General features: G+C 32.5%; 2 protein-coding genes, 1 long non-coding RNA gene and 2 pseudogenes across 6 annotated transcripts; 4 read left to right on the top strand and 1 right to left on the bottom strand.

The window, feature by feature from the left end:
- The first annotated feature begins 1,349 nt into the window (after nucleotides 1–1,349).
- LOC18008391 (uncharacterized ATP-dependent helicase C29A10.10c) lies at nucleotides 1,350–5,366 on the top strand. 2 transcript variants are annotated; one of them, XM_024153846.1, is made up of 9 exons: nucleotides 1,350–1,478; nucleotides 1,574–2,149; nucleotides 2,228–3,659; nucleotides 3,737–3,992; nucleotides 4,091–4,307; nucleotides 4,606–4,779; nucleotides 4,870–4,943; nucleotides 5,027–5,152; nucleotides 5,249–5,366. In XM_024153846.1, the coding sequence occupies exons 1-9, from the start codon at nucleotides 1,350–1,352 to the stop codon at nucleotides 5,310–5,312; spliced, it is 3,048 nt and encodes a 1,015-aa protein (XP_024009614.1). In that variant the 3' UTR covers nucleotides 5,313–5,366. The 2 variants fall into 2 exon arrangements, with proteins under 2 accessions (XP_024009614.1, XP_024009613.1); XM_024153845.1 differs by having other exon boundaries at nucleotides 4,606–4,943.
- Nucleotides 5,367–30,394: 25,028 nt separating this feature from the next.
- Nucleotides 30,395–31,720, top strand: LOC112084140. Its single transcript, XR_002898123.1, has 2 exons — nucleotides 30,395–30,725; nucleotides 31,516–31,720. It is a non-coding gene; the product is annotated as an uncharacterized LOC112084140 (long non-coding RNA).
- An 8,480-nt stretch (nucleotides 31,721–40,200) lies between these two features.
- LOC18007893 (probable cyclic nucleotide-gated ion channel 12) lies at nucleotides 40,201–43,060 on the top strand. 3 transcript variants are annotated; one of them, XM_024156839.1, is made up of 8 exons: nucleotides 40,201–40,332; nucleotides 40,429–40,838; nucleotides 41,033–41,158; nucleotides 41,235–41,539; nucleotides 41,622–41,733; nucleotides 41,807–42,043; nucleotides 42,112–42,506; nucleotides 42,595–43,060. In XM_024156839.1, exons 2-8 carry the CDS (start codon nucleotides 40,434–40,436, stop codon nucleotides 42,872–42,874), a joined length of 1,860 nt encoding a protein of 619 aa, XP_024012607.1. In that variant the 5' UTR covers nucleotides 40,201–40,332; nucleotides 40,429–40,433; the 3' UTR covers nucleotides 42,875–43,060. The 3 variants fall into 3 exon arrangements, with proteins under 3 accessions (XP_024012607.1, XP_006391308.2, XP_024012608.1); XM_006391246.2 differs by having other exon boundaries at nucleotides 40,955–41,158; XM_024156840.1 differs by having other exon boundaries at nucleotides 40,944–41,158; nucleotides 42,595–43,058.
- Nucleotides 43,061–52,901: 9,841 nt separating this feature from the next.
- Nucleotides 52,902–54,567, top strand: LOC18007895 (annotated as a pseudogene).
- Nucleotides 54,568–67,885: 13,318 nt separating this feature from the next.
- LOC18008696 lies at nucleotides 67,886–71,580 on the bottom strand (annotated as a pseudogene).
- Nucleotides 71,581–72,089: the final 509 nt, after the last annotated feature.

Genomic DNA, 72,089 nt, shown 5'->3' with positions numbered 1-72,089 from the left:
CTCGACAGAACTCAAGATCGAAAAAGGTTTTTATTGCTGTGAAATTGCTTAGGTCTTATTGCTCTCGAGTTGTGAAAAGTTACATAATAAATCCAATACAATGACTATGTATACTAATTCTTTAAATCGCCTAGCCGAAAGTCTCGAGAAAATTTTTGGAATGTTTCCTTCTCGTCTCATGCGGCCGCCGTAACGCTTCTGCCTAAATTTTTTACGGGTTTTACATCTTCGCAGCTAGGCCCACTTGCTGTTTGAATTTGCTCACTGAAACGTCACGCCGCGGCCCAATTCGTTAAGATCCGGCTCAGCTCATTCGATTGTCCTTTGCTGTGGCTCGATTTTTCCAAACATTTAACCATTTTTGAGATGGTTAAAATGTTTCGGATGAAACCAACTCCAACATGTAGAACCAAAACTCCTAAAAAGATCCCGACACAAAAAGGAAAAATCCCAACCGAAAACTCAACTTTTTAAAACCCAAAAACTCTAAATAGAAAAGAGAATTCTAAACAAAAAGGAGAGTCAAAATTCTATTTTTTAGTGTTGAGTTTAATTATTTTTAAAAGGAAAATTAACAAAAAAAAAGGAAATATACGTCCTAAAAGAAAGAAAAAAATTGAAAATTTTGGAAGGAACAAAAAGTATATCGATGTATTGAATGAGTATATATTTACATGTCATTCTAATCAATCCCGTCAATGTAAATAGAAATTTTCCTCTAGTCATATTTCTAAAGGTCTTAGTGATATAATAAAGATGACATTAGATGTAGACGTCAAATATATTTAATAATTTAAGAAGCGGTTTGAAGAAAACACGGAGCATAGTTATTTAGGAGGACGAGACAAAGCTGAATTAAGTTGTAACTATTGTGCGTACTCTGTTTTTAAATATTTCTAATATAAAGTTGATCTCGTAACTACATATTATTCTCAAGATTCACATCTCAAGCTTAAAATAAAAATTTCGTACGTATTGTTTGATTAACTTTGATTTACTAGCACATTTTAAGGCTAGTAGATATGAATTGGAAAAGTTGTTATGTGAATTTAGAAAGATAAATCTTAAATACGATATTTAAATGAATCTAGCTAGTTAGGGAATAATAAAAGGTTAATTTTTGTTTTTTGAAATTTTAAAAGTAAAAGCATTGGTTTTTCTTTTCCTTTCCGAGGAGGAAAATAAAAAGAACAAATCTTTTGGACTTCCAACACTCAATCTTTCGCCTTCCTCTATACAATATTTTTTCATCTTCTTTCGTATCAAAATATCTTCTCTCTCTCAAACTATCAAAGAAATGTTTGCATACAATTGAGACGTCTTGAGATTGCAGTGAAAGAGTTTGAAAGATGCAGAAATTGTGGGAAGTAAAGGAAAACAAGAAGAAGGAGAGAATCGTCAAAGGAAAAGATCTAGTTGATGTTGTCTTCTCATGGTCTCTTCTTGATGTGCTAAACTCAAATCTCTACAAAGGAAAGGTTCTGTTTTCTTCTAAGTCTTTATATTTCCCTAGAAACCTAAGGACATATACTTACTTGCTTTGGTTGCTTTGTGGTGTTTTTGTTAATACTAGGTCGATAAGATCCCTAACACATTCCCATCAAGCACAGAGTATTTTAAGTCATTTGTTAATCCGCTTGTTGAAGAGACACATGCTGCTTTGCTGTCAAGTATGGAGACTCTGAGACGAGCTCCAGCTTTCAAATTTTGGGAAATCAAGCCAGCCAAAGATTTTAAGCCTCCTAAGAGTCTTTATTATGAGGTTACTTTGCAGACAATGTCTGATAATATAACCAATGGAGAACGAAAACTGTTAGAGTTTAATGATCTCATTGCAGTGACTGATAAGAAGCCTACTCGAATTGATGACTTGAGATGTTCCAGTGAGCCTTACTTGCTAGCTCTTGTTTGTGGAGTGAACGAGGATAATCCACATTTGATAACTATTTTGGCTTCAAAACCCATCGTTTTTGAGGACGATAACATGGAAACGACAAAGAAAGGAAAGGGTGTGAAGAAAAGCCTCACCCTCTTTGGTGTTTATTTGATCAACATGATGACCAATATTCGTATTTGGACTGCGTTGCATCCAGGTCCAGAAGGAGGAAACTTAAAGCTTATATCTAGAGTACTTCAAAGCAACAATGAGGTAGTGAAGATACATTCACCTGAGGAACTCTTGGAACATATTCAAAAATCATATCTTAAAACTCTGTTTCTTGTGTAGGTTGGTGGTGGAAGTTGTGTGCCCTGCCAAGAAAACGGTGAGAATGTAGTGCCACATCACTTAGAGAGAACGATACGGTCATTCAAACTGAATTCATCTCAGGAGGATGCCATTTTGCGTTGTCTAGAAGCTAAAGATTGCTACCATTGCAATACTATCAAACTCATATGGGGACCACCGGGAACGGGGAAGACGAAGACAACAAGTGTTCTGCTTTTGAACCTTTTGAAAATGAAATGTAGGACCTTGACTTGTGCTCCAACTAACATAGCGGTTTTGGAAGTTTGCTCCAGGCTTGTGAAATTGGTCTCTGAGTCATTAAGGTTTGGTGGGTATGGTCTTGGAGATATTGTGTTGTTTGGTAATAAAGAAAGGATGAAGATTGAAGAGCGGGAGGATCTTTTTGACGTTTTTCTTGATTACCGTGTTGAGGAGCTCTATACTTGCTTTCAGGCTGTGACCGGATGGAGAGCAAATGTAAACCATATGATCAGTTTGCTCAGTGATCCAAAAAAAGTTTATCACCAGTCCATCGAGAAGGAATATCACGGAAAGCGTTTCTCGTTTAGGCAATTTGTAGAGGAGAGGTTTAGAAAACTCAGGATTGACCTGCATTTTCAGTTCTCAACATTGTTCCTGCATTTGCCAACTGCTTTGCTTTCCTTTCAAGTGGCGGAAAAGATGAACCGGACTAATGATCTCCTTAGAGTTATGACAATTTCAGATGTGGTGGCAAATCGTCGGTCTTGTCATGGAAGATTGAAACATGTCGTTAAAGATTTTAGGAAAGATGGCAGATTGGAGAATGATTCAAGAAAGCAAGATTGTCTAGAGATGTTAGTATCGATCTGCAATAGTATCAAACTTCCGGATTTTATAGGAATGTTTGATCTTAAAAAACTCTGCTTAGCAAACGCATATCTGTTGTTCTGCACAGCATCAAGCTCTGCCAAGCTACACATGAGTAGTCCAATACAGCTCCTTGTGATCGATGAAGCTGCTCAGTTAAAGGAATGTGAATCAGCGATTCCTTTGCAGCTTCCAGGAATTCAACATGCTGTTTTGATCGGTGATGAGAAGCAATTGCCTGCAATGATCCAAAGCAAGATTGCTTTAGAGGCTGATCTTGGAAGGAGTTTGTTTGAAAGATTGGTGCTCTTGGGCCATAAGGAGCAGTTGTTGAACATGCAATACCGGATGCATCCTTCGATTAGTATTTTCCCAAACAGAGAGTTTTACGGTATGAAGATTTTGGATGCTCATTCTGTAAGAGTGAGAAGTTATGAGAGAAAATTTCTTCCTGAGAAAATGTATGGACCTTACTCTTTCATTAACATACCCTATGGAAGAGAACAGTTTGGACAAGGATACAGTTTGAAAAACGTTGTGGAGGTCTCTGTCGTGGCTGAGATAGTCTCGAAGCTTTACTCAGGTAAACAAAACTTAAATCAGATCAGTCTTCGAAATTAGAGTTTGTTGTTGATTCTTGGTTTGTAATGTAATATGCAGTATCAAGAAAGGCACGGAAACCAATCAGCGTCGGTGTGATTTCTCCTTACAAGGCTCAAGTGTTTGCAATACAAGAAAAGATTGGCGAAAAGTATAATACAAGTGAGCAATTCACCGTGAGTGTTAGGTCTGTAGATGGGTTTCAAGGCGGTGAAGAAGATATTATAATAATCTCAACTGTTAGGTCTAATGGTAAAGGAGCAATTGGTTTTCTATCTAACCAGCAAAGAACCAATGTAGCACTCACACGTGCGAGGTATTGATCTAACACTTTTGTCACTTTCCTTAATTTAGCTACTATTGTGAATCTGTTAGTTTTGTTCTTAGTTTTTCTACTATTGTGAACCAATGTAGATATTGCTTATGGATTCTTGGGAACGAAGCGACTTTAACGAACAATAAATCAGTGTGGAGGCAGTTAGTAGATGATGCGAAAGCACGAGACTGTTTCCATGATGTAGACGATGATGAATCATTAGCTCAGTGTATTGAAAGATCAACAACAGCACTTGATGATCTTAGTAAGCTTGAGAACAAAAAGCTTATCTCCTTTGAAAATTCGATATGGAAGGTATTATACTCCATTCGTTCCCTTTTGTAATATATTTTAGAGGTATTTTGTTTCATCTCATGTTTTTCAAAATTGATGCAATTTTTTTATTATTTATTTACTCTCTTGCGACCATTTGCTTGTGTATTCCGCTATGTCTTATAATATTGTTTAAACTGTTTCTAGTGAAGTTATGGTGTTCTTTACGTAGAAATAGAACGTAGTATAATTTTTAATCTTTTAATCTTCGTGATTTAGCCAAAACATCTTTTTTTTCTAACGATCATTAGTCTGCTTCTCTGATCTTTTTCTCCCACAGGTTTGGCTTAGCAATGAGTTCTTGAAATCTCTGGAGACGATCGTAGACTCTGAAATCAACAAAAGAGTTATGAGCTATTTGGAGAAGTTATCAAATGGGGAGCTTAACCAAGAGTCGGAGACTGAGAATTTGTTTAGACAACACGAGATCGATGATGGTCTAAGTCTCATTTGGGCAATAGACATTATCAAGAGAGAGAATCACTATGTCCAAGTTTTGAAGATCTGGCACGTTTTGCCATCTTCTGATGTTTCTCGTGCCGAGAAATGTCTAGAGCAACATTTTAAAAGATATACGAAAGTCAAGATTGAACGGTGCAGATACATTTGCTCTCAAGGGTAAGTATAGTTGAATTTTGTGGCTATGATTAGGCAGAACTATGAGTAATATATATGTTTTTGTTGTTTTTGTATTGTTGCAGAAATTTAGCTGTACCGATGAGATGGCCGGTTAAGTCTTGCTCGCAGAATGATGTTATAAGCGACATTTCAAGGTCGTTTGCGTGTTTGAGTGTTTTGGAGGAAACTGAGACTCCCAAACCAATCAAGTAAAGTTTCTTTGTTGAATCTTTGAAATTTAAGAGTTTTATAGAAAAGCACTTACAATCATATTCTATGTTTATTTATCTCTATTTTGTTCGCAGGAAACAATCGACGGTGAAGAAGGTGTGGAAGATTAGAAGAAAGGTTCAAGTCCAAAGATCTTGACTGTTTCTTTCGTAAAAGTATTGACTGAGTTTCAAGCACACTCTTTGTTTCCTCTCTTACTTTTTAAACAACGTTAGTCTGCTTCTTTTGGGACTTGTTGATTTAAGAAAATTTAGACTTTTTGTCCTATTATCTTTACCAATTGTATAGAGAAAAAATGGGTCATATAGACTAATGGTATTTCGTCGTCCTAGTCAGATAACGTGAAGTTAAGTATCGTACATGGTTCGTCTTAGCTAAATAATCCAAAGAAATGAAAGAACGCATTTCAAGTGACACAAATGGGATTCTTAAAGTCTCTCAAAATATGTAACAGATTCTAGGCCTCGTTCTTCTACTCTCTTTAGAATCAATAGGGTTTGTAAAGACTTGAAAAACCTAAATAATGAGACCACACTAGTCACACCCAACCTGAAGGTCCATATCAGATTACCTATTTATAAGAGTGATACTATTTAACTATATTATTTCTATCCTAAGAGCGGGATGTTACACAGTCCTCTCAAAGAAAATGTTGTATAATTATGGGAGGCGGATGCGATTGGGCGAAATATGTTTGGATGATAGATGTTTTGCATAGGGATGAAAATGTAAATAGGAACTTCTTTAATATGAAAGGAAATCTATGAAATAAAAGACATTTAATGGATTTGGGACGAGAATTTCTGAATGGTGAAAGATATTGGAATTTTCTCTAAATCCTTCATTGTCTATTCGTCTCAATAAAGATCTTGGAAGATATTTTATACAGAATACATGAGTTGGATTTGGGGACCAAGTTTTTCTATTAGTTGAATCGTGTGTGTTCGTGGTATAGTTATAGGCAATTAGTTGCCATGCGTTGTGGATATGACATGCACATGAGGTAGATAACCCTGGCGTGATTATACACCTCTCATGAGGTGTGTCACATATGTTGAGGAGGCATTCTTAGAAGACTGAAACTACGCATCTCTCTCTGTACGAGTATCTTTACTGTTTGGTCGGCTTCATGTTGTGGATTAAAAGATCTGTAAGCTAAGACTCCCAAGATTCATACAGCTTGACGAAATGTGTTCATGAATGTTTCCTAGGGAGGAAAGCTGGTATTGCAACCTATGGGATCACTTGTTGCATGTTAAGTCGTCCTGGCCAATCATGTTCCAAGGTCCAAAATTGAGCTTGGACCGTTTATCATTCTACCTGTGTATGATTTTGCTTGGGGAAGATGGCGGCATGTCATGTATTTTGGAAAGCACGTAACTCCCAATATTTGTTTTACACTCCACATCTCTGCTAGAAGAGGCAGGGTGAAACAGTATCCCAACGTTTCTAAGGCTTTAGTTGTAACATTTTTGGCCAGGCAACATCCTGGCCGAGCCTTTCTTCTTTTAACCATTTTCAATTCAACTAGATTTTTGACCCATGAAATGTATAATTAGATATATTCATTTCTCATAGGTAATATGTAAGTTTGTAATCTCATAAATAAATTGTTTATTTCTCACCATCTTTACTTGTTTTCATTTCCTTAAGTGTAATTTCAAAATTTTTATTTTGATTTAACTATGCAATTTTATAATATTTTATTTTTATTTTAAATTCTTTAAAGTTCTATCAATGAAGTTTAACACTTTCAAAATCCATAAAATTTCTCTGAAAATTCACAAATTCTAGCTTTTTTCCTGCAATAATTTATTTTTAAAATCAACAAAATCAAATCTTACATTTTTTTAGTTGCTATCTATTATTTTAAAATCAAATTATCTCCAATATTGTTTGAAGTATGTTAACAAAATTGTACTTTTATTAAAATTTAAATAGATATAGAGTATGTTTGAAAGATTATTGACTGATTATGACTACTTTTTTGCTATCTTTATTGTTGTTCCGTGTGAGACTTTGTAGTTGTTATTTATTTTAAAAATTTTCAAGTTCTAATTTTTTCAATCAAGATTTAACATTTAAAAAACCCCTAAAATTATATTAAAGTTCCAAAAACTTTAATTTACTTAGTGTTTTGGTTCCTACTATGAGTTATTTTTAAAAAGTTAATAAAATAAAACTTTAATATTGTCTTTTAAATTGCTATTGATCCATTATTTTAAAGGAAATGTCCACAATATTTTATTGAAGTACATTAATCTAAAGCTAAAGTCTCTAACAATCACTTCTCTCTATAAGATCGAAGAACTTCCAGGTGAGAATAATTATGGGAATACCATATCAACAAAATTTTATAAATCAAGCTCAAACTAATCTGATAAATTTTTATCTAATATTGTTATTTAGAACCATTCAAAATCTCAACTCAACTATCGTCATCTGTCTCCTTCTTATATTCGGGTAAAAACTTAATCTTTACGGTTTTTCATTTGTAATCTCATATCTAAATCGTTCTTGCTATTTTTACTATTTTCTGTCTCTTTTAGTCTAACTTTGAAGACTTATGATTAAGTATGTGACTTTATAAATTTTATTTTATTTTGAAATTTTAAAGTTCTAATTTATCCAATCAAGATTTAACATTTGAAAAAACCCATACAATTCTTTTAAAAAGTCACAAATTCTAACTTAGCCTTTTTGTTCCTAGGATCGTTTAGTTTTCAAAACCAACAAATAAACCTCATATTTTCTTTTGAATTGCTATCAATTATTTGAAAGTTAAATTCTCTACAACTTTTTCTCAGTTGTGGTGCTTCAATATTTTCTTAACCTACACTAATAACCTAAAGTAAGTCCCTAACAATCAACTCTATCTATTAGATAAAAACAATTAATTACCAGCTGGTTATAATTGTGGGAATGACATATCAACTTAAATTTTCAAACTAACTCAAACTATTTTCATAAACTTTTATACGTATTATGATTATACATTAAAACCGTTCAACTCATGCTCGGATTTGAACATAATCTTTTCATATGAAATCTCATTTGTAAATCATCTGATTTTTGCTATCTTTACTATTTTTTTTGTCTCATTCAGTAAGACTTTGTTTTATTTTAACTATTCGAATTTATAAACTCTTACTCTATTTCAAAATATATAAAGTTCTAATTTATCTAATCAATGTGTAATATTTTTAAAATACGTAAAATTCTTCTAAAATTTTACAATGTCTAACTTAGTCTTCCTGTTTATGCGATGGTTTTGTTTTAGTAAATCAACAAAATAAAATCTTACTTTTTCGTTTGAACCCATTATTTTAAAGCCAAATTCTCTATAAGATTTTCTTAATTATAAACTGTGGTGCTACAATATGTTTTTGAAGTACATTAATAACCTAAATTAAAGTCTCTAAAAATCAGATCCCTCTATAAGATCAAAGAACTTCCAACTGAGAATAATTTTGGAAATGACACATCAACAATATTTTTTAAATCAAGATCAAACTAATTGCATAGATTTTATTTGTAATGTTATTATCCATTAGAATCGTTCAAAATCTTATCTCAACTATCTCCATTCATCTCCCTCTTATAGGTTCAAACTTAATTTTATTGGTTTTTTTATTTGTAATCTCATATCTAAGATGTTATTTCTCGTTATCTTACTATTTTTTTATTTCATTCAGACTAAATTTGAGATTCTTATTTTATTTTCACTATGGGACTTTATAAACTTTTATTTTAATTTTTGTTGAGCTTCTCATTTATCCAATCAAAGTTTAACAGTTTTAAAATCATAAAATTCTTCTACAAATTCACAAAGTCTAACTTAGTGTTTTTGTTCATTAGATATCATGAAATGTACAACTAAATTTTTATTTCTCCTATGCTTTCTATTTTACTCAAGGGACCAAACTTACCAGTTGTTGTCTTGGACAAAGTATTAGAAGGCTTTTGAATAAGTTCTCATCTAAACTTATGGTAATCGATTGTTTCATTACCATCTACATCAGTCTGAAATATACATAAAAGCTTCTCTTAATTTTAAGTTTTTTTTTTCTTTTTACAGCGGGGCTATGAGATGGCAATACTTACGGCTTCTATTTTAGATATTGTTTTAGTTGATTGTGATGCATTTGTTGGTGTATATTTGTAACCATACGTTTAAGACCTTCAATTCAAGTGTTTCTTCCTAGAGGCTCTCTGCATTAACATAAAAAAACAAACTAAAATTATAAAAACAAAATGATTAGGCAAAAGACAGAAGTTTACGGTTACCATTGCTTACTTGTTAAAGAGAAGTTTAAGGTTACTTTAAGCTAGTTCAGAATTGCTTAATCCGAAAATACTCAATGGTTTCAAGAAAGAATGATCATACCAAACTCCACAGCCTACTATCAACAATAGGAAGTTCTGCTTGAAGCTTTAAAACTTCATGTGCCATATAAACCATATTAATTTTCTTTAGTTTGTCCTTATTCCATAAGCTTCAAACCTTTTTCTTTTATAGTCAATTACACCTTTATTCCAAAGTAAATGCCAATAACATAACCATATTACAATAGTATCCAAGACCTAAAATAAGAAAAACAAAGTTGAAAAGAAATTTCAAAATAAAATTATAAATAAAATAAAAATACCACGTTAACCAAAAAAAAATAATAGAAACCGTTAGAAGCCGATAGATAACTCCATAGATGTTTGCTCTGATACTTTGATGGAATCTTTCTGCCAATGTACCCGGCATATAAAATAAAAACAAAACAAAACCTATTGAGATCAGAGATCTTCATAAATCATAAATTAAAATCAATATGATAAAAATGATATAAATTATAATAACATTATGTAAATTGAGAGCTAGCAAAATTTCAAGGACATTATGAATGAATTGAAAGCTTGATTTATATGAGTTGCAAAATAATTAGGTTAAACCACAGAAATTTAAATAAATCGTACATAAGCTTGTTTCACTGACTATTTCTTGTTTTAAATAAAGTCCTCAAGCATTATCATAATTATTGTTGTAAGAATCAGTTAGTTACGTTTTTGTTGTAAAGGTTCCTCATTAACAGGAATTTGAATTAGGACATAAGTCTTGAAAAAAAACATGTCCTTGCAATGAGACCATATGATTAAAACATGTGTAGATAAACAAATTTGAGTTTCTAATGAGAATGTGTCAGCCTAATGTTTTTTCTCAACATTTTTAATTTATATTCATGCATATCCTCTTTATTATTGGAAAACTGTTATAACAATATTTTTCTTAATTTATTGATGAAAATAATTCAGTACATGTCATCTGCGAAATTAATGGAGATTTGGTTGAAGTATCTTGCTGTTTTCAGCATATTTCATCTTTCTGTTTATAAAAAAAAGTCCATTAAAATTTTAAAGCATCTTAACAATCATTCAACTAAAACGAAATCTAAATTCAATTAAATTGGCGGTATTGAAATATAATCAACATCCGGAGTCCTGAGTAATATTTTAGGATAGTATTTATTATTTTGTATTAATTGAATTGTTAAATAATGGATCTCAGTTAAGTTAGGAATATATTTAATTTGTGAACAAGAATAAGAGTTAAATATAAAATAAATGATTCCAAGTATTACAATTTTGCAAATTAAATGAGTCAATCTTCAATTTAATTAATTATTTTTTTGGTAAAAATCTTACCATAACTTCTCTAAACAATGAGTAAAATCTAAAATTTCACATTCTAACTACTTTCTGTACTCTGAGATTCTTCCTTTTAGATTTTCATTAGTTCTTGTCACATGACTTACATCAAATTGTAATTAAAATCTGTTTCGAAAAAGACTTGTTTACAAAGATAACAAAAATTGGATTATAGCTTATCTAATATTTTATTTATTTAGAACAGAAAGGTAAAACTCTTTCTTCATCTTGTATCTGTAACCGAAAAAGCCATTCACATAGTTTCTATATTAAAGACTTAAACTTGCAACATGTATAATATAATAAAGAGACCTCCACATTATTAACTTCTCTATGATGAAGTACGCAACTTCTAACCTCTGGTCAGACTCGGATTAGCAAAGGAAAAAGAAAAAAGAATATGCATGGAACAAAAAAAAATTTGTTCTCTTTCTAAATTAAAAACTCTTGACAAAAGATTTAGTGAAAAAAACAAATCTGAAATACAGAAGAAACGTATCTCTATTTACCCAACCATTTATATATTGAAGAAGCCTCAGAAGTTGAAAGTAAAACTGCACAACTAATCTTCAAAATTGTTAGAAAAAACAGATCAAGGAAAATCAAAAAGCTTGAAAAAAGAATTCTAAATAAAAATCGATTGGAAAAGGTCTGTGTATTTCTAGGGGTGGTGCGTTTAGTATTTCGATGGTTATATCCATCTTTTAACACAATCTTATTTTAACTTGAAGAGTAATCTAAGCACATAATATTTAAATAAAATATTTTTATTTGATATAATAATTTAATAAGTTTGTTCAACCTTACAGTAGAGCTTGAACAATCCTATGTACGAAAAAAGTATGTCATCAGAAATGTCCAGATCTTCTTCCCCAAGAGCAAGCAAGCCTTAAGAATCAAGTTTTAGGCCGTGACTTATATATGCGCCAAAAATATATATAATTACTGCATACTTAAAATCGAAAAAATAGATTAAAGACAGAAAAAAATATAAACAAAATTAGTTAATGTAAAAGAGGATTTCTAATTACAAATTTTACGCACTGTGACATCGTTGATGGAATGAAAAGAGACTTGAGCTTAGCCGGAGGCCGGAGCAATCTAAACAAAACAAACATAAACATTTTGTTAATACATTTTTAACTATATAAAAACGAATAACATTTTAACAAATCAAGATCAACAGAAACATTAACATTGAAAAAAAAAAGCTAACACTGAATAAAACTGGATATTTCGTACAATGGAATGATATGGTCTTATATAATGAGGAACAATGTTGTTTAGCTTGCTGTGAAATCTTCTATAAATTTGTTCCATAATTTTTAGAATTAAATAGTGTTTTTTTGTTTTTCGAAGTTTGCTAAGATATTATAAGATACTCAAATCTTAGAGATATCTATGAGATATTTTTTATCGTATATTTATTGTTAAGATTTATTTTAGGAAATCTTTATTAATGACAAAATGAAAATATTAAATTCATTTTAACCAAATATCGATAAATGTATAAATATTGCAAATTCGTATTGTTTCATTATTTTAGGAAATTTGTAACGGTTTTAATGTTTTTTTTTGAAATTCGTAAATACTGCAACAGCTTTAGGAAAAATAGGATTTTGTTAGATTCAATATTTCCAATTTATTAAATTATAAAAAATAAACGCTATGGGCTATGCTTTGTCTAAGTGCAAACCAAAAGACAGAGGTAGCTTTTGCAACAGATTGTTCTGAATTGGTGAAGATGGTGTCGACACCTGAAGAATGGCCAGCTTTTGAATTACATTTGGAAGAGATTGCGAAGAGTAAGGAAACTTTTACGTTCTTCTCAATATCACACATCCCACGTGCGAAGAATATGAAGGCAGACAATTTAGCACAAAGTACCCGGGTCTACCCTCATGATGTTATGTATGTGAATTCGGTACCTCCGGATTGGATATCCGAACCGTTATAGGTATCTAGGCTGTCGACAAAAAAAAAAAAAAAAAAAACGATCCCTTATAGCAAACAAATGGATTTGATTAAAAATATTCAGATTTTAATTTATTAATTCTCTTGTTAATAAATCAAAATTTTTATTTCCATTTTTAATTATTATTTAGTAATTCTCATTTTTGTAATTTTCATATTGTAAATCTTAATTATTTGTTTTAGGAATTTATTTTTATTTTGCAACAAAGTTGAAAATTCAATTTATCTATATGACAATGTATAATAAATTTATCTCTTTTATTATTTTATTTAGCTAATTAAACTTGGTAATAAGTATAATAGAATTAAAATATATGAAAATAAAAATAATCAAAACATTTATGGAAATATAGTGTTTGGGAATAGAGATAGTAGGAGAATAAAAAGAATTAATAATTTCAGCAAATAGCAATTTTAATATATTGGAGATATTAGATTTTAATTATTGTTATGTTGTTATTGTAGTTCCTATTTTTATTAAGATATATTTCGTATTTTATTTTTTTCAAAAAACAGTTAATGATGCATTTAATTGTATTTAATTGTATCATTTTCAAAGAAGAATTTAGTTTCCCGAAATTTTCTGATTCTGTATCACAATTCCGAAAATTAAGAAAATTTCAAACTAAAAAAATTGTTAAAATTGTACTCCATCATTTCGTTAATACTTTTTTTTTAGGATAGTTCAAATTTTAAATTTTGATTTTTTATCAAATCTATGATTATATAATATATATGACATATTTGTTTTTTTGATATTGGCAGATACAGGAATATAATTAACCTCTAATTATAAGTTGACATATATAAAAAATTTAGTATAAAATTTTATTTCGTATATGAGAATAAAAGTTGAAAATTAAAAAATAATATCTTTTATAATAACTGGAAATTTAATTTAATATATAAAATATTTATTTTCTAATGGACTGGATAAAAAAAAATCAGAATATTTTTTAATGAATATAATGAATTTAAATAAATGAAAAATAAAAATAATGAAAATGAATTATGGAAACAACGGTGTTTGATAATAGAGATGGTAGAAGAACTCAAGTTAAAAAAAAATATATATATAGCTAAATACCAATTTTAATCTTAGAGCTGCCAAGTGTCCAATTCTGCTTCCACTTTAATATATTGGAGATATTTCTTATTCATATTTCAATTTTTAGAATAAACTTACAAATTTACTTAGTCATTTCCATGTTTTAGAATAATTGAAACCTTAACAAGTGGAAACCTTTCACATAAATATTTCCATTATCTATATGTTAATACCGAATCCTTTTTGTTGGTTTGACTTCGCAAGTTAACATCCTCATTTATACTCATCTATCCTTTCTTTTTCCAATTCTTACTATAGTTTACCATGATTTGATCCATTTCGTGCTTAATTTTTCATCCTTTATCTTTTTCCTTTTTTTTAAAGAAAATGTAAAATTTATTCAGCAAAAAAAAATCGTTTTTACAATGAATGCAGAAGGAGTTTGAGCTACTTTCGAACATTGTACAATCTTTAAAAAATTAATAACTGCTGCGAGAGGCAAACAAATACTCCATTCCGCTGGAGAAGTGTAGATCACCGCTCCTCTAAATAGTGCTAAGTCTGTTCCTCATCCTCATCGTCTTGTCTAGAATCCTGACGAGCCGTTACGTAGTGGACGGTTGTTCACCATGCTTTCTCTGGTTCCTCTCTTGCTAGATCATATGGATAGTTTCCTGGAAGAGATACCGAGTAATGAATAACTGAATGTGATTCTGATTTGGGGTTGAAACAATATGAAGAAGAGAATTCCAATCTGCAGTGAACTGATTTTGGAGAATCCCTTGAGCGATATTTGACCACACTTCGGCAGAGTATTGACAGCTGAAAAATAGAAGATTCCGGTTTTCCATGGAGTTATTGCAGAGCACACAGGTAGTAGAGACACTTGGCTGCCGTTGTCGACAACTATCTCCGGTAGATAAAGCCATGTCACAAAAGAAAACCTTGGTATAGCTTTTAGGAACCATACACCGCAGCTCTATTGTGTTTTGGCCTGAGGGGATGTAATTTGGTTCCAGGTGGCTTTTGTCGAGAACTTCCCTTTAAACCCTTCACCTTTGCAGCGCCACTGGTATGTATCTGCAGTCATTGAGTTACTTTTTTGTCCCAGTAGCCTCGATGAGGTCCTCATCCTGGTTGAGTGAAGTGTGATGTCAACATCTGCGTCTACGGTGATTCTCCATGACCTAAACAACGGTAGCATGCATTGTAATCCCAAGATCGATGTATCCTCTCGGTACAATGTTATCAGTAAGGCGCCTGAAAGATCTCCAAACGTCAGACCAAAAGGATGTTGTGATACCATATCCAATCGCAAATCTGTGAGACGCCTTCGCTTGTTCTTAGTATTTGAGGATTTTCTTTCAAATCCAAGAGCCAGTGGTGGTGTTGTCTTGAACAGCCCAAAAAGAACCCTTCCTGATTAGATGTCGATGAATCCAAGAAACCCATAAGGAAGCTACCCGATAGAATTCTCCAAATGAGCTTCATGATGCAAACTGTGTTTGCTTCTTTCAGCGGCTTGAGTCCCAATCCTCCTTCTTCTTTAGGTCGACATGCATCCGTCCATGCAATTTTAGCTTTCCAACCTGAAAGAACTGGTCCAGACCACAAAAATCCGAGCACAAACTGTTAATTTCATCGACACAGCTTTTTGGCAAGCAGAACGCAGAAAGCCAAAAGTTTGTAGTACTCATCAACACAGAGCTGATTAGCTGTAGTCGGCCTGCAAAGAAGAGAGAACGAGCAGTCCATGATCGAATCCTGATCATGATGCGCTCCACCAATGGACCGTAGTATGTTTCTGTTTTTGTTTGGTCATTAAAGGCAAACTCAGGTATCTCACCGGCAGTTGATCGATGCCAAATAGGAAATTAGCTTCCACTTCTCCTCTGGTCGCCTTTGTAACACCCGCCAAATAAGCTGTGGATTTCTCCAAACTAATAGATAATCACGACATCTTCCAAAACTCACTAAAGACTGAAATGATTCCTTCCATGGATCGAATCTTCCTGTCTGTGAATACCACTAAGTCATCCGCGAAACATAAATGAGTGAGGAGTATGCTCTTACATCGAGGGTGATACCCAAATTTCCTTTCGACTGCTGCCTTGTCTAACATTCTTGACAGGACATTCATACAGACTACGAATAGGTATGGCGAGAGAGCGCATCCTTGCCGTAATCCTTTTTACTCCTGAAAAAACCAGCTAATTCACCATTGATCTGAACCGAGAAAGAAGCTGTCCAGACGCAGAGTTGAATCCAGTGAACAAAAACTGTAGGAAAATTTAAAGCCAGCAGCGTGTTTAACAAGAACGACCATTGAATGGAATCAAAAGCTTTTGCTATATCAATCTTCAGAGCACTTAGAGGAGTTACCAAGACCTTATGGTAGTCCTCGACTAACTCAGATGCCAACAGCAGATTCTCTATTAGTAGCCTGTTCTTAACAAAAGCAGACCGGTTTGGTGCCACAAATTTTAGGAGGATTTCTTTTAATCGGTTGGAGAGTAGTTTCAAAATCCCCTTATAGAAGATATTGCATCATGAAATGGGACGGTAGTCTTTCATCTGCTTTGCGTCGTCTTTTTTAGGAATGAGAGCCACAATGGTAGTGTTGACGCCTTTGGGGAGATAACCAAATCGAAAAAAAGACTGAACCGCCACAATAAGATCCTTGCCAATTACTTCCCAAGCTCCTTTGAAAAACTCTTTAGTGTACCCATCAGGGCCAGGGGATTTGTCCCTGGGCATAGCGAAGACGACTTTCCTTATCTCTTCTTCAGTAATTTCTCGAGTTAGCCATTGCTGATCTGTTTCAGAGCAGCTAAAGTCGAGAAGTTCATGTAGATTCTCAACTGAGCTTCCCAGAAAATCGTTTTGTTTTCGAGTTAGAAACTCTCGAAAGTAGGACTCAGCTTCAGTCTTAATATCTTCCACGGTTGTTGCTACTGTTCCATTGGAGCATAGAATTTTTCGTATGTTGTTTTTTACCTCTCTCGTCTTCACTGCCTTATAGAAAACCTTATTGTTTTTATCTCTAATATCCATCCAGTGGAGCTTTAACTTCTGTTTGAGGAATTTTTCTTCTACTACTGCCAACCGAGTCCAGTGTTCCTGAGCTTCAGCCTCAGCCTGTATTGCCAGAGATGTTGGATTTGTAAGGGTAGACTGTTGCTTCTCGCATAGTGTCTCAAAAGCCTCCTTTGTGCGTCGAGTTATATCACCTATTTGAGCTCTCTGCAGGTTGTGAAGCAAAGGTTTAAGGGCTTTAAGCTCTTTGGAGAATTGGTATATGGCTGAGGTAGAAGAAAACAGAGTTTCAGTTCCAGCTCAGAACTCCTCCACAAGCGGCTTGAACTGTGGACTGTCAACTAGAGCATTCACAAATTTGAAAAACTTCACCCCTTTGGCACTGCAGAATCCAAATGAGTGTGACACCTTAAGTGGTCGGAACACCCACCAGCTTCGAAAATACTATATAATCTCGGGAAACTCTGCAACCATTCATCATTGACTAAAACCCTGTCCAATTTTTTCCAAATCAAGCCATCATCTCTTCTATTGCACCATGTCAAATATGGTCCATTAAATCCCAGATCCGTGAGAGAACAGAGATTTAAAACATCTTGAAAATCCCTAGTTCCCTGAGAAAAGAATGGGTGAGCATCAAACCCAGAGTGATCAGCTCCCGTCAATATCTCGTTGAAATCTCCATAAATGATCCACACATTGCTCCTAAATATTGGTGAGATAAAATGAGACTTTAGATCCTCCCAAAGTACTTGGCTCTCATCAGAAAAATTTGAAGCATAAACAAACAAACAAAATAATTCCTCCGCTCTATCCTCCAACCGCACCGAACAGGTTATTAGTTGACCGCTTTTAAATAATGGCTTGAGCTGAACTCCATCCTTCCAGATCACCCATATACGCCCTAGATCACTGAATTCATAGTTTGTTAAAACAGAACAATCCCCAAAGACCGAGTTAATTATCTTCATAGATTTATTCTCCTGAACACGTGTTTCTATAATGTAACCAAGCTGTAAAGAAAATTTATTTAATTAACTCCTGGCCACCGACTGTTTTGATGATTTATTGAGGCCTCAGATATTCCAGAAAAAAATGGACATTAAGGATTTCTCTTATTGGCTTTCCTCCCTCTGACACTAGGTATATCCCTAGCTTGCTGAGTTTGTTGAGTCGAAAGAAACTTATGATCATTTTTAGAGCTTCAAGGCAGAGATACTCTGACACTCGATTCCTATACTTTTTTTCTGAGAAGGTGCCACTGTTTTTACAGATGTCACCGGAACCTGTGCCTCAACTGACTTTTTTGGGACTTCCTTTTCTTTCTCCACTGAGCTTGTTTCCTGCACATTTTCCTCCAATAGTTCACCTTCCTCACCTGCAGCCACTAAAGCTGCAAACTCATTTGAATGGGCTAGAATTTTCACCTGCCCAATTTCCAAATTCTGCTTTTTCTTGCCCAAGGATCTCACTACAAGAAATGTGGGTATTAATAGCATCGGAAGATAGCGTTATTGACAAATATGCTATTGTATACGGAGACGGGATTTTTTCATAGCGTTTATGATTATGAAACGCTATAATTACTATCGCGGGAAAATGGAAACTTTTAGCCGCCTAAATTTGGTGAGCGCGTGCACTTTACCATTGCAGATTAAAAAAAATAAACGCTATCTTATTTGTAAAATATTTCCAAAAGTAAATAAGTTTATTTTTTTCTTCATTTCTCAAGTGACAATCTCATTGTTTCTCGTAAATGTTAAGCGGGATATAAAATTTCAAGTGCCGGCTCTTGCTAAAAAATGTCAAGCGGGAGTACAATAGAAAGATAAAAAAATTTATGATTGACAAAAATATTAAAAATATTTGTTGAAGCAAAATCTGAAATAACAAAAAAAAAGGTTCTTTCTTCCTCTTCGTCACCTCTTCTCACCCTCGATCTATCTTGTTCTTCTATCAATCTCAATCTCTCTCAGTGTCGATCAGTCTCTCTGATCCCATATATTGATTTCTTCTAGAAAATTGTTGTTTCCCCCAAAATTCATGACGATAATCGGAAGAGGAAGACGGTGGTTTGGTTTCAACGCGAGGACTGTGGAGCGAGTCTAAAGAAGCCAGTGCGTTACCGAAGCTGTAAGTACTTAAACCATTTCTATCAATTTTGTGTGGCACAAATTGGCTTAGATTTGAGGGTTTCAGCTATTGTCTTGGCATAAGAGATTGAAGGTGTTTTATGGCTTCGAATTCCATTGAAAGTCAGTAAATTGTGAAGAATCTGAGCTTGAGCTGTGCTCCAGTTATGGCGGATTCAATAGCTTCCTCTGATTCATTGTTCCAGTAATGAAAATGGTCTTGTCTCTTGATCAGGGAGTTGATATGTTTGGAAAAAAGAATTGGCTTTCATTGTTTCATGTTTGTTGTTAGATTCGTGTTTGTTGTTAGATTCATGTTTGTTGTTATTAAAGACTTTAACCTTATCGAGAATTGAGATTACTTTTTGATTCACTCTCTTTTTCCGTGTTTGTTTCCCACGAGTTGGTGATTAAGCCCGAACTGAAAGAAAAAGCGCTGCGAATCAGATCTTATCGGGTTAGTTTCCTTTCGATTCTTAACCGACTCGGTGTCTCAAGAATTCGTTAACGTGGTTAGTTCCTTACGGGTATCAGTTTTCTTTTGATATATTCTTTGTTTTCAAAAGCTGGTGTTGTGACTGGTCATTATGATGAAGCAGTCTAGTAAAAATGACGACTCTGATTCTTGTAGTTGTCTTGTGTATTTGGTTTGATTGGTGTTTATGAGATTGATATTGAAAACAGGACGGGAAAATTAAATCTGAAACTGTAACTGTACAAGGACCTCGTGTTCCTGTGTTTTGTCTCAATCTCAGATAGAAAAGCTAATCTAATCAGGTTTCAGTTTCTGAATATTCTTTCGATCTCAGATACGAACAAAAGTAGCTTCAAGCAAGATCATGATTTGTTAAACCCTCTTTTTTCACAAATTCGATTGTGATTTTAGGATTGTTATATGTAATCTGATTCACAGGATGATTTTATGCAGAGTAAAGGAAAGCTGAGGAGAGAGATGGAATGTTCTCGTTGAAGAAGAAGAATTGAATTGAAATTTGAAAGTGGTATTGCAATTCAAAGCTAGGACATCATTGGATGAAGTTGAGCTTGTACTGTATAGTTTGATGGCCATTAAATCGCCAATCACCAGATCAGCAAAGTTCCTTAAGGATTTGGCTTCAAATGTATCATTGAAAATCCGAATAAGTAGTAGATCAGTGATTTAGTGTCTTAATAATTCAATAAAACAAAGCTATGTTATCAATAATAATTATTACGAATTCAATAGTAATTGTTCTTTTTTGTCTTATCAATCTCTAAATTTGTTACTGCTGTCCAAAACTAATTAAGAAAAAAAATTATCAATGCATAACTAAGAATTATAATTTACAAAATAAAAAGAAAAAAGTCATAATCTTTAATTAGAGTATAGATGATATGATTTGGGGTTTAGGGTATAAAAATATATGATTTAGGGTCTAGAGATTTGATATGATTTTGTATATATATAAATAAATAAAAAACATTTTAACAAATTATTGATTTAATTTGTTACAAAACACAGATATAAGAAGTAAAAATTTGTGAATATTTGAACTAGAGTTTAAGACATAGGGTTTAGGGTTTAGGGTACAAAAGTATCTAGTTTGAAATATACAATTTTAGTTATCAACAATAGACATATAATAAACATTTTTTCATTTATGGATATAGTTTTCAAAAAGTTTAGGTAATCATTTTAAAAAAATTCTAAACTCTAAATCCCAAACACAAACCCTAAACCTTAAACTTATTACCCTATAGGATAAAGGGTTTGAATATCAAATTTTAATGTTTCTAACAAGATAATTATAATACACTTTTATGGATTAATAAGTTTTTGATTTAAGGTATATAATTATTTGTTCCTAAATCTTAAACTCTAAATCCAAAATTTTTAACTCTAATCCCTAAACCCTAAACTTCTAACCCTAAACTTTTAACTTCTAATACTTAATCATAAACATTGAATTTGTATAACTTATTAAAAATCAACCTCTAATATACCATAAAAACACCAACACTTACAAAAATTTAAAGTATAATCATTTTATAAATTCTAAACTCTAAAATATAAATAGAAAAGATCTGATTGGCTAATCTAAAGTGGTGAGGATCAACCCCTTTTTGATATCCACCGTTGATTAAGGTTAATCGAATGGACAAGAAACTTTTTTTTTTCTCTATCTCTTCTTCTTTTCCCGTGAGCTGTCTTTGTCTCTAACCTAGTTTTCCATCTTTTCCATCAGAGTAGCGGCGGAGGAGGATTCGTGTTCGACAAGCTCTTCTTCATACCTATCGAATCCAAGCCGAACAGATCGGAGAACGCTCGCAGAATTTTCGTTGTCTTCGTCGTCTTCTTCACCGGAGATGTTGATGACATTCTTCTGGTTATTCTGATAAGTTCCTTGGCTGCTTTGATAACGCGAAGATTATCCTCCATGAACCGGATCTCAAGGTGAGATTATTCAGTTACATAGTTTTTTTAAAGTCTGGTTTTAATGTAATACAGAGAAATCAATTGTCTCTTCTTCTCCATCTTTTTCGTTTTCCTCCTCGTCAGTTCTCAGATTTCCGCGAGAAATCACCAGTGTTTCTTCGGTTTTATTCTCCAATATTGATTTTTTTGAAAACATTAGTGGAGACTCCTTTAAATTTAAGTGAGCAAACATCTTTGATATCGAGAATTTCTAAAGTTTGAAGCTTGAACTGTTATGTTTGCGTCACTTTGACAGAATCATTTGGATGTTAACAGATTAATTCAGCTTAGTTTATGTTAATATATAAGGAGATGCCTTTCTCCACTCTATATCTTCAATCAGTTATCTAGTTTGTTCCAAGTAATCATCAAATTGATCGACTAATGATGTGGTTTTGTGCATACTTCAAATAGGTACTTGACATGGACAGGAATGACTACTACGGTGGAGAGTCAACATCGCTTAATCTCAATCAGGTCAGTTTCTCCCTGATGTTTCTATTAAGATTTATTTTCTTTTTTTGTGTGTGGTAATTTTTATCATTAGCTTGCGTTATTGATGTTGCTTTTTGTTTTACAGCTGTGGAACAAGTTTAGGGGAGAAGAAAAGGCTCCTGCTCATTTAGGCTATAGCAGAGACTACAATGTTGACATGATGCCTAAGGTATGATATTAGTTCAGTCTCCAGCTAATGCTCTCTTTTCTAGCTTAATTTTACAAATACGAGTTAGTAATACTGTTATCTCTCGATGTGGTGGACCAGTTTATGATGGCAAATGCAAAGCTTTTTTACTTTACAGGGAAAGAGGTTGGATTTTTGTCACAAACAGCTCGACAAAGTCAAGGAAACAATATGGCAAAAAAGTTTGAATTTCTTGGCCTGAATGTGTAAACGAGGTTTCTCACGCTCCTTTCGTCGAAGATCATGGAACCAGCAAGACAAAAATTTCATAATTCACAAGCTTAGATGCAGAAATTGTATCAAATTATCTTTTAATTATGTATTTTTATTCTGTAATATGATATTTTGTATCTTGGTTTCATATAATATAATAAATTATGGAAATTTTTTTATAATACCAATTTAATTATATTTATAAATAATTAATAAAACAATTATTTAAATATATTTTTGGATCATTATAAAATAATTTAATAATACAAAAATATATGCTATTGTTGTAAAACAATTGGTATAGATACAACCAAATCATAATAATTATTACACGCTATTATAAATAATAATAATAGCAGCGCAATAAACGATATTGTCGTTTAATTAACTATAGCATCCGTCAAGTCCGCTATCTAAAGTGTCTGACCTACGATGACGGGCGCTGTCAAAGCGTTTAAGGAAACGCTATGTTATGTGATAGATAGCGTTGAACGGCCGCTATTAATACCCACTTGTAGTGTCTACTAGCTTTTTCTGGTGAGACCTCTGTCCAGATACCATCTTCCAGAAGCGTGATATCCTTAGGAGACTTCACACCCTCGTTTTCTGATGCTCCAAACTGATTCTGATTGGAGACTGTTACTAAATCTGTCGAACGTTCAACTGTAGGGAACCTGCAACTTTGGTATTCTCATTTTGATCCATCTCAATAACCTGCACTACCTCTTGTTTGATATTTTTTCCATTTGCCGGAGATCCTGAGTTCACCAAACAGACCGTGTTTAGGTGGCCCCATTTCCCACATTTAGCATAATTCGGAGGTAACCAGGGATAGAAAAATTCCACATCTGATTCTCCTCCTTACTTGAACTGATAGTTGATGATGCAAGGGAGCTCTTTTGTGAGATCAGCCTCTACAAAGATCTTGGCAACTTCAAGATTAGAACTTGCTGCTGTTTCCAGATGAAGCCACACCGGAATCCCGACTGCACTAGTAATGAAACTGAGTCCTTGCCAAGAAAACATACTCGGCGGAACATTTTTAAGATAAACCCACAATGGTACTGATTTCACCTCTGGCTCTGAATCCTCTGTGATCGGAGACCACTTGGAAACTACCATCGGGATTTTCAGCTATGTTCCATATACCCCTATGTAGAACCTTGGATCGAAGGATTGGATTTTGGATTTTGATTTGAATGTTGATTCATTAATGATGTTAACGTCAATCCTCTGGTTATTGTTTCCTTGAGACCATATTTTATTGACGACCATGTGGATTTTAGCTACATGAGGAGCCATTGCCAAAAATCGCCCTACGATGAAATCGTCCCATAAAGGAGCTGCCTCAGAAAATTCCTGTGGAACCTCAATGGATTTCTGACCATTTTTTATCGAAATTTGAACCTCATACTTTGACATAGAATTCTTATTATGAACAACGTAAGCCCACAAAAGAGTAGGTTGAGAGTTTGTTGTTGCCGTGACACAAGGAGAACCACTCTCCGATCCTTGCAACGTCACACTCCCTTGTTGGAGAGTAAACAGCGGCAATGGCGGCGGCGTGAGAGCTATGAAACCTTGAAAAACCTAGATCTCACAAAAAATCGCCCCATAGCGCTTAAATGCACTATTTTATCGTGACTCGTTATAAAAAATATGATCAAGAGTTTGCCATTCCAGATTTCTTTTTTACTGCACATCACATTTTCCTCCAATTCTTTGATTGTATCCTTTAGCTCTACAACCACCGATTTCACATCTTTAACCTCCTCATACACAGAATCTTCCACTCACTTGAACAAATGACCCTAGTTTGACAACAAAACAACACAATAACACAACAACACAACAACTGTCGTTATCTATTCTATGTCGATAAAGCTTGGGCAAGTTGACCCACATTTTCAACTTCATACCAAATTAAGACATACCTTTCGTTTTGTTGTGCAGCGGATGAAAGGTCGTCCTGAATTTTCTTGAGTTTTAGATGTGTATTTTGTCACCTCCGATCCACACATACATTTCGACGGAAACCCACGGTCGACACAAACAATACATTGCTCAGAACTGGTACTCATTGAGATAGGAGAAGGAAAATTCAGAGAAGAAATCGATGTGTGTGTGTGGGGATTTAGAGCTTGAGAATGTTTGAAAATTAATTTGGGGATTTAGGGTTAGAAACAGAAATTGGGGATTTTTGGTCGATTTTGGGGTTAAAGAAGAAGAAGGTTGTTTTTTGGGTTTAAAGAAGGAGAAGAAAAACGACGCTGTATCAATTAAGCGTGGTTTTAACGGTTGTCAAACTCTGTTTAATCAATCCATTTAAGGATTTAACGACATGTCTGTTTTGGCCAAGTCAACATAAGTTCAGGTTTTAATTTTTCAGTCAACACAATATGATGATTTAAATAGCCTTCGTCATAGTTCATGTTTTTTTTGGCCAGGTTTTGAAAGTTCATGCTTTTTTTGACAATTTTCCCAATAAAAAACCAAACATAAATATAACAACAATCTTAGACATTCAACCAATAAAAAAAGATCTAATAACCATAATAAATATATTATTCTATTTACTAAAATATTGTAATTACAGATGTTTTCTTTTCTGTAATTCTTTTTACCTCTCCTTCGCCAGAGTTCTCTCTTCATTTTCTCGCAAGTGTTTGTCATTCTAATCGGTTATTCTACATCTTTCCGTTCTTCTTCTTTAACGTATTTCATTTATGTTTCTTCTTCTACTTAATTGTCTTTGACTTTGACTTATTCTTTATCATCTTTTTCTTTTCGAATAATTGTTCTTCTCCATTCTCTTTCGGTTTGTCATTGTCTTTCTCTTTCGATTATTCTATTTCATCGTTTTCGTCTTCTCTGACTTAATATTTTTTCAGTTTTCTTCATCTTCTACATTTTCATCTCTATCTTCTTCTTTTTCTTCCTTCTTTATATTCTTATTTTTCTTCTTCATGTTATTTTTCTTAATTTCTTAATCATGCTGGACTTCTTGTTTTTTATAATCTTTGTCTTCTTCGATTTCTTCTTCTTCTTTTCTTTTGTTTTTTATCCGTCTTGTTTTTATTCTTCTTTCTTCTTATAATTCATCACATTTTTCTTCTTTGTTTTCTTTAATTTCTTGTTCTAAGTTTCTCTTAGCTTCCTTTCCCATCTTCACCTTCTCATAATTTGTCATCTTCAACTTCTATTTTTCTTCCTTATCTTGAACATATATGTCTTCGTATTTTTCGAGTTTTTCTTAATCAGCTCTCTCTTCTTCTCCTCCTCTTTTTTTTCTCTCATCTTCCTCGTTTCCTTCTTCATCTTCATCCTCTACAACTTTGACTTCTACTTCTTTATCGTCTTTTTCTTCTCCAACACCTGCTTTTTCTTTTACTTTTTTTCTTCGTTTTATTTATGTTGAGTTTTCTTTAATCTATCATTCTTACTTATCTCGTCTTTGTCTTCTTCCTCTTCTGCTTTGTCTTCATTTTCGTCAGCTTAGTCTTCCTCGTTTCCTTCTTCATCTTCATCCTCTGCGACTTTGACTTCTACTTCTTTATCGTCTTTGTCTTCTCCAACACCTGGTTCTTCTTTTAGTTTTGTTTTTACTTTTTCTTATTTCTTTTGAGTTTTCTTTAATCTATCATTCTTACTTATTTTGTCTTTGTCTTCTTCCTCTTCTGCTTCCTCTTCTGATCTTCCTCATTGTATTTTTCTTCTTCTTTTTTCTTATTTTCTTTGACTTATTTTTCACAATATTCATGATCACAACTTCTTCTTTTTTTCAATTTCTTACTCCCCCTCTTCTTCCTCTTATTCTTCTACTACTTTGTTTTCTCATTTTTTCTTTTTCTCTAACCTCTCAAGCGTCTGAGTCTTTTTCTTCTTCTTCTTCAACTTCCCATCTTTTTATCCTCATGCGTCTTCATTAGTATGGGTTATGCACCTTTTTATTTTTATTTTCGAAATTAATTGATATGACTTTGTCTTTGTCTTTTTGACTTCTTTGTCGTCTATTCGTATTTTTTCTGCTTCTTCTTCTTTTATATCCTTCGACTTCTTCTGTAGTTTTTTTTTCTCTTATTTTGAATAGGATGTACAATTGATAGTTGTATTTATTTGTACAGAATCAATTTCTTGAAAGATAGTATAATAATTCTTGTGCAATAAAAAAAATAACGTAAGATTTGTGGACTAACATGTTTTTTTCATCGTTGTTTGCTCTGATTATGCTACTTCTAATGAGGTTTTGTAAGACTTTTTTTCATTCAATCAAAATCCAATTCAGATGAAACACTTTTACAATACACAATTTTTCAAAAACGATATCTCATTGCTCTCATTGGCAATTTGACCATAATGTCTGTTTCACATGTATAATAATAATAAAATGATCAAAAGTTGCAACAAATCTGTAGAAGTTCAAGAACAAATTTTCCGTCATGCTTATTTTCTATTTTGTTCTCTTAGTTTACTTTCAACCATCTTGGCCATCTTTTCATTCTCCTTCTTCATATCATTCCCACATTTTTTTGACATCAAAACAGCTTCATCATTTCAAGTATTATTTTCTTGTAGCTTACGTTCATGAAACCACTTATATATTTAAATTATCTAAATTTTAAAAACAATTACAGTTAATATATATATATATAAACCCCTTATATATATAAACAATTACAGTTAATAAAATGGTATTTACATGTGTTACCTCCGATAAAAAATATTGTACAAAAAAAAATTTAAAATATATTTCTTCCTTAATTTTTCTTTCTTCTTCAATATCTGTGATTTCTTCCTGCTTGTTTTCATCGTCTTCATTTCTTCCGACTTCTTTTCACTATCTCCAATTTCTTCATTTTCTTTCTTATCTTTCTTTATCATATTTTTCGTCTCGATATACTATTATTCAGATTTTTTTTCGTCTTTTAATTTTCTGCTTTGTCTAATTTAACTAATTTCTTTTTGCTGTTATCATGTATTATATTAAATTGATGAGAGTGTTGTATTTTTTAAACAAAAAAAAAACCATTAAGACCGTCTTAGATTGATCGGTTGAGTTGACTTTAAAAGCTATATTTTTAGTAAGATTAGTGAAAATGAATAAAAAAGCTATGACTTTTTAGGAAAAAGATTAATTAAACTGGTTTCAATTAATCGATTTAAGAAGGATCTAATTTTTTGATCCAAAATCTCAAGCTTTGTATATATATATCAAGACTAATACAATATATAAAAAAAACATAAAGTAAAGCTCTAAAGATAGAGTTTTTTTTCTTTCTTTTGTATGTTTTTCTTAATACATATGAAAGGGGGAGAGTCGATCAAGTAGTGTCCCTGTTCTTGTTATGCTCATCAGATACAATTCCTCAAGTATATATTTTTTAACTTTCAAACATCTGATAAGCAAATATCAAAACATAAATGTATTTCAGAGTCCTCGGTTAAAGGAATAATATCAACAGAAGGACACAAAAAGGATTATAGAGTACTAATGTTTTGTAAATGCTAAGAACCAGAGAGATTCATTAGTCAGTCACATTGTTGTCGCTTCTAAGTTTGACAAATTTTAAATCACGGTCGGTGTTTACTTACACACACGCACATAATAGGTGTCACATAAAGCACCAGATACAAAATACAAAAAGACCAATTTTAGCTCATGATTTTAAAGTTAATGTGAGCTCCAATCTAAATCAAAGAATGCTACTACTTTAACACTGTTTACATATACACATTTCCCGCTTTGTATATTTGAACTGGTAAACCGTAGTTATGGAACACCCTAATCCTACCGTCCCAAGTTTCTGTCACGATCACAAGCCCCCACAGGTGCAGCGTACAAGGGTTAACGTTCTCGCACACGTTCCTCAAAAGCCTCAGCTTAGACCTGATGCTGGCTTTAGCTGAAATCGCTGCTGCACCTGCACCTGTTACTAGGCCAAGCTTCTCTTCTGGCCACGTTGTTGCTCCTTTCATTGGAGAGAGATAGTCCATCCGCAACAGGAAATGAACAACTTTTTTCGCAGATCAGCAATGAAACTGTCCCCCTCTTTCCCCTTGCCTAGTCAAGGTATGGCAACAAACATAAGACCTGATCGTTTTTGGTTTCTGAGAAGAAACAGCCTTCTTATTTGGTTGAGAATAGTCCCATACATGAATCACTAAGCCCTCTAATTCTGACACAATGTGTTTCCAACAAAGCAGAAGTTGGTCTCAGTGTTGTCCTAAGGCTGTAAGCTGCAAAACATCCACCAAGAAAATAAGAAAAAAGATTATATCAAAACAAACCCATAGAAGAATTCACCTCAGCACTGAAATTCCAATGTTTTTAGAACTTCATACAAAACCGAAGCAATTATGCGTGCAAACCTTCAAACGTGATATACAAGAACTTGTACCTTGATAAACTAAAAAAAACAAGAAAGACAAATGATCTAATATCTCAAGAGTAAGATCCACCAATAAAGAAACAAACAAAGTTCTTTTATCAAACGCAGTTTTGTCTAATAATACATGGCTTATATCTGCTTGTGTCATAAAGAGGACCCGAGCCTAAATTTGATAAAGAAACAAAAAAAGTTCCCTTTCAATTAAACTGAGGACTCTGAATCTTTAAGGCAGATATCAAGTGACATCAAATCAACTGTACACCAATCCTCCTCATGTATTCTGTTAGGATCTAGAACATAAGTAAATGTAACAATGGAAGAAATTAACGGCAGAACCATGTATTAAAAAAAAAGAGGAGGGAGGCGCACGTTATACAAAGGTTGTTATGAAATGTCTCAAGAATCTAGTAAACAAAAAACAGAGACAGTAGAATAGAATACACAAAGATTGTGCCATTAAACGTAGAGTGATGGGAATTCTGAATACTGGAGAATTCTTCGCGAAACAAATGATTATAATCCATCCAACCCACAAATTGTGTGCGCCTCTCAAGGTGTAAACCTTGACATTTCAAAATTATAATAAACTTTTAGAAAAACATCAAACTATACATGTAAGTGAATAATAACAACATACAAATGCAAGTAATCATGAAGAAAAGAAAGTCGTGGAACCAACTTACTTTTAAGGAACAATAACGTTGTAACAAAAAAAAAAAGAAATATGGACTTACGCTTACCCTTCAGGTTCACGATCAGGTTGAGACAGGTGGAAGCTCAAAACGGGAACATCTGAATTAAAGAGAGAGAAAATTCAGACAAATTACTTGAAGCTTTGTAATATAAACGATGCATCATTTACTCCAAAATATTTACGAACACGAATATATAAAAAGATGTTTAGGAACAATAAAAAAGAGGAACACGATACGAGCATATATATAGAGTAGGATAAATATCTTAGGATTTACAGTTTTTATGTTGGTGACTCATTAAAACCGCTGGTCCATTAACAAATTCAATGACCCATAATCGATGAAAAAAACCATGTCACACATATTGACACGTAAGATTAATGATCTCCTTATCTGAATTAATTAAAACGATATATATATATATAGATTTTAATAATGACACATAAGCGAATCATTCTGGAGACGACACATAAGATTTTTGACTTCGCAAATAATAGTATAGATAAACTCGTATATATATATATATATACTTATCTTGTATATATATCTAGTATATATATATTTAAAAATTCCTATGGTTTTAAGAGAGTATTTACCTAATGTTGGACCATTTAAAAAAAAATATTACGGTAGTGTTTTTAGGACTGTACACTTTAAAATGGAAATTGTAAAGCTGAATTAAACCGACAATAAAAAGTTCTTAATTACAAACCGAATATAATAGAACTGGAATTGAGTCTAATCAGACTAAATTAAATTGCATACAATTAAAATATGAGAAAATGAATGAAATAACCCAAAAAACTAAATTTTCTAAACAATAGCCTCTTCATTTGGAAGAGACCAAATTAGCATTCATTAATTGACTTTATCTATTAACATCTCTAATCATTATCTTTAATCAGAAACGAGAAACTTCTATCATCATCTCCGAACAGAAACGATTTGGACCATATTCTCCTTCTTCTACGTATTTTTTGTTTCGCTTCTGGATTTTGAGAAATATATTCTCGATTGCTCTTCTTCAAACTCTTCTCCCTCTCTCTCTGAATCTCTTTCCTCTCCGTTGTTGTGCTGGATTAAGCTTGCAAAGGAAACCCCTCGGAGAGTACACCAACACCATCCTCCAGAATTTCCCCACAAATGTCTTCTTAGGCTGCTTCTCTCATCAAATTCGCGAATCCGAGGAGGTCGTTACCATAGAGTACTACTAATTATAAGCCCTTCACGGTTCGTTCTCTATTGACTCTTACTTCTCTCATCAAATTCTGAGTTTCCGATCTTATTTCAATGTTTATGGAAATCAAAAATTCTGGTTATCTTCAACTCAAATTGGTCTTGCGGATTATTTCTAGAATTGTGGTATCACAGATCCTCCTTGGACATTGAGACGATCCTCCAAAGACATGCCGCTGCTTTTGGGGATGACATTGTACACTGGCTTTTTTTAGGAATCGCTTTCTGAATAAAGTAGGAAACGTTCTAACATATTTAGGAAGATCTTCCTAAAACTTTTCTTATCTGATATATCTATTAAGAACGTCATTTGTTGGGTTTGAAAATTGAGTTAGGGTTCTAGTGTTGGGATTACTAGAAGAAACGTCTTTTAACTAGAATTATGTTTTCTAGTTAGTGCTGCTCATATATAGGAAGTTGCATCTTGCAGTACTGGAGCTTCTTCCCAAACTTTGGTGGTGTGGAGAATTACATCTATTACCTCTCTGAATGCTTGTTAAAGCTCGGACACAAAGTCAGTTTGAGAATTAAATCTAGTACCTCTTCTTTCGTTTTTTTTTTGTCTTTTGTGTTTGTGTGTGTGTGTGGTATTTAGCTTTGGTGAAATCAAATTCTCAAAGCCTTTCTATGCATGTTTGTGATTAAATACAAGTTTATATGCGTGTTTTGTAATTAAATACAAGTTTCAGTTTTATTATCAAGTAATATACCATAACTTGATTGGATCTTATTAATACACTACCTTGATTCATAAACCTATTTATGGGGTTTTGTAATGGCGCAGGCTGCAAAAGAGTTTGAGTCTGAGCTGAAGATGAGCCCTGAAGATTCTGTTGGTGACTCATCTCCAGTAGCAATGAGTAACAAAAAGAGGAAGATAATGAAGTTTCATCGAGTTCAAAGAAAAATATATGAATGAAAATAAAATTCACCTTTTCTGTATCTACAACAATTTGTGCAATGGGTTTAGATCAAATATCCTTATTGAAGGCATCAGAGTAATATTCCTATGAAAGTTGGCTCCATGGTGTTTGAATTTAATTTATAAAGCCCACACCTTGCAAAAAGTTCAATTTTTACATAAGTTGAACCTAAGATCAAAATATAAAAACTTTCATGACTCTCTAAGATCTTGTTATGGCTATTACAATTCCAATCTGAATCATGAGATTAATCTTCTACAGGTTTTATTCACTAGGTAGTTTCTGTCTCTTTATCCTCTCTAGTGCACCCAGATTCTTGCTTGTACCGTTCTCACCGCCTTCCTCAGCTTCTTTATCGTCTTCCTCTCTGTTTCAGGCCAGTCTTCCAAGCACATCAGCATGTACTTCTTTCTGAGCAATCTCTATTTTGTCTTCTCCGCCAGACTCATCATCTTCTGGCAAACCTGCTTTATTCAGCTCATTGTTCGCCTCTTTCATGTTTACCATCTTGTCTTTTTCATCATGTTCTCTTGTAAAATGAAATGAGTCTAAAAAACAAAATTTCAAATACAGTTCCAACTGTCAAAATTACAATAAATGCAGAAACACCTTACTGTTTTAGGAAGCTTTAGGTAGATTTTGGATTTTGTTTTTCAAAAAACCATTTTCTTAACCATTCAAGTTTTTGAATAAACAGATTTCCTAAATTTTAGGAAAATTAGTTTTTCAAATTTTTTACATTTTCTAAATAGAAACCAAAAACTACTATTTAGGAGTTCCTTCAAAAAAAAGTTACCGTACATTGTGTTTTCTTTTAATTTTTATAAATACAGTACTGTTTTTTTTCAATTATTTTTTATTTTATTTTTTTTTTCAAATCGAAAATCTTATTTCTACAATAATGTGAAGTAATGAAATAAATATATCTGCATTTTCGTTTCATAATTTTTAATTTTAGATCTATAGTGGTTTTTTATTTTTTGTGAGTTATGGTGTTTTTTTTTTAAAAAAAAAATCTTATTTCTAAATTTATATTTTTATTATTACTTCTAAAATTTTGTGATTTATTATTTTTTTATAAAAAATACGATTTTGAAAAAAAAAAAATTTATTTTTAGTAATCGTAAACACATGAAAAATGAAAAAGCATAATAACACTTTTTAAAAAATAATTATTGTTAACAAAACCAATTATATAACAAAACCCAAAAGCCAGAAACCAAAAACGAAAAACCATGCAAACATTCATGGCCTTAGTAACGTCTAAAAAAACAATCTTAAAATATAAGAAGTCTTTCCAAATTTTAAGGAATACATTCCTAAATGTATAAGAACCCTTACTAAAACTTTAAGATGTTTATCTTTAAGGGTTTATGAATGTTTTATAAGAGTCAATGAAAATCTCTGGAAATTTTTTCTAATGTTTTGAAAACCTTCTTAAACATTTATTTGGCTTCCTAAAATACGATTGAGGTGGGTTTTCCTAAATCTGAAAAAATCTTTCTTAAGAATTCAACATGGCTTCCTAAATTCTTATTTTGATGTTTCAAATGCTCCATTTTCTTTGTAACAGATGCAATGACAGTTTTCTATTTCATAACATCAGTTCCATAAACATTTAGGAAGGTATTAATATAAACGTGAGAAGGCTTCCTAAATTGTTACGAATAATTGAACTAGTGTATTGTTTGTTGGTGCAACTCAAAATAACAAAAATTTCATCCAATCTATACCTAATTAAATAAGAACCACGATGAAAACAAACTTAACAGTGTTTAGAATAACTGAATAAAATTTTAGGAAAGATTTCCTAAAACATAAGAAAAGGTTCCTAAACCTTGTGGATAGCTTCCTAAAATTGTAATAAGTGTATTCGTAAGGGATATCTTTGCATTTAATCTATGTTGTGTCATTCTCGGCCACATCCGGTGCTTGAGATATATTTTAGCGATTCAGAAACACCTTCTTAAACTAGTACAAATCTTTTTGAAAATTAAGATGGTGTTCTTGTATTGAAAATTTAGTAAGGTTTCTTAATGTTTTAGGAAGGTCTTCATGAACTCGTCTTAACTAAAAGAAGAATCACGTTTACTGTTAAGTGAGACACTCAAATCCACTACTAACTCATGGAGAGACTGTATGCCCACAGTGAATAAGTTAATTCATATGAACCAAAACCCGAAAAAACTTTTGAAAAAAATTATATAAACCTGTGAGAAAAACGTTTTGCTGAGTATGTGGTGACAACCAGCTTCTTGTCTCCTTGGTAACCCTTGTACAGAAAATCTACAATTGAAGGAAGAAAAGCAATAATCAGACCATTAAACTAAAGACTAATAAAAAATAATTTATCAAAGGAAAACTTGAATAAGTAGTAAAAATTAAACATGAAACAAATATAAATATATAGAAACAGCATTGAAAGTCCTTTCCCTATGCAACAAAAATTATAAATGAGCCAGCTTTTATCTTCAAACTAAATACACGTTCATTACTGGTTCAAAATCAAAGAAGTATGAGATATCTTAAACTAGGATTCAAAAATCAAAGAAGTATGAGATAGGTAACTCCTGAAGGCCATCACAAGAGGCAACAGTTTCACAAAAGAATTAAACACATGGAACAGAGTACTGAATCCTAGATAATTCACATGAAAATTCAATCAAACTCAAATGATTCAAGATGAGGTAAGCGATCACAGAAAATGTTTAGCTAAAAAATATTCATACCTCAGAAACGTAGAAGTGGAAGTGTAGATCCTAAAACCAAAACTACTTCACAAACGTCAAAAAATTTCATCTCCAGATCATAGTATTTCTTTTCATTAAAATTCTCAAATGGAAAATAAGAATATCACAATTCTAAAGCAGATTCAGAGACCCAACATTTCAAATCCGAAAATCAGACAAAGAAAGGATCAAATTTGAGTAGAAACCCAAAAATTCAGGATTATCATACAAGTAATTGCTAATTATTCGAAAGACTAAAAGAAAATAGTGTCAAAACCGGTTGGCGAGGAGGTGGTCGTAGAGCATCATATAAGGGTTAGGACGCTGAGATTGTTGGAGACGACGCGGTGAAAATCCTCGACTCAGGGAGGTAAGGAAGAGTAACTAGTGGGAGAATCATCCGCGAATCGGATGATAAATCGAGTTTATCGAAAGTTTTGTCAATTGCTGTCAAATTGACGAATATATAGTGGATAAGGAGCTAAGCTCGCTCGATCACTGAATTTGATTGTAGAACACAGGTGGCGACGTAGGGGTAAGCGGCGAAAACTCCACCTGCTCCGTCGTAGATCCTTCCACATAGAAAAATTGAGGAGGGAGGTGGTGTCGACTGTCGACAATGAGGGATTCAGAAATCATAGTCGTCGTTAAAACTAGAGGTTTAATGAGTGCTAGATTGGTCAGCCTGAGAAATAGGGGTTTTTCTAAGAACATTTAGTTTTTTTGGGAAATTAAGTGGAAGAGTATGTGTCCAAATTGGCACTATTATTTTATTATATTTAATAGATGCGAAATTATTCAGCACTCTACTCTTTCATTTTAGCAATGTTACTCGATATAATCTACTAGCACTCTAAACTTTTTTATATCTAACAACATTTTACTTTTTTCACAAAAATTTTCTTTCTCACGGAGAAAAGTTTATTCTACATAAGAGACCACATTCTCTTCCTTTAAATTTGAAATTCAAAATCTTATTTTTTTTCCAGCTCTTCCTCCCTTTTCTCTTTCAAGCTCTTCCTCCGAAGCTCGCTAGACGAGAATAATCCACCGCACCACCTACATTCCTCGACCCCAAAGTTGTAGTTCTTCCACCACTGCTGAGTGACCGGTATAATTTTCAATCTCAGCTGTCATTTCGTTTGCTCAGCTCAATTTTCTCGTTTGTTCTCGTTTTTCCATAAATGACATCTCTGTAATTCTAGATCTAGCATTACAATATACTTAATACTAATATCTAGGACTGTGTTTCATCAACTCGTATAATCACATGTTTCTAATGTTAGATCTAGTTTTAGAGATTGGTTAATAGTTTATTTGATTACAAAAATGGAGTGAACAATCCAGATCTACGCTTTTTAGATCTTACTTTCGGTAATACATCATAGATAGTAGTCGACTACTCGTTGCAGAACGCCTATTCTAATAGCCTACAGAACTATTCTATATGAATTGTTCACCCCATTTTTCAAATTGGGTAGTTATCTACTTTATTAATATATACAGAATGGCAAACAATGTATTTCTCCAACTTCGGATGTATTGATCGATGTTTTTGTAAGAGTAGAGAGAGAACCTGTAGACTTTAACTGCTAGACCATATATTCCTTGAATGCGGTTGGAAACACCAGTTGAAGTGCTGTGAGCATTGCTACCTGTTCACTCATTACCAAATTGCGAGGAATGTTCTCGTGCCTTAGGTATCTACCATAGTAAACTACTTATGTATAGATGACTATGTTATGTACTCTCGTTATGAATATTTTCTTGTAGTCAACTACTATTTAATTATGAACATCTTGCGTTGCATTTGTAGCGTACTATTTTATCTGTGTATTAATTGTTATACACTTTTTAATTGTAGTTGAAATTTTTGTATCTAACTACTTAGTATTACTTGCTATTAAGATGCCTAGCGTTATGTTCTCGGATTTTAAATATAAAAAAATTGACAACAAAATAAAAAAGTCAGAAATACCCCTATTATGATGTTCATAGTAGCCTTGCGAAGAAACATTAACATAACAAATCCGAATTCAGAGTCTGTTAAAGATCAGGTTTGTAGTTGTATAAATATAGTCACACATTTTATAGTCGCATTTTTTGTATTCATCTAGTGTAACTGTTCAGGCAACCGAGGATATTGCAAACCTCTCAGATCTGAATTCCAAGTCTGCTAAGTTCAAGTTCGTATTCATCTATTAATAGTCATATATTTTATAATAGCTTTTTTATTCCTCTAGTGACATTGTTCAGGCAACTAAGAATATGTTAGATTTTTCAGATCCAAATTCTGAATTCGCTAAAGTTTCAGGTTCATATACATCTAATAGTACCCATCTAATAGTATTCATCTATTTTATGATGGTTTTTTATTAGTTTCGTGATTTTGTTCAGGCAACCGAGGATATGTCAGACCTCCTTGATTCGAATTTCAAATCTGCTAACGACCAAGTTTGTATTTATCTATTTGTAGCTGTCTATTTTGTAAATGATTATTTTAATTTATATAATGTTACTGCTTAGACCACCGACGATAATGCAGGTGCAAACATTCAGACCCAAATTCCGAGTTAGATAAAGGACAGGTTTGTATCCATCTATTAATAGTTGTCTATGTAATTCATATATGTAATCGCCTATGTCTTCTATTTATTTTGACTGTTAAGGTTACTGATGATAATGATGGCCGAACCGATCCAAATACCGAAGAAGCTCGGGAACAAGTACGTAATCGATTTTTAATATTCGTCTATTTATGTATAAATTGTAGACACTACTATCATTCCAAAGTTGACACTGCTATCATTCCAATTTTTTTTTTATTATTTTTATTATCCCAAAAATAGACATTGTTATTGTTCCAAAGTTGATGGTAGCATTTCAAACTTTACGAAAAGAATATGTCGTTTTCGTGTCAGAGATAAAGCAGTGTTGGGGATAAAGGAGGAAGGGGTTTATGGTATTTTCCCCACCCAAAAAGCAATTGACTATTGCTATTTTGTTAATTGACCGGTTTTGGAAGCTATTTCTCCAATTGTCAGATAAAAATCTATTATTCTTGCAAATCACCCTAGTTTTTCAGGGTTATTTTTGAGAATTGCCCTTAAAATATTCAAAAAAGTATTTTCTGGAATAGTTAATTAAATATACATAGATATTTAATGGGAGGATAACTATAATAGCCTTCAAAAATCATGAAATTATTTAAACAGCTTTCAAAAATTTTAGTTATTAGAATAACCTATGGTACCTATTCTACCCTTTTGACCTTTGTTAAGAAAAAACGTAATTACAAAACTGCCATTACTATTTATAATCCACGTCAACAAAAGTTTGATTTATTTACGAAAAAACCAACGCGCTCAAATATACAAGTTTACCAATATTTCACGGTAGACTTATAATTTTTTGGTAGACTTATATTTGAAACCGTAGATTTGTTTTGGGTCAGTAGATTTATTTGAAAACGGTAGATTTGTTTTGAAGTCGGTAGATTTGTTTTGAAGTCGGTAGACTTATTTTGATAGATTTATTCTTACGTTAGATAGGATGTTAGTGGTCAGTAGACTTATTAAATTTCCAGTAGACTTGTTTATAATGAGGGTACATTTGATACGATCTGGTAGACATTTTTCGGTAAGGTTGACTTTGGTTGACTTTTTGGTAGACAGTATATTGGATTAGTAGATTTATCCTATTTGACGGTAGGTTTATTTTCGTCCGAGGCAGACTTTTGTGTAATGATAATAGACTTATCGTTGGATGGTTTGAGTCTCAATAACGGTAGATTTATTTTTAATGACAGTAGATTAATAATGCTATGGTAGATTTAATAATGTGTTGGTAGATTTATCTTCGTATTGGTAGATTTTTTGTTGAAATGGTAGATTTGTTAGTAGACACGGTAGACTTAATTAATGATAAAATATGGTTCCTAAATTTTTAGGTGTAGTAGACTTATTTGAAGAGACAGTAGATTTATTAACAATAGGCAGATTTGTACAAAACTTGGTAGATTTATTAATAATGATGGTAGATTTATAAAACAATTTGAAAAACACAAAATTGGTAGACTTATCGTAAATTGGTAGATTTAATTATAAATAGGTAGATATATCTGATATTGGTAGATTTATCTGAAATTGATAGATCTTTTGTTTATTAATGATGGTAGATTTGTTGAAACTATGAAATGTCAAATGACAATTTTGCCCTTAAAAAAACTTTATATTTGCAAAAAAAACAGGCATCCATCGTGAAGATGGTCATCACAGGACTAAATATGACAAAAATTATTGTTTGGTGGTAGATTTATTGTAATGATGGTAGATTTAGTTTGATATATGCATTTTTTGAAGTACTAAAATGTCAATAACAAATGAAAAATTGTATTATTACTTTAATCTACATTGAACCATTTAGAATATTTGGTTATTTGCTAGACAATGCTTGATTGTGTTAGAAATGGCAAATGGTTTTTTTTTTATTTGTGCTTGTTTGTTTTCTTTTTTGGTATATAAAATGAATATTGTATTTTAATTTGTTTTATATTATTGGGTTATATCATATGTTTTGAGTTTATATCTCATTTATTTTGATTATACATACTAACCAATTATTAAATTATTATTTAAAGAAATTTACTACCATTTCGAATAAATCTATCAAATCCTAAATTAAATTTACCATTAAATAAACAAATCTACCACTATTCAAGCAAACAAATCCACAAATATTTTTTTTTTATAAACAAATCCTCATTTCCGTGCCAGTAACTCGACTCCCCTTCCATCATATTGTTTATCTTTTGATCCACCATTCGTCGTCAATCACCTATTAGAGAAGAAGATAAATACACAAAATTCAAAATAAATCTATCATCATTTAAAAAATAAATCTACCATTATATTAAAAATAAATCTATCATTATATCAAAAATAAATCTACTGTATATTAAACTTATACAAAAATAAATCTTCCATCATTTGACAACAAATCTACCACCACTAGGAAAATAAATCTACCATTAACGAAAATCTACGAATAAGTCTACCATCATTGGCGAAATTTCATCGAACAGTTGGTGGGCATATCTCTTGAATCATCACTTTAGACGGTGGTCGCCCTAAAAAATTCGGCGATGGTGCTTAAAGTTTTCTCGGCGGTTAAAAGAAGACGAAAAGACAAAAAAAAAGACAAAATAAGAAAACAAAAAAATAAAGAAGAAAACGAAACGGAGAAGATGAAGATGAAGAGATAAAGGAGATTGGAGATACTTTACCTACTTCTAGCCGGAATTTATGACCTTAAGATTGGAACAGTTATACAATCTCACCGGAAAAGAAGACGGTTTCGAAATCGGAACCACAATCGCGGCAGAGATTTGAGAGGTTTTTTAAAAGAGACACAATTAGGGTTTTGTAACCCTTTTGTTTATGTATTTCTAATTTTGTTTATTTCTTTTTTAATTTTTTTTGTTTTTTATATCGATATATGTAAAAAAGAAAAATCATAAAATTTTAATATAATGGCATTTTTGTTATAAAAACGAAAACATGGATTTTAATGTCTAACCAATTTATTAAGGTTAGTTTAATTTTTCAAATTTGAGGCAGAGTTATTCTAGTAAAGAGGCAACTTTTGAAGGTTGTTCTAGTAATTATCTCATATTTAATCCTTAAACGAAATAAAAAATCAAACCAAATAAAAGATTTGATAATATTTAATAATTTTTTTTAGATTTATAGTAAAAAAATCAACAAGCCATAATCCCAATCATCTCGAATGACTCAAATTTGGTTCTCACCGTTCATTGACTTTCTGGTTTTTGGGACAGACGTTAAAACATTTTGCAACCTTTTGCTTTGACAAATCCTCAAGAAGAAGCTGAGGAATGGTTTTGACTTTTGAAAGATCATCGATTCTCCCACAATTTGTGTCTGCGAGGTTTGTTTACTTCTAAAAGTCAACTATTTTTTTTGGTGTCTAATCAACGAATCTATGAGGAGTTGTTGTTCTTGAAGCTATATTTTATTGATGCAGGTTTGATGAATAGATTAGTTAAAATGGAAATTTCAAGGGTGTTAAGAGAACTCTTAAAGAAAGTTTGTGCGAAGATGAATACACTTGAATACTGGAGGAAGGCAGTCCTCTTAGTTTGTGTGGCTGCTTTGGGGATTGACCCTTTATTTCTCTTTGTCCCTGTGATTGATTCTCCTAGATTCTGCTTCACTTTCGACAAGAAGCTTGGAGTAGTAGTTTCTGTCCTCCGTACCTTCATTGATACGCTATATGTGATTCACATCATTTTTCATTTCATCACCGAGCTTATTACTCCTCGTTCTCAAGTATCTTTAAGAGGCGAGCTGATCATACATTCTAAGGCTATCAAGAAAAGACACTTCCTGTTTCACTTCGTTGTTGACATTCTTTCTGTTCTCCCCATTCCTCAGGTGTGTTCACTTCTTTTGTCGATCGTTACATAGAACAATTCAAAAATTAGATATACCGAGTTTACATGGATGGTGCATTCTTTTTATTCTGACATCTAGCATTAGAGACCTTGTAGGTTGTGGTTCTTACTCTCATGCAACGGTCTGACTCACTGGTGTCAAAAGAAATACTGAAATGGATTATACTTTCTCAGTATATACCAAGAATCATTCGCATCTATCCAATTTTCAAAGAAGTGACAAGGGCCTCCGGTACAGTAGCAGAAACAAAGTGGATTGGAGCTGCTTTCAACCTTTTCCTCTACATGCTCCACAGTTATGTAAGTCTTTGCTCAGTTTTTTTTTTCTTTTGCTATAATAGCAACAAGAAATGTTTCCAACTTTGATGATGGCTAGGTGTTTGGGGCATTCTGGTACTTGAGTGCGATAGAAAAGAAAAACAAATGTTGGCGCGAAGCGTGTGCTAAGATATCCGGATGCAACATAACGAATCAGTATTGTGGTCGAGGTGGCGGAGAAGGAAACGGTCGTTATCTGAAAACGTCATGCCCGTTAATTGATCCTGATCAAATCACAAGCTCCACAGTCTTCAACTTTGGTATGTACATTGATGCATTGAAGTCAGGGATCGTAGAGGTAAAGCCAAGGGACTTTCCGAGGAAGTTCTTCTACTGCTTTTGGTGGGGTCTCAGACATATTAGGTTTGTAACATTTTAGCTCTTTGTTGTGAGATTTGACCGCAAGAGAAGATCAATAGCTTAACTCGCTCTTTACTGATTCCAGTGCTTTAGGCCAAAATCTGAAGACAAGCAACTCTGTAGGGGATATCATTTTCGCTATCATCATATGCGTCTCTGGTTTACTCTTGTTTGCTGTGCTCATTGGAAATGTTCAGGTTATAATGCTAATACGTATTTTGATCTCCTAAAGCTGATTCTTAAAAGGTTTTTTTTTTTGTGTAATCACAGAAGTACTTGCAATCAACTACGATTAGATTAGATGAAATGGAGGAGAAAAAGAGAGACACAGAAAAATGGATGTCGACACGGATGCTACCAGAGTATCTCAAGGAACGCATTAGGAGATACGAGAATTACAAATGGCGAGAAACTAGAAGCATCGAAGAAGAAGCTTTTCTCCGCAACCTTCCACAAGATCTAAGACTCGAGACCAAACGCCATCTCTACCTTACTCTGTTAAACAATGTAAGCTCCCGTTAGCTATACAGTTCACCTAGATATAGATGTTAACTTATAGATTTTTGACTTGTCAGGTCCCTTGGCTCAACATCATGGATGATGGTTGGCTACTACAAACATTGTGCGATCGAGTAAAGTCTGCATTTTACTCGGCGAATAGCTATATAGTGAGAGACGGTGACCCCATTGGGGAAATGCTTATTGTAACGAGAGGCAGATTGAAAAGTATTTCCGGATCTAGTGAAATAACCGGCTACTATGATTCATCTTACCTCCAAGCAGGCGACATATTTGGAGATCTTCTCTTTTGGGTTCTTGATCCACATCCTTCTTCTGGCCTCCCAACCTCAAATAGAACAATATTAACTATGACCGATGTTGAAGGGTTCATTCTCTTGCCTGATGATCTCAAGTTTGTAGCTTCCCATTTCAATCGTTTTCATAGCACCAAACTCAAACATATGTTCAGGTAAGGTTTCCAAACCAATATAGCAGTTGAGGTTTCTTTACTTTTTACTATCTTAAACAAACCGCGAGACTAAAAATCTATTTTTCAGGTTCTATTCTGCACATTGGCGGTCATGGGCGGCATGCTTTATACAAGCAGCATGGAGGGAACATTTCAAAAAGAAGCTTTCGAAGATCTTAGACACTAAAAGAGAACATAAGCAAATTTCACAAGGCAAGCAACTCAATATTGGAGCAAGTCTCTACGTGTCTAGATTTGTGTCCAAGGCTTTGCGAAAACGACGGGAAAATGCAGCATATTGTTCTAGCTCTTTGCATATGTTACCCCATGTACTGCACAAGCCAGCTGATCCTGAGTTTTCAAAGTAACCAACATAGTTTTTAATTTAAAGGAAATGAGATAGAGGAGTGAAGACTCATCGCTCGCCACGTACCTTATTACAATTTATTACCCATGTAAGCCATTACAACTCTCTAGTTATTGGGCATGAGTGACATCACACACTTTAGTTATGTGGTCGTGTGCAATTTAGGTAAGAAAGAATTGCAGATAAACTTAGAAATATGATTATATTTATGTTGGTACAAGCAAGATTGATGTTTGTAAGTCAAGTCCGCTCTAAGAGGTGTTTTAAAATCTGAAAATCCGAAGTTAAACCTAGCTTACATTCTCGATGACAAGGAGCTTACTCAGGAGATAAGTGGCAAAGAAAAGTTAAGAGCAACAATTTCTTTTTCTAAATTTTAAATTGCAGGCAATTTTGAACAAACCCAGTCTAATCTATAAGCACTAGTTACGCTGATCACAAAGATCTTCACAAAGTAGCCTATTAGTAAGTCATCAGCAGTAATTAAGAGGTTATAACTACAAATGAAAAATCCAATAAAAGATGCAAAAAGTGATCCAACTCAACAAAGATGGAGGTTTACATATCATAACAATTATTGTATTAGATGATCGGAAAACGGCTTATTCGTGCTTCAACTGCATGAAATGGTACCGATTAATCCATGTATAATCTTGTTGTGCCCACGCATACCTGAACTATTAACAATTTGAATACCCGAACTCAATTTTTTTTGGCTGAAACATACATTGAGTTTTACACCGTTAGTCAATCTCGTCAAATTGTTAATAGAGCTGAATCATCTGCCATTGCTAGAATCCCCGACAGGTATATATAATAAGATGTTGTTATTTGAAAGAAAAAAAATATGTAGGCTGCATGATTTGAACTGTGCACCTCCCACATAGAAACAAGCCAAAATAACAGTAGTTCAGATGATCAATATAGTTCATTATTAGCTTTTGATCCACAGAAAGGGAAGATGAAAAAAAAAAGGATATGCAAAAACATGACTTTTATGGCTTACTCTTGAATAAACAAAAGCTCTTTCTTCATTCAGTTTCATAAACCCTGTTATAAACAGAAAAGAGTAAGAAACTAAAAATGTAGTACCTATAAAAAAAATTTAAAATACATATTATCACTAGTGATTTCGCTAGTTTATTTGCCTTCCTCTAATGAAAAACTGGATTTACTCACTATTTTGGCATTGCAGGCCTATAATATCCAATTTGGTATATGGTGGTGTATGCAGAGAATTTTATAAGAATTGATTTGAGTACTTATATCACCAAAATGAAATTATTTTTTTTGATCACTTGTCTAGAGAACACTCCAGAGTTAATGGTGGATGATTAACTGGAAAATGATTCTTGGTAATGTGCAAGTGATGACAAAACATTGAAAAGATCATGTGGTAATTTTTTGGTTCAATATAACAACTTACTAGGCTCCCAACCGTCAGACGAAGGTGGAGCTCACTGGCTGAGAGAGGGTGTATGGGTTCATGAACAGTTGCGGTTGAGGCATTATAAGACTAAAATTTATGAAATTTTGACCGAAAAAACCTAAAGATTCCATTGCAAAGCTTGAAATCTGCAGATTTGGTTCTCTCTCAAGTTGATCCTACCAAAGCTTCCAGTCCTAGTGATTCACGTCTGCATGCAATTGTTAGAATTGTCCCTTATCTTGAGAGATCTGTAGACATATACAAATGTGTGGCAGTCTTCTACTCTTAAGCTAGATTTTAGATGTGAGTTGTATATATTTCTACTAACTAATAAAGTAAGTATAGGCAACACCCGCAATGTACACTCCCACAAACTTCACTCTTTAAATGTCAAGGCCTAAGCGTGAAGGGGTATGTTACATTGGAACTTCGAGAGATTTGTGGACAATATGTAAGTGTATCGCAATATTTTACTCTTGAGCTAACTTCTGGATGTGAGTTAAGCCTATACTTAGGTCATGTTCGTTTTGCAGTCACTGCTAATAGCAATCAGCAGCATTTAGTTGTTGGTGATATGGCCATCTCATAGGTTTATTATTTATTCATTTGGTTCATTTAGTTTCCCACTTGATTTCTTTTTTGAGTAATAACTGAAAATATTGAATTTTGTTTGTGCTTTCTGAAAGTTAAAAAAAGGTTCGACTTGCTATAATATTTAATTCTTTATACTTTAGATCGAACAGTCAATCAATTTAGTCAATATGACCACTTAATTAATAATTAATGGATAACTGAAATTATGTAACTATCAGAGAGAAAACAAGATTAAGCCAAAAATACTCTTTCTATTTTAATTAATTACAAAAATGTCATTAAAGTCAAAACACCTGTTCCGATGAAAAAAAATTGGTGATACTGTTCACCAACCACCATCCGACACTGTTTATCTAAAATCGATGATACTATTCACTATAATATAGCGTTAAACTGTATGTAATGTTTGTAGATAACTATTTGATTAACATGCTAACTAAAATAATATCACGATAGTTAACAAGTTATATGGAATGTTAACATGCTGATAATAATTACTGATAATTATAACTTGCTAACAATAATATCTGATAATAAAATATTAATATTAATAATAATATCTAAAAATTCTAATAAGCTAACAATAATATCTGATAATTGTATTTTGATGACAATAATATTGAGATAATATTTATTTAACATGTAATTTATATAGAATATAACCAATAATAATTTAGAAGTTACCATGATAACAATAGTAACCAATAATAATTTAAAAATCTTTTCAATACCCAGAAAAATAAAATTATCAACCGATATGGTGACTACCACTATTGCGGTTGCCACCACAATCATTAAACATATTGTCATCGCCCACCGGCTTTAATGTCACCACCATCACTCGTTGTTATGTCACTATTATTGTTACCATTAAATCCAACCCATCTCCACCTTCCTCTTCACCATCCTCCCTCATCTTTCTTCTTCTTTCTCTTTTTTTTTTTGTCGGAGATTGTTGGAAGAGAGAGAAATGGGAATATGTAATTAGATTGATAATAGAAAGGTAAAAATGATTTTTGCAAATGAATAGTATCTGTGAATAGTACTAGAAGAGAGAGAACTAATTATGCATTTATCTATAGTCATATAGAATGCCCATAAACCAAAACAGAAAGAGAAAATTATGATGAGATCTATCAGACTACAGTCTCTTGATATCTTATAACAATTACTTTTGTTATATCCACAAAATATGGATTTTTATATAGGTTTATATGATTATTTTAAAAATATATGATATCATGTAACTTTTAAAATAGTTAAAATTATGCATAATTGATCTAATCCTAAAACATCCTGAACAAATTCACCTGATTTAGCTAACTAATATGTTTGTCATAACAAAAATTACATTATTGAGTTTTTTAATAGTCGTAACAAAATTAAAAGAAAGGTTAATAGAGAACCCTTTTTTATCCTGGTTTATGAGGTCCTTTAAATACAACTATATAGAACATAATATACATCTCTTTCTTCAATTCCATAGAAAACTAAGAAATTTTTGATATGGTGCTCATTTGATACATGTATAGCCACTTAGATTTTATGGATATGAGGTAGATATAAATATTAGAAACAAATTTGTTCTTATAAAAAAAAAATCTTATTTTAATGGTATTCAACTATTCATGCATATCAAATATTAATCGATAAAAAGATATGATTTTGAAAAGATCTACACACTTTTAACTATTCAAAGGTAATAAATATCTTAACAGCCTTTCATACATGCATATTTTCCTCAATACATCACCATGTATATAGATTTTTTTTCCAAAAAAATACATCACTATATTTAGAAGAAAAAAATATGTTCTTATCAAAAAAAAATTTTATTATTTAAAAAATAAAGAATAATACTGTATCAAAAATCTTTTCTTACTATATTACTTTCTAACAATTCAAATATAATTAAAAATGCTAATGTTAAATAAATGAGGTAAATACTTATAAAGATTTACATATTATTAATTCTTTAAAAGTGATGGATGTTTTTAACAATATGTCATACATGATCTACACATATTATACCGACATGGATACATAAATTTGTATATTGATTCTCTCTCTCTCTCTCTCTCTAAATGTAATAGTTGCCTCCAACATTTAAATGTAATTGTTATTTTTACAAAATTCTCAATATACCAACAAGTAAGATGACTTTAACCCTAAAAAGACAACTTGGCCGATATTGACTATTGAGTATTGACATCAAACTAAGATATTTACAATTTTACATACCACGATAAATTATTTCTTGAGATGATCATAAGACTAATAATATATTAAATTAAATAATACATCATGGTTTTAATTTCGAACCATAAACTCTGATAAAATTGAAGAAATCCAGAATATTCTTCGCTGCATAAATCTTATTTTTTACGTAAATTATGAAATAAATTGAAATTTCTATGTATCAACAAATAAAATATTTTCTAGTCAAAATTTAAGTAAAAATAAGATTTTTTTTATTCAAAGTATATGTTAATGTTCAACATAAAAGAAATTATTACAATTCAAAGTAAAATGAAAGTGTTTCAAATCATTAGTGTTGTTTTAAAATTTTATGTACATTAAGAAATAAATTAAAACTTTTATGCATTGTTGAAATGTTTTCTAGTCAATATTTACCTTAAAATCCTACATGAATTTTTTTTTGTTCGAATAGAAAAAAAAAGTCTAAAATGATATTATTGTAAAACAAAAGGAATATAATTGTGGGCTAGATTATGTACCATATAGTGTGACTAAGTAATAATAATAACTTAGAAATTGACTTAAGTTCAAGATTCGGTTGTGTGGGTTCAAAAAAATAACAAGTTGTACCCATTCATACCATCTATTATATATACAGAACCTCTTCATAACATTTTGTTATACATATCACAAAACAGAGAGAAGAAAAACACACTACTATCGTTAAGGCTAGGGCAAAGGTAAAGTTTACTTAAAATTATGCATTTAATATCTAAACGAGCAAGAAGACTTTTAAGAATAGGAAGAAAGAGTTAGTTAAGAAAGTTAACATTCATTGAACTTTCTTCACTAAACCTTTCTTTCTTTTCTTACAAGTCAATGAACTCGAGTTTCTCTGCAGAACAAGAAAATGTTCAACCATCATTTTTTTAGGTAAAAAAGAACACAAAAACCATTAAATATACAGAGAAATAGACTAAGAATAGTAAAGAGATTCATATGATACTACAAAACGTGATATTATGAACGGTCTAGGCCATCTTCAAATCTATTCGAAATTGACTTTCCTGAGTGATTCCTGATGGATACGGTTCGTCGAGACTACCATATCTGTCAAGAATTAAAATCCGTCAAAATTCCTTCATAAAGGATGTTATGTCACAGTGTTTGGTCAGAATGGGTCCTAATACTTAGTCTAAATTTATGAATATCGTTTTGTTAAAATTAATTGATATTGAAACCAATAATGTTTATAATACAATTTACAATACATTTTACTGCATATTCACTTTATATTCTACTAACAGATTAGTTTAAATTAGAGATATAACTATTTTATCTAACAAACATAAAATATCGATAGAGTATCGATAAACTTTATAGTCATAAAATATATGGTTTTCTTGTTAAAGAACTCATACCACCCAAATGTTTTAATTTCTATTCTTCATAAAGGTAATATATGAATATTTTTGTAGCAAAATAACCAGACACAAACTCTAAACTAACATACAATAACTCCATTTGAACCAGATCTTAATTAGATACTTGGATTCACAAAGTTTCTTAGAATTATGAGGGTCAAAGAAACAGTTATTTCCTTCATCTCAAAACTGGTCGGAACTATTTCTAGATAAGCAGATAGAAAGATTTAAGCAATTGTTTGAATAGTAAACAAAAAATGATATTGTTCCAAAAAGAATAATACAGTATTTGAATAAGACTGTTTACAAAAAAAATATTTTAATAGATTTTTTCACATCATATTTCTTATTAGTACTATATACATGTATTTATCAATTACTTGACCAAATCAAGAATCTACCTTTAGAAATATAATATTTTGTTCACTGTTGTGGAAACTTAGATACTTTATTAATCACTGGAATGTATATATAGAGTACATAGGGAATCTAGGTTAAGTACAATGCCCTGATGGGCCTAATGGGCCGGTATAAGAGTCCATATATGATATGTGTTATAACACTCCCCCTTGGACGAGTGAACCGGGCCAGCTACTCAATCGGGATCTCGATAATGCGCTGGGGAATGTTGCCTCATTAAAACCTTACCAGGAAAACCCAGTGGGACAAAACCATGGTGAAGGAAAAAGAGTACAACACACATTACTCCCCCTGATTGTAGCATCACTGCAGATCTCTAAGTCTATACATTCCTATCTGTTTGACGAGCTTCCGATGTGTTGAAGTAGGCAATGATTTGGTGAAGAGGTCAGCTGAATTCTCACTGGATCGGACCTGCTGAACGCTGAGAGTTCCGTCCTTCTGCCAGTCTGAGGTTGAGAAGAACTTCGGTAGAATGTGCTTCGTCCAATCTCCTTTGATATATCCTTCCTTGAGCTGAGCTATGCATGCCGCGTTGTCTTCATACATCACCGTGGGCTGTGTGTCTTCGTCCATACCACAATCTCTGCGGATGTGCTGAGTCATGGAGCGCAGCCAGACGCATTCCCTACTAGCCTCATGAATGGCTAGGATTTCAGCATGGTTTGATGAAGTGGCAGTGAGTGTCTGCTTCATTGATCTCCAAGAGATGGCTGTTCCTCCATGCGTAAAAACGTAGCCAGTTTGAGACTTGGCAGTGTGCGGATCTGATAGATATCCTGCATCGGCGAAGCCGACTAACCCATCTTTATTTTGGTTAGTATAGAAGAGTCCTAAGTCTTGAGTACCTCGAAGGTATCTTAGGAGATGTTTTATACCGTTCCAGTGCCTCTGAGTTGGAGATGAACTATATCGAGCGAGGAGGTTCACGGCGAAACATATGTCTGGTCTAGTGTGACTAGCCAGGTACATTAACGCTCCTACAGCACTGAGGTATGGCTTTTCAGGACCAAGGATTTCTTCATCATCCTTTTTGGGACCAAGAGGGTCATCACTTAAGCTTCTAACTACCATTGGGCTGGTCAATGGGTGAGCTTGGTCCATATTAAATCGCTTGAGTACCTTTTCGATATAAGCCGATTGATGCACAAGGATTCCTCCTTTGATGTACTCAAGTTGTAATCCCAAACAGTACTTTGTTTTGCCTAGGTCTTTCATTTCGAATTCTGCTTTTAAGCAGTCGACTGTTTGATAGTGTGGCTGGATCCACTATCTACGACTATGGTTTCCATTTGCTGGTGTGCTTCATTATGAATAGAAGATAGAATTCAGTATTGAGGAATTCAGAAAATGTGATAAATCATAAAGTAAAGCAGTGTCTGAGAATAAAGGCAAATGGAAAAAAAAATGAAACAAATCCCAAAATGAAAAAAAAATAAAGAACAAAATCAAATTGTATCAGAGTTTCAGATGATTGAATTAATCGAGGAGATCAGCTGTTTCATAGTCCATGGGGTCGGTCTGCTCGTTTGTGGTGTTCTCATCATCAAGGAGGTCGTCACCTTCCAGGTTAGCAGCATCGACTGGCTGAGTCATGTTGGCTTCAGCAGGAGCTTTTCCGTACTTCTGGTATAGATCGCAGTGGATCTTGGGGGTGCGACATTGCTTTGTTGGGTGGTTGAACATCCCACATCTGGTACAAGCAGAGTGATCGGGGTTGGTGTAGCGGGTCGGCTTGGTGATGCCTCGACCACGACCAGGACCATAACTGAGGTTAGGTCGGTTGCCACGACCATGTCCGCGTCCACGTCTTCCACGTCCATGTCCTCGGCCATTACCACGTCCATTACCACGTCCACGGCGGTGATCTGAGGATCTATCGGGTTGAACATGGTAGGACTCTTGACGAGAAGCTGGGACAGGAGCCGATCCCGGGGGCCTCATAGCGCTGTTCCTCATAAGCAGCTGGTTATTCTTCTCAGCGAGGAGAAGACAGGACAACAAGTCTTCGTACAATGTGTGTTTCATTGCACGGTATTGTTGTTGGAGCACAACATTCTCTGTGCTGAATGTGGATAATGTTTTCTCGAGGAGATCATTATCTGTCACATTCTCGCCACAGAGTTTCCGGATGGCAACAATACGAAAGAGTTCGTTGTTGTAATCATCTACGGATTTGTAGTCCTGGAACCGAAGGTTCTTCCAGTCGAAATCTGCCTGAGGCAACTGGACCATTTTCTGATGGTCATATCGCTTTTTCAGCGCTTGCCACAATTCAAGTGGATTCTCAAGAGTGAGATATTGCTGCTTAAGGCTCAGGGCCAGATGATGGCGTATGTGACATATCGCCTGAGACTGTCCCTTACGGGATGCGGTGTTACCGTCGGTAATACACGCATCGAGTTCTTTCGATGCAAGGAACAAGCGCATGTCTAGGGCCCACTCGAGGTAGTTATCCCCGGAGACGTGAAGGGCCTCGAATTCACATTTCTGAATGTTTGACATCTGAAACATGAGATTGATTTTGTTAGGGATTGTTTTGAGAAAATTTTGAATGCTGATGATGAAACTTTCTATTTTGAGAATATTTCTATTTTAGGAAAGTTTCTAAATTTGGAAAGTTTCTAATTTGGGTAATTTTCTAAATGAGGAAAGTTTCTATGTCGGGAAAATTTCTATATGAGGAAAGTTTTTATATGAGGAAACTTTCTATTAGAGGGAACTTTCTCGGAAATAGTAAATTTTAAAGGGTATGGTTTTAGTTACCCCGAACATGATGTCGGTTTAATAGCTGTGATTTAATCGGTTAAAGCCGAATATAATTTCGGTTAATGAGAACCAGGTTTAGCCGGTTTTAGGCGGTTTAGGAGGAACCCTAGGGGAGCCGAATATGATTAGGGTTTTATCTAGGGTTTTAACGGTTTGGAAAACATATTTTGGATGTGATTTCGAGATCTATAGGATCTGTGGTCGATGGTTTTAATAATTTCACAAGGACAACAAAGAAATCACGTGAAAAGGACTAGGGTTTAAGCATTATGACTTACGATTTTGAAGATTACAAAATCGTGAATCAAGCTTAGGATTTAGGGTTGATTTTCTTAGTTTATTCAATCAAGTGTTTCAAGCAAGAGAATCAACAATCAAATAAGCTGCAACAAGCTTATTAAACATGAAGAAAATCGAATAGGTTTATGCCATAAACATGGCCAAAAACGGTTGTTAGGTTTTTGTAGATTAGGGTTTTATAAAACGAGTTTAAAACCTTTGAACATGCATAAACTTGTAATTTAAACAATCAATCAACAAGTTATCAATCAATCATCAGAGTATCAAACACTTTCAATCAATTAGAGATCGATTTTTTTTTTTTATAGGGTTTTGAAGTGTTTAAACAACAGGTTCTATGGCTTTCAGTTTTAGAAGATACCTTTTCCACCTTTGGATTTCTGACAGGCTAATGAAACTGGGAGCTAATAGACCTCAGTTAGCCGCTACAAATTCCAAGGATTGATCACCAAAACTGGAGAAGCTGCTGGTTGAAGAAGGAAAAACTCGGATCTGGTTTTTTTTTTCGGTTGATCGTCGTGTACTGTAAGTGTGCGTGAGGGCGCGTCCGACGTTGGATCGACAAACGGTTTTCACCAGTAGATTCGTCTCGTCGAGGGCTTCGATTTGATATGTAGATCGTCTTCTGGTTCCTCACGGTTTGGAAGATATGCGTCTTTTAAGTTTTAACTTGCTTTTAGGGTTTTGGTGGTGGCCGGATTTATTAGGGTTTTTTGCTCAGAGAGTCTTATCGTGCTGATAACGTGTTGTGAAAACTTAGATACTTTATTAATCACTGGAATGTATATATAGAGTACATAGGGAATCTATGTTAAGTACAATGCCCTGATGGGCCTAATGGGCCGGTATAAGAGTCCATATATGATATGTGTTATAACATTCACAAGTTAGATATGCCAGTATATCTTTTACTTAACGATTTTCCCATTTTTTAATTTGTTTTTACTTGCACATTCTGACTATATTTTTATCGTTTAAGAAATATCTTAACTATTTGTATATCTTTATACTTTAAATGTTAGGTTATGAATATCCATACTTTACAGTGAGTATTTTAAGTTTCTAGCCTAGGAATAATATAGAAAACAAAAAAGACGAGATTTATAATTATGATTCTAAGAGAATTATCTCTACAATGTTTTAGTTTGTAGTTGTTTTATAAGTCAAAATAACTCATATTCAAAGTCTCCAATAGAAAAAATAATCACAAAAATGTATTGGAAGACATTTTGACTCACTTATTAAACAAAATCTTAGAAATTATCCAACATAAGAACAACTATTTGTTTTTAAAATAATCATATAATTTTTACTAAAGCGATCTGGTTTATTTAAATAAGTAAGATATAAAAATAATTAAATAGATTCACAACTTTATCAGCTGTAGTTAATAATTTTATCATTTTTTTTACTAGCTATAAATAAAATAATTATGTCTACTATTAAAAGAGACAACTCTTTATACCCCTGCATCATTGTGTAAACACAACTCTTCCATGAATTTTTACACAGCACACACAAAACAAAACAAACAAACAAAAAAGAGTGAAAAAGAAAGGAGAGAAAACTTTTTTAAAAAAAGTCCATCATCACAAAGGAGAAGGTAAAGCTTGCTTTCATTGCAAATGACTCGTCCAGAAAATTAACCTTAACCAAAAAAAGAATTGCTAAAGAAAATGAAAGAGCTCTCAATTCTCTGTGGTATCACTTCTTGTGCCATCATCTATAATCCCTACGACTCTAATCTTGAGGTGTGGCCATCAAATTCTGATGTGCAAAGGGTAATTTTTGATTTCCGTACATTAACCAGAGATAGACAAACACAAAAAATGGTAGACCAAAAAACTTTTCTCAGACAAAGGATCACCAAAGAGTCCGAGCATTTGAAGAGACAAGGGAAGGATAACAGGAAGCAAGAAATGACTAAAGTCATGTTCCAATGTTTGGTCGGAAGCTTGGCGATGTTTCATCTCCATATTATGGATCTCAATAACTTAGGTTATATGATTCAACAATATCAAAAATATATAGATCGCAGGATGGGTGAATCTTCCAATGCTGCTGCGACTGCGGCTCCTTCTTCTATGGGGATTGGATCACTGGTGGTTGCTACAGCCACAACTGTTCCAGCCGCTATGATGCATGAGGTTCGTTCTTCCTCCTCGTCCACCACTGCTGCAGATTTGTTTTTAACTCTATTCAGCAGCAGCAGCAATATCATCATCAACATCAATAATTTTGACATCCTGCGACTCCACATATTGGATTCTATGACCAAACATGAAATTAAATTTGAATCAAAATCATAATCAGAACCAGAAATAATGGCTAATGGAGATGAACCATCCTGAGCAAATGAGTTATGCGGCTGAGCATATGGGCTTTTCATTCATAGATAATTACCACCACAACCACAACCACCACCACTACTATCACCACCAACAACAGCAGCATCAGCAAATCCCTAGTGAATCTTCTACTACTCTGACTATAGTCAGCTTAAGCAGTGTCATCTCTGTAACCAGTCCAACTGCTACCAATAATATATGGTGTCACTAGGTTTCAAGAATAAATGTTCACATTCTGATAAGCCAACAAGTGCTTTTGCAATTTATTTTCTTGTTCTCGTTTTTATTAAGGTTGTGGTATTTTAATTATCAGAATAATTACGATTTTTTATGCTTAAAATTTGTGATACTTTTTTTGGAATTTTATGTCATTTTTTATATATACGTTCACACCCCACACACAGTTATGTGGTATATTTGTATCTATTTTTTAAATCAGTTATGAATTAGACATACCGTTGAAAGTTAATATTTCTTTTTTTGAATCTAAGAATTAGATAATACTTATCATCATTTAATATTTTTTTCTAAAATCATATATTTTTTTAAAGATAATAGATAAACAAGTTTTAGTTCACATTTACCAAAACTTTACAATCTAGCGTAATGGTGGTTACCTAATTTATTAACAAATATTTTACATGAGTTTTACATACATTTCAATATGAGTTTTTTAATCAAATTTTCATTGCTGAGGAGAGTTGAACTGAAGAATACACAGTTCTATAGATAGATATAGACAATTCTACAAATCGATACATTTTTGAAAGAATACAACATCCTATTTCATATATTATTTTAAAGAAACCCAAAATTTCTTCTTTTTCATATGTTCGTTCATTTTGAAAAGATTTATTCTCATGTATTTCTAGTTATTGTTATACAAAGTAAAATTTTCAATAGAAAGTTTCCTATTCTCATTTATAGAATATGTGGTATTTGAGTCTATTTTATAAATACATAATGGTTAATTGCAATAAGTCAAAAACTAGAGAACATTGCCTCATTGCATTAAAACATTGATCCATATTGACTCACTAAAATTAAATTAATTATTGTGAAAAGATCTGATTTATAATTTAGGATACTTATGCATGGCTACTTAAACAAGAAGAATGAGTATCAAAAATATAAGCGATCTATTTATCTATGAATACTAGAAAATTCTGAGAAACTAATAGCATATTTAATCATTTAATGTAAAAATTAATTTTTAATACATTAATTCTGTGATATATAGCCTATATATAGGGATTGTTTTTAACATTTTTCCTTCAATTACTCAAAACCACCTTAGTAAACTTTAGGACTAAAAACATATTTATAAGAAAATACGATCAAAACACCTAAAACCCTTAAATATATATTGAGCTACAATAGGATAAGTGACCCGTGAATGAAGTAATTTTTTTAAGGCTAAAGCATAGTAAGATATACATTTTCTTATCTTAATGTGTAACAAGTTATATATGTAGGCATTGAAAAAAATCTAATATAACGCAGATCTTCTAACTTGGAAGTCCCAAACTGAATACTTTGTCACTAATGAGAATCTGATAGGCTAACCATTTGAGATTATAACCTATTTGGAATTGCACAAATATATTCGATAAAATGTCCCAACTTGATTTCTAGTTCTTTATCAAATACTAACCTTTCAGCCTCTGTATTTTTCTTTGAGAGCTTCATGGCTTTTACAAGAAAATTACTTTTCTGCTCAAAAGTCTTAACCTTAGTTTTGAGTCGTAACCCTGTTTTATATTGGACTACTCAAAGAATATTTAAAAAAATATCTTCTTGCTAGTAATCTTTCATTTTCTTTGGAGAATATTTCATTGTATCTCTTTTGAACAGTTTTAGTAAGTTAGTCTTTCTAACTTAGTTTGATACTTCAAAGGTTGTAATGCTTTGCTTATTAGCTCAAGATAAATGTTCGTCCATTCAAATCCGTAGTTATGTTATACCTTGAAGTTCTTAACTTAGTTGTATACTCAAGTAGACCGAGATGAATCTGTTTCTGCTGCAGCTTCTGAATCTAAGTCTGTGGGGGAGCAGGGTTCATGGGGGATAACCTAATGTTCTTATGTTCTCTTTTGCGTGTGTTTTTGATGTAGCTGCATCTTACCTTGTTCCGCATTTTGTGTTACACATGATGGATCATGTATTCATGTGTAACACAAGACCATGCCGATATGAAGAAGTGTTTTCCTATTTCTTTATTTTTGGATTTGGAGCTTTTATGTTTACTAACACCAATGGGCAAGAGAAGCACGAAATTCCTTTAATTATATGTTTCCTCTAACATCACATAGGAGTAGCATGTTGTATTTTTCAACTGATTATATCTTATTATATAAAGTTGGATCTCTCAAAGTGACCATGACACGTTAACAAAATTATAACTCACGAGATTTTAATATGTGTTGTGGTTAATTAACTTTCTATTTTTTATAGTTTTCAAAATAAAAAATTAATAAATCTAAAAAGATAAAATACGAGAAAAAAATAGAAACTACAACATCGAATAAATGTAAACTATCAAAACTATATTAAGTAGAAGAATAACAGATTTATTTCATTCATTTAGAGGGATGTTTATCGGTAATATAATTCAATTTTAAAAATTTTAATTGTGAATTAAAAATTTTGAAAATCAAATTATACGGGTCAGAATTATGCAGATTATTAATTTAGAATCTATATTTTATATTTTACTCACCTAACACTCGAGATCTAATCTATTTTTTTATATAAAAAACTACATTTAGTAATTTGTACTAACATGCTAGTAAAAGCATTAATATATACTAATAACATGTGAGTTTTAGTAAACACATATTATATTTATAAAACCCAACTTACGGTGTTGATTGGTTCACCCGTTATCATCCGCAAAGCGGCTTTGTGTGTTTAACTACGTTTTCGGATGGTAGCGGCTAATTGCGTTTATAACAATCATAGATTTCACTTCATACTGCTCTGTATCGTTTGTATCTCTGAAAACCAAAAGTTGCTTCCCGCAAGTGTTTGCGGTGCGGGCGGTGGCGGATGAGTAAAAAAATAACCATGCTAGAAAAAACAGAGTTCACGTTAAAAAAAATTATGAAAATCTAATCCTAATGTATCGTCTCCTATATATATAAACCATAACCATATCGATTGGGGTTGTGCAAAAAAAAATCAATTGAATCTATTGAAAAAATTTTACATCATGCATAAGACAAATCCAAAAGATCCATGTATTAGAGCAAATTTTTTCTAGTTTATTGCATTACTGGACATAATTTTAGGTGATGTTCCCAACAATTGAAATAAACATGTCATTATAAAATTTATTAGTTTTTGAACAATTATTCAGTATTTATTTATAATTTTTTATTATTAATTATTTTAAACTAGTGATTTGATATTTAGCGTAATAATATAGTTTTGTGTTTTTTCTAATTATATATTATGTTTAACCGTTAATACATCCGCTGGTTAGCCAGTCAAAAATGTCCTAAAAACGGATATGCTTCAACAGTTAAACCAATCGTGCAAACTGCTTAATAACGCTCAAAACCACAATCGCCCGCTTCCACAAACTTCTGTATTCGCAAACGCAAGCACTGCGTTTAAATCAGTCAGGCCATACATCGACGTCATGTTGATAGCATTATGAGCATTTAACTAAATTGAGGATTAATTCCAACTTAGCAAAACCAAGCCATCGACGTTATCAAAGTGAAACATATGTGCTCAAATTGTCTTTCATGTATTTTGTCTATTCTGCATTTTTGCACATCTTAGAGGTTTTTTTTCTCTCTCGTTTATTTGTCCTTATAAAAACATATTTTCAGCTGGTATTATCTTACATAGTTTGTTTTTATTTTTTGGGATGAGATGTAAATTCTATTCCCTTAAACAAAAAAAAATAAACGGTTTCTTTATATATGCTCATCGAAACTATGAAGTTTCAAGAGATCTAAAAAAACAAATCTATAAGAATAAGGTGAAGTATACACAAATCCAATTACTCATAAGTGAATCATTAAATTTCTATATTCTTAAAGGACTTGCCATTTTTGCAAGCGATGTTCTTGACTCTTCTGTCAATTTGTTTGAAGATCTCTATATAAAAAGAAAATACACAGTTGTGAAATCTACAATTTATCTCTTTACAAAAGAAAAAAAGAAATATTGAGCTTAGCAATCAAAATACGGAGAATACCCATATGATAGGGACTGCTCAGTTCCTCATTCATAAGTACTACACTAAAAACTCTATAAATTAATGATATTGAGAATATACTATTTTATTAATTATTTACAAAATATCTTAAATTAGTATAAAAAAATTCATATTTTTCTTGAATTTTCTCTATTTAAAAGTCGATTTACTTTATATTACTCAACACAATCAATTAAAAATAAGCCATATTAGAAAAAAAACAGGAAAGTAACGAAGACCTTGCTAGGTTTCATTTTTTACCTTACTTTTTTGATAAAAGAATTATAAAATACAATTCATCTAATGATAAAACAACATGAAGAAAAAACTGTTGAAAAACACTAAAAAAAAAAACTAATTTACTTTTCACTGCAAATTGAAAACATAATATGATTTGAAACAAACTTTTTTCTCTACAACAACATTTATTGTGAAACGAATGGAGTATATACTAATTAGAGTAAATTAGCCAAATATTCATATAAGATTGTGAATTTGCAGATATAACTATGGTTCCACCAAAACTTAAAGTAAATATTCGTATAATTATTAGTAATGATTACTTTACCTTCTGTAATATTTGATATTTCAACTTTACTTTATGCTAACAACAATGTGTTGATTGCATAGAGTAACTATTTAGAATATAGAGGGACTCACTTATGCAAATTGCAACGAACAACTAATATGTATATTAGACTAGTAATAATATATATCACCAGGAAGTCATTTATTGATGACCATTAAACATGTTAGCACTTTTACATTAAAATGAAAAAACTATTTCATATTCAAAATATGTTTGTGATTAACAATTATTGTATCATATATGAACAAGTAAATTCGCATCTAACATTATTATTTTCACGATAAAGAAAATGTTAGATTGATAACAATAATTAAGCGATATAGATTGTTAAGGGTGTTATCGATTTGCTTAACGTGCTACATATAAAAATAACACATTATTCGAATATGTTAGTGTTCTATTTAATATTTCCATAATTAAGATACACATATGTTATTACACGACTAACATAAACCATAATATACTATAGATATGTTAATTGTTATAGACTAAGATCATAATTTCTTGAATACGTATTTAAGTAAGAGTCTAACATAAACTATGTTTTATCAAGTCTTCGTATCACCACCCCTACCATATATGTCTCCACACTCTGAAACCACCACTTCCTCCGTAACCATCATAGTTGCATCCTCCATAACCACAATTGCCATATCAATTTCCATATATGCAGTTTCCACTTCTTCTGACACTGTTCCCATTAGAGTTGAAAATATTGTCGAATCAGATTTCATTGAACATAACAAAATCAACAAATAATAAAACAATGTTAATTAGAGGATGAAACACATACATCAATGTTTGGGCAGATTTTAATTTCTGGGAGGTTAAAAATGATAACTGATATGGTTGGTTGAGATTTTGGAAAGAAATTAGAAAGAAAAAGATAAGAGATCGATGATAAAATTGCAGAGAAACAACAATACTAATGAGAGAGAAAAATAAATTATAAAGAAATAAAAAAATAGAGTGAGAAGATACTCTTGCCCTGACATAATATATTCGTTGTATCTCAAGTGTTATCATGTTGAGTTGTAGGTAAGTATGGGCATTTTTGTATTTAAAAGAAAAAGAAACAGTATCATCTACACGGAATAGCTAGTTCTGCAAATATGGCTGTCTTTTTAGTTATAGAGTGCAAATACTCTACTAATCACCACTTATATGATATTAATAGGACCATATGTTTGTATATAATTTCCAAAATATTTATCATCTTATTATCTTATCGAATTATGTTATACTTTGAATCCACCGAATTATAGAAAAAAATTATTAGTTTATCATATTTTCTAATTTAGTGTATTACTTTATAGAATTTTTAATATATGTGATAATTTGACTTTATTTCATAATTAGTTTTTTATAATGATTCAAAAGGTGGATCTGACCAGCTGGTGAGCCTACTAAAGTAGAATCGCTATCCTTGCTAAGTTTAAATTTGATTAACTTGTTCTTTTTATTGTTTCTGTTAGAGAAAGTAGGGTGTCTAACAACAAAAAATTGTGTATTTAGCTTAATTTATATTTTTTATTTGAAGCACTATTACAATAATGATAATCCAGTTTTACCCATCTTTCTTTTCTCTCTTTTCTATCTTGTTTCTTCTTTCTACTATATTCTATCATTTTCTTGTAATGCATATTTTCTCTCTCCTCTCTTTTTTCTCTTTTCTTTGGTCTCTTTTCTTTCTTCTCTTAAATCTTTTGTTTCCGTCACCTTCTTCCTCTGTCAAATCTTTCAATTTTTCTCTCAAATTTCTCAATTCCTTTTTGATTTTCCACATATTTTCAGTTCAGTATGAAGAGAGCCATGTTCGAAAACGTGGCCACTTCGGTCGCTTAATCAGCGGATAGGTGCTCGGCGGCTACTGACCGCTGCGATTTGGCCTAATCAGACATAAAAATCGGATAGAAAAAATGCCATATTTTTCATGTTTCAAGGTAAAAATTGCATAATATATATTATATCTATAATTTTCGAGCCAAAACCAGAAAAAATAGAGTTGAAACAGAGATTTATGGTCTAAACAAATGGTAGCCGCCGTGTTTAGGGTTGATGAACCTGTGAAACACCATTGAAAGAGATGAATGAGTAATAACTAATTTACCTTTCCGTTATAATAAATGAGAAAAATGGCAAATAGACACTTTCTGAGTTTGAACTTAACAACTCAAGGGAGAATAAAACATGTAGAATTGCTAGGCCAACGAATAATTACAACATATGAACAAAATAAAATAAATATAACTATAATTTATTTTTTTTATTATATTATTTAACAAAATCCTAAAACTAATATCAGATTAATCTTGATTTTTTTGCTAAGCGCTAGGCACACCTCGACCGTCCGACTAGCACCTAACGACATTTTGAACATGGGAAGAGAGGTAAATGCTCTTCCACCGCCATCATCATTTCTGGGCCAAAGCCCGTACATCCCCTCAGGCCCGGGACCAGAGCATGTTATATGGTCTCGTTCCAAGAGCCACTCGAAATAGCGACCTCTAGTTAGCATGTTCCATAAAGTTTCGGCAGCGTGGCGTCAAATGTGGATGAGGTTAAGTTCACGCTATCATCGTGTTCCGGTGAAGAAGATTGAGTAGATCCGGACCTTAATTTCTCTCTTTCCAATGACGTGTACTTCAAAGAACAGATTTTGGAGGAGATTGAGTTATTGTCTTCAGGAACATAGTTGAAATGTTGCATAAAAGCTCCGGCAGCACAGGTTTTGGTATCGATTATATTTTTTTTATTCTAACTATCTGTTTTAAATCATTGTAATTTAGTAAGTTTAGTTGTCACATATAATTGTAACAAGATAACTTTTATGTTGTAACATAATATATATTTTAGTAACGAGTTATATTATTATTTATTATGCTAAACCAATTAATAACACATAAAACTACAAATATGAAAAACGTTCTCTCACAACTATCTATATGTTTATATGATAAAGTAAATATGATAGCATGTTAAAAAAATATATGACTTTAACAAACTATAAAGATAGCGGTATAATTAAATATTTATCTAGTTATAAATATTTAACATATTATAAGAAATTAAATTGATAGACAACAACAAAAAGTTATAAAGTAGCTTTCACAGCACATTAAGTCAAGGGTAAAGATGTCAAAACTTTATCCAACAGCAATACTGAATCTGACATTTTGTCACGTTCATCTACCTCATTTCAATTTGGGTTATGTAGATTGACCCAATTGACTCTTTATATTTTATGTTTGAATTAATCTAATTAGAAATTTTATTTTCTTTTCTTTTATCAATGACATGATGGATGATATGCAGGGATTATATGCATTTTTTTAAACTCATAACATGATCTTTCCACTCTTGTGGCTCCAACCTTTATGCCAAATCCATCAAATATGCTTTTGGAAGCTATTAATATTCTCAATAACACATACATATATCCTCAAGTTCCAAATATATATTCACTAAACTCACTTTCAGAAGCCTTATGACACTTAGCTCATCAAATACTAGTTTTTTATATATGATTCAACACTTTGTGGCTCTAGATATCTATGATCAGGTTGAAAAACTTTTGGAAAAACAAACTGCATTAATGAACAAGCTCAAATGAAGAATCCGTTATGCAATATAAAAATATGTATGTCATCTGCAATATAAAAATTTTAATTTAGTCGTTATGCATAATACAATCCCGGTAAACACTATAAAAATTTAAATTCAGATTATCTCTATATGGTCCAACTTCCCAAAATCTTAACACACATATGATTACTTTATCTCTAGGTTTTGTTAGCAAGAGCTCTTCAAACTTGACAGCATTGTTACCAAATGCGACATATTTGATATCAACACACCTATTAAAATATGGAAATATATGTATAATAACCCAATCAAAATAATTATGATATATAAAGAAAATTAGTATAGATGGTTACGTACTCAAAATTCCGAATCGTAAATTTGATACACTTATTGGTAGCAATCCCTTCTCTCCCATATTTCATCCCTCCATGTTCAGGCAATTTGCGAACTTTTACTATGCATCCAATCAAGTCAACTATACAAATAGTATTTCATTCAAGTAATACGACTGTCAATTACATATAAACGTCTAACATATGAACAATAAGAAATATGTACACCTAGTAATTTTGGATGATGTAGACAACAACATTGGCATTAATTCGGTTAATTTTGAAAAAGAATACATACGATCTTCAGATTTTGGGGATGTCATATGAAACCGAGTATCATAGGTTATAGATATCTGATATCTATTGAATTTTGCATTAGATGACGATGAAACTTCATTGATGCGAAATTTGTGAACGAAATACCAATTTCCCTCCAAACATTCATTGTGATTAATAGACATTATATTCCTAGGAATTGTAGCAACAATTCTACCACCCTAGAAGAAAAAGCAAATACCAAATTAAGAAATGGGATTTGAAATTATCTGAAATAAATGTAACATTTATATAACCAAAAATTGTAATATATGAATTTAGTGATTGGCGAACTTACATGTTCGTCTGCCCAGACAATTGTTGCTTTATATTCATTCGAATCATTTTCTTCAACAATTTTCTTAATGATTTGAATTCATATGCTGCATCCTTCAGATGATAAGATAATTTCATATATTCTTTCGCATGGAGACATTTTTCTGTAGAAAATACAAAATCCAAAAACGATAATGGATATGTTAATAAAGAGTGTTTTATTGTTCACAATATATATATATATATATATATATATAAAGATTTTGTAAATAACGGTTATACAATTAGGATGTTTCGTTATTTAAAAGTACCATTTAATCAGTAACCGCATGATTATAATATATAAAAATATTAACCATAATGACCATACATAAAATTTCAATACAATTGTATCCTTAAATAATTACAGAATCATTCATGTATGAAATAATATCATATCAATATTGTTTAAATAGTAATTTGTATGTAGATAAATAATTTGATTAATAATAAAAGTGTTGATTTCAACTACTAATATTTCATACTTATTGTATTTGATGCAGATGGATTAAAAATGTATAATATATGATTAACGAACAAATTATGCCAAACCTAACAATATTTTATTAAAATTTCAACTTATAGAAACAAATAAACTAAGTATAAAAGAACAAATATTCGAATGCTCAAAATACTAAAACCAAATAATGGAAAACAGAAAGTTATTCAATAAAACATTGAATAATAAAAAATTCTTAAACTGCAGAATATATGGGATCACATTCTCCTAGATTTGCCTTGCTCTTTGCCAACAGCTTTACCACCACCACGTCCTTGAGTTCGTCCATTTGGAACACCTTCATTGGATTCACTTGTAAGAAGAGCGCACTAAAACACCATCACTCTTCAGTGTATCCTCATCAATCACTTCATTCGCATATGCCGTTTCCACACTACTCAAACTATTACATGACTTCTTAGACGACGAGGATGAGTCGACTGAATCTTTAGGATCATCTCGCTCACGCTTTGATAAAGGAGTTTTGATATTGCCAGAAACATCATCAGAAGACTCTTGGCTATGTGTGTTCATCAGTGATGCCTATGAATAAAAATTTTCTAAGATATATTATTGTCCCAAAAATATTAAAAATCCATTCACATGATAAGAATTTTACCTAATTGCCAGACATGAGTAAACTCTGATCCCCCCCATCTTCAGGTTCATTCACCTCATCAACGGTGGTAGTCAAAACCTGATTGCCTTTCCAAACCTTTCCGACCTTGTATGTATTACTACCACCGTTGAGATTTTCTTTCTCAACACAAATTAGAAACTGAAAAGTCTTCCCAACCAAGTTTTGCAGTGCATCAGGAACGACATCCGGATCTTGTATCTATGTTGAAAAATACTAAGTATTTGGGAAATGATTTTTTAATATAAAACTTATTGAAATAAAATACATAAAGTGTATAATACCTCATCATATGTCCCTTTTAAAATTTCATCAGGAGATTAGTTAACAATATCCTTTGCATTTGAATCAAAGAGAAAACATTTGATTTTGCTGGTGTTGTACATTACACAAAGATGGAGTTTGTGTCTACAATATAATTTAAATGTAAACATGTGATTATATGTTTTTGGCACACAATTTGTTATTTAGTAATTTATAAAATTTATTTACCTCGCACTGACAGATGAAACTTTGGCATCACATGTTTTACATGAATAAAACTTCTTAGTTTTATCAAAAAATTTCTCGTCTTCACGTTTTGGGATTTTGTAAATCTTTTTCCCACACTTAGTGCAAACCAAGTAAAACCATGACCAATCTGTATCAACCGTGTATATAGTACACATGATTTTACATTTTTCAACCTGAATATTTAACAATAGAGCAGTCACCATAATCGCATAAACTCTATTGCTAAATTAACATATAAAAGTTAAAGTTTGAGTTAAACCTTTAATTTAATTGATAACATATATAAGGTTTTATACGCTTTAAGTATTTTATGTTATTAGTTTTATATTAAAAAATCATTTCCCAAAGACATATCATCTTATCAACCAATAATAAAGTTATGACAATTATATATACCTCCAGATAATCTTGCAGTTCACCAATAGTCACCATTGGAAACTGATCAAAATTACTCTCATCATTATAAAAAATCCTTTGATGTGGCTTGCTACTCAAGAAAGTAATATTTTCGCCATTTGTAGGTAAACTTCAAATTGGAAAACAATTCTTATTAATAATCACATTGTCAAAATATGTGTGTGATATATAAATAAATTGTTTACCTATTTTTGAAGTCAATGATATCTGGATCGTAAAGATCTATGAGCACCTTAGAAGTTTAGAAAGAACTGGTAATTTGACGTTCACCTATGATAATTTAAACAAATAATCAAAATGCATTTTAATTTATGTTGAAACAACAATTTTGAAATTAAAATTTTTACCTCTAAACACATTGATTTTTCCAAAATGGATTACAATGATAACACCACGTTCACCAGCATTCTGACAAGCCGAATAGACTTGCTCGCCAAGTTTACCCCAAAGTATGCATGGTAAGCGCTTCGCTCTATATATAATAGGGTTCAATTATATTAGAGTACATATTTAGAAGGATAAAAAACGTTAACCGTATATACTCACTTCGCATTACACAAGTCGAATTCAAGCTTGCTGGTGTCCTTGTTCATTACCGAGATTGTTTCCAGTTTACGTACACTTTCAACTCGTCCAATAACATCTGGGATTTTGAAAAATGACGTCAGATAAATACGTATGTAAATGTAATAAACTAACTATATAGATAAGTGGAAAACTCACCAATCAAAAAACTTGTACTTGTTGCATCGTTCAAGATTGTACCAAAATCTAAGAACTAAAAAAAACCGACTGTCATATCGATTAACACTTTTGCTAACAAGGGTGGATGCAATGAAGGACATCTTAAATTGATGCTTTGTGGCCTGATATTGACCGGACGCCTGGTTCAATGCAAAGTTCTCGATGAACTTCCATTCACCGACAACCATCATCCGCTCAAAACGATACAACAAGTTTTTCTTGACAGTAGCGTGGATTTTGGTACCCTGTAAATAAATAAAAAAAAATTATAAGTAAACCATTAATAGTTAGTAGCCCAAAAATGTAATTTCACATCCACTTGATCATACCATTTCATTTGCGAAAATGATTTCTAAAGACTCTCCACTCTTAGTCTGGTATTGCTTCCAAGTGTAAAGCACTTTCACATGCACCTTCCACCCAGTCTTGAATGGCTTTAAGTTAGCCAAAGATCTTAACCTCATGTTGGAAGCCATTGCAAAGAATTGAAGTGAACTAAAAGTTAAGAAAGTTGTAGTTGATGTGGAGTGAAATAGAATATGGTAATGTCGCATTTATAGTGAAACAATATATGGTTCTCGCAATACCGTTGAGCTGTATGTAAATTGGCGGCTAAGTATATTTTTTTCAATTCAAATTGAACACAATATTGATTGGAAATAGCAAATCCTAATTTTTTGTAAAGTAGTTGTTATTGAATATATATACGGTGATGCGAAACAAATGGGATAATATTCAATAACAAACTAATAGCAGATTCTCATCGATTGACATTTAGCAATAGCTCAAAATAAAATTTGAAGATTTTGTTCAATGCCGTTAAGAGGTAAGATACATTTGCGGTGAAGTATAATTGTTCAAATTAAATTAAATACAATATTATGGCAAATAGGCAAATATGTCATTTTTGGTAGTTGTTATTATTGTGTTAATATTCGGGTATGCGAAAAAAATGATTTGAAGATTTGAAGATTTTCTCTTATATTTTGAATTCAAGATTCTCCTATGCACCATTAATTAATATATAATCATATTTATTGCGATATCTATTTTATTTCTCACGATTATTAGGAGCTAAATATTTCAAAAGGGATTACATCTTTATAAATCATTAATTTTCTAAAATACAAAACGGTAAAATTTTAGGACCCGCGTCCTTTTAAACGGATCATTTAAAAGGATGCGGATCCTCTTTGGTTTCAGTTTTTTTTTATTGGTGGAATACATTTTTATACAATGACATTCATTATAATATAAAACGTAAAACCGAGATCAAAGATCTAGATGTACTTCTTCTTTAATATTATAAGATAATACAACTTAAAAAAAAAGTAATAATATTCTATTGTATAAGGTTTACCATGTTCTTCGTCTAAATAGTTGTTTTAATAGTTCCGTTCTAAATCCAAATTCTGAAAATCATGTAGCTTTCGTTTAAATTAAATTACATAGAAAAAGTCATCTTTTGGTGTAGTAAAAGTTTGCTATTGCGACATAGATAGAAAATATTATCAAAAGCTCGGTAACATTCATATTACCGAGCGTCAATGACCGAGAGTGTGATTTGATTCACTGTCCATTCATAGTTGTGCTGTGTACTTGAAGAAGAATCAGTCTCAAGAAGACTTCTTCCAACGCAATAACCGGGCCGTTTAGGCTGAGGAATAACTGTGGTTTCGCTTCCAAGCATCAACATTACCGACGACATCACTGGTCTATCTTCAGCACGTTCCTGAACACACAAGAGACCAATTTGTATATATCTTAAGATTTCATGTGTCCGACATGTTGATGATGAAGAATCTATGATGATCGGATCTACGATCTCTAGCACGCTTCCTTCCTTCCAATGCCTCCACAACTGTCAATAAATATGGAATCTTTCTTTTAGTGTTATCATCAGATTATGAATGCAAAACAAGATCGAATAGAAGTCTTATCTTACACAACCGAGGAGATTCAGGTCACGGTTGGAGTTGTAAAATCCATTATTTTTCTTGCCACTTATAATCTCAAGAAGCAAGACGCCAAAGCTGAAAACATCTGATTTCATGGAGAATAACCCGTCCATTGCATATTCAGGAGACATGTAGCCGCTACATAACAAAGATAAAAAATTATATGCTATGAGATGTTGTTTTTAATTTAAATTTAAGAAAAAACTCTTTGTTGTTTTGGAGAATATTAACTTACTAAGTTCCGACCACCTTCCTCGTATTAGCTTCTGTCTCATCCTGTCCAAAGATCCTGGCCATCCCAAAATCTGAGATCTTCGGAGTCATATTTTTATCAAGCAAGACATTACTTGCTTTCAAGTCTCTATGGATAATCCTAAACCGTGAATCTTGGTGAAGATATAGAAGCCCTCTAGCTATACCATTAGTAATATCAAATCTCTTTTGCCAATTTAAGTTAGAGCGTCGGGTTTTGTCTACCAATTGACAAAAATGTGTTAAGTTATTTCCAAAGATATTTAATTGATAAAACAGATGCTGTTTTAAGTCACTAACCAAAGAGATGAGAATCAAGGCTTAGATTCTCCAAGTACTCATAGATCAACATCTTCTCGCCTTTATCGACGCAACAACCAAGAAGGCGGACAAGGTTCATGTGCTGAAGCCTTGCAATTAGCCGAACCTCGTTCTTGAACTCATTGGTCCCTTGTAAAGACATTTTAGATAGTCTCTTTACAGCGATTTCTCTCCCGTCATCTAACCTTCCCTATTACCACACAATTGACTATACAATGAAACCTTGTGCAGTGATTGAATGTGGATAAATTTTGACTCACTTTTACCTTGTAAACAATACCGAAACCACCTTGTCCAAGCTTGTTAGCATTTGAAAAATTGTTAGTTGCCCTCGAGATCGCTTCAAACTCCATCAATGGAAGCTCTAGTTTCTCTTTTTTTTTTTCACTGGATTTGGATACTCTGCTTGGTAGTACCACTTCGTATATTAGCGAATCTTGGCTTCTAACTTGATCAACTGTTTCAGTAAGATAGAAATCAAAATACCTAAAGAAAAAGTAAAAGTATATACAAAATGTAGGGGTGGCCAAACTGGGTTTTAATTTTTTAATTAACTCATTATTTTAGGTTGATTTATCAAAATTTACAGACAAAAAATAAATAATTTCAATGAAATTAACCTCTCAAGTAAAAATGGATTCGAATAAACCCCTCAACTATTAAGTTAATATAAAAATAAAAATCGCTTAAGTATAAGACGTGTAAAACCTAACGTCTTGAGTTGAAAAAAAAACCGATAAATCCCAAATAACTTTAAATTAAAATCCTCCTCAAGTAAAGATGGATCGAGCATAAACTCCTCAATTTTAAAATTATTGTAAAAACCTGTTAGACTTGGTATTTTTATGAAAGAAATCATCCCTCTACAATAGCATTAGAACTAAAGTAAATGAAAACCAGAAAAGCTTTTCTCTAACTCCGAATCAGAATCCGACTCCAAAAATTTACCTAGAAAAGTTAAGTAAAGGAAAGTTGTAGATTTACCATCAGGTGTTTGAAATGCTATCGATCGCTTGTACTTCCTTTTCCAAAAACGGAAGATGATAAAACTTAAAAGAAGCAAAATGCTCACTCCAATACTCGAACCTATGATTTTTATATTTTTGGTTTCCTTGTCCTCTGCAATAAAAACAAGGCAACTATTTTATTTTACATAATTGCTATAAAAAAATAGCCCTTTAAGTATGCAAAGGAGAAAAAACTAACCGAGATCAGCAGCGGCTAGCCTAACGTAAAGATCCTGACCTCCCTTAGCAAAATTTCGAATATCCAAAATTTCTCCGGTCCAAATCACACAACCTGACCCGCCATCACGAATATCCGCATTGGCAAACGCCTTACAATTACAATCTTTTAGACACTTCTCTTCACATTCTTTCACCCCAATACTTCTGTCCACAGTTGTTGCCTTAGTATCCGGCAATTTCAAATTCTTTAACCGCAAAAACCCATCTCTACCGTCACAGCTAAGCCTCGCTTTCCTCACGCAACCAGCAGAATCATCTCTCAACGCCCACGTTTGCTGATTCCTCAGCTCAAACCCTTTGATACAATTACAAACCGGTGAAGTGTTCGAATCGCAATAACCGAAATTCCCACACTGTTTGTAGTTATCGCACATGTCCTTTGGTGAGTACCATAATTGTTTCCAACTCTGTGCTGACTCAATCCAAGTTAATCGTTGTAATAATCCTGCGGAGCTTAGGCTTAACCTCGAGTAAATGTTGGTTTTGGTGATCCGGTATGAGTAAGTCACTTCTTCATTAGTCGCTGTGAAATTGTAAACTAAGTAATCAAGTGGTTTCATCACTGGTACGCTGCTAAATCCGATTCCATTCCACGGACCGCTCCGGTACAAAATATTCTCTCTGTTGCTTACGTAAAACTCAGGGAACCCTCTGATTTGGAGTTTAGTCGAGAAATCGCCGCTTGATGGATCGTCTGGAGCTTTCCAAGAACTCAATAATCTATCGATTCCGGTTTTGAGATCCCAACCCAGTTTCATCTCCGGAAGTAAAGTATCTGTCGGAAAATCAAAACTCTGCCACAGAAATCTATCTGGATTGTTGGAGTCTCTGATCACAAGATTACCGGTATCGAGAAGCTCTGCAACCACTGGGGATCCCACATCTCCTCCGGTTAGATTTGTCGACCAAGCAGGCGTGTCAGATTGATCGAAAATGACGAGATTATTATCGGAGATTTTGAGAGTTCCGTTGGAATTAGAGAGAGGATTGTCTCTATTCGCAACCCATACGTAGGTTCTTGTAGGGATTTTCTTGTACCAAATCCCGAGATACCAACGAGAACTTGATGCGGGGTTGAAGAAGCCAAGTTCGAAGATTTCATTTGGAGATATGATGGTTTTGTTACTTGTGATAGTGAGAGATTTTGTAGCCGAAAAAGTGTTTGCAGAGATAGAGAAAGCATTAAAAAGAGTTAACACAAAGAAGAGGAAGAAGATGGTGTAAGAATAGTGGTAGTCTGGCGCACTTCCCATTTCTCTCTAACACACTGTTTTCTGTTCTTTTGTTCTTTTTTTTTTTTCTAGGAAATTTTGTGTAAATGTTTATGTATTTGAGATATATATCTTTGAAGATTTCAGACATGTTTTGTGTTAAATGTGTGAACGTTATTTACACGATTTCTCTCCATATCGTTATCGTTCATATTTCCTTTTCATCTTTACTTTCTTGTTCCTCTTGTTCGCATTTGAAATATCAAATACATATATTGACTCTAGAATTGACCTATTAAATGAATGTCGTTTTTCTTTTGAAAAGAAATCACAATTATTTATCAGTGTGTTTTTGTAGTTTTATTAATAAATGACCTTTCTTCGTTTACTCGTCAGTCGTCAACCCTATAATTGTGTGTCATGTAGGAGAGTTTTCTTTCTTTTTCAATAGAAAAATATTATCAAAAGACCCAAAAATCCACAAAAAAATAAATACAAGCGATACAACACAAAAACTTGAAATATATAAAAGAGAAAGAAAAACAGAAAGAAATTAATTATTTAGTGATTTTATATTGGGATTGACAA

The sequence above is a fragment of the Eutrema salsugineum genome, unplaced genomic scaffold (genome assembly GCF_000478725.1).
Source record: "Eutrema salsugineum unplaced genomic scaffold, Eutsalg1_0 scaffold_9, whole genome shotgun sequence".
In the NCBI taxonomy this organism is placed as follows: domain Eukaryota; kingdom Viridiplantae; phylum Streptophyta; class Magnoliopsida; order Brassicales; family Brassicaceae; genus Eutrema; species Eutrema salsugineum.
Note: the sequence above shows the minus strand (reverse complement) of the source record. Positions and strands in the feature narration are given on the sequence as shown.

What these genes read in the sequence shown, in the direction of transcription:
- LOC18008391 (XM_024153845.1), top strand. Translation starts at nt 1,350, where the DNA reads ATGCAGAAATTGTGGGAAGTAAAGGAAAACAAGAAGAAGGAGAGAATC. An exon ending in TACTTCAAAGCAACAATGAG is followed by an intron (nt 2,150 to 2,227) that starts GTAGTGAAGATA and finishes TTTCTTGTGTAG; the next exon opens with GTTGGTGGTGGAAGTTGTGT. An exon ending in TTGAAAATTCGATATGGAAG is followed by an intron (nt 4,308 to 4,605) that starts GTATTATACTCC and finishes TTTCTCCCACAG; the next exon opens with GTTTGGCTTAGCAATGAGTT.
- LOC18007893 (XM_006391246.2), top strand. Translation starts at nt 40,434, where the DNA reads ATGAATAGATTAGTTAAAATGGAAATTTCAAGGGTGTTAAGAGAACTC. An exon ending in TGCTCATTGGAAATGTTCAG is followed by an intron (nt 41,734 to 41,806) that starts GTTATAATGCTA and finishes GTGTAATCACAG; the next exon opens with AAGTACTTGCAATCAACTAC. An exon ending in AAACTCAAACATATGTTCAG is followed by an intron (nt 42,507 to 42,594) that starts GTAAGGTTTCCA and finishes TCTATTTTTCAG; the next exon opens with GTTCTATTCTGCACATTGGC.